The sequence below is a fragment of the Apium graveolens genome, chromosome 3 (genome assembly GCF_009905375.1).
Source record: "Apium graveolens cultivar Ventura chromosome 3, ASM990537v1, whole genome shotgun sequence".
In the NCBI taxonomy this organism is placed as follows: Eukaryota; Viridiplantae; Streptophyta; class Magnoliopsida; order Apiales; family Apiaceae; genus Apium; species Apium graveolens.
In genome coordinates this window covers 82,645,392-82,717,480 of record NC_133649.1, presented here as the reverse complement: position 1 = coordinate 82,717,480, position 72,089 = coordinate 82,645,392, and the positions used below count along the sequence as shown (strand labels likewise).

The following is a 72,089-nucleotide window of genomic DNA, read 5'->3' as shown; positions in this document are numbered from 1 at the left end:
CCAATGATGGTAAGTACATAAACTAAACAAATACGCCGAGTCCCCGGCAGCGGCGCCAAAAACTTGTTAGGGCGAAAACACGCGCTAATATTCACGCAAGTATACGCGTTCGCAAGTAATATAGAATACTTTCTAGTTCGTTCCCTCAGAGACTCAGACTAAATTATTGTCTAATTAAACTCACTCACCAATGTATGATTACTTCTCAATGTTAAGACACTAACACTTAAAATTGTTGATTAAATATTAACTATAATTAACTACTTAATTAATCACTTAACTAACACTTCAATTTATCAATAATAAAACACTCATGAGATCACAACTTCATTATTACTTCCTTCTATAGCCATTGTTATTACCTTTAGCATGTAACAGTGATGATATTAATCGAATAACACGAAACTGATAAAAGCCAACTTTCATTGTACTAATACCATTCTACCAAGCATCCACAATTAAGATAGAAGTTGAATAGTCATCAATTATGTTGAGTTCACATATGTCTACAGAAATTGACAACACAACGATTTAAGCACAAGTTATTCCTTTTGATTATATAGGGCAAATAAAACTGTTAGAGTTACCCACTAATCATGCACAACGTACATGAACCTATGCTAGCATGGCAAGTTCTAAATCCCAAGATCCACCGTCGCTTCACAAGAGATTAACACCCTATCTTATATGTTCGCGACGCACATAAGACGAATACGCACAACCAATACTAGATATCATGCAATCATCACACACTAAAGTATTAAACAACTAACTAAAGAATTCCATAATAAATCCGTTGCAACCCCATGATCACGATTAGCCCATAATAGCACTTATCGTCATCATGGGTTCATATGAAATCATGATAAACAAACACAAGAAAATAATAACTAAACTAATTATATTAAAATAGAGTACGTCACAAGAGTAAATAAGTTCAAAGCAAGAAAACTAGCATCCAACGTTACAACGAAACAAGAATCACAAAAATATATGCTTCCTCTTCTTTGCGGTGTGCTAAATCGGTCTTCTTCCTTATCTCCTTCGCTCCTTGCGTAAAAACACAATCTTCTTCAATCCCCCCTTGTGAAAACGTCTCAAATCTACTTATATAATAGTCCCATAAAACTCAGATTACATAGAAGTGGAAACCAAACAGAAGTAGAAGTCCTAAAATAATTTATCTTTTTTTCCGACCCTGCGCGGCCGCTCAGCATAGCTGAGCGGGCGCTCAGCTTGCTGCGCGGCCGCTCAGCAATGCTGAGCGGGCGCTCAGACCTCTACTGGAAAAATTCTGATTTCGCTCCGTTTCTTCGCCGTAATCTGCCCGTTTCTTTCCTCTCACAATGGTGAATACATGGCAAGGCTTATTCTTGATGATTCCTCCCCCGAAATGCAACTAAAACCCTGAAATGCATAAACACTAGAAAAACGCATCAAATACACAAAATACTTGATTTCAAGACACCAATTTAAGCCATTTTAAGACGTTCTAAGTGGTATAAAATGCCACTTATCACTGGACTAATCGGTTATGTAATGCGCGCAACCGAATTAGCCTCTTACTCCACCTCACTAGGCCACTCTAGCCCCTATGTATCCCATATCTGATCGTTTTATCCAGTTTTCAAAACACTTGTACCTATCTCATTTCAAAACCATTCATTTTAATAGCACACATAAAACTGGTTCATAAATCATTTTCATTCGAGATAGGTACCTTTCGAAGTTACTTTTCCCCAAAACAGGTTTAAAACAGTGATTTATAACTACAGGGGATACGTAACTTAAAACGTTTATGTTCCTTTACGAGAATAAATAATAGTTTATTCATACGTACTGAACCATAAAAGAATGGTCAGGGTACTTTCCTTGCAACACTTTCAGAAACCCTAAGTAGCTTTTACGCTGACTTCGGTCCTTGCGAAACTCGACTGGGATCTACAATACAAAATACCCTAATCAGTTATACCGACATGCTTGATGTCCTCGAATCCAAATAACCCAATTCAATAACCTGACTCTTATAATAATTATACACGTAATCACATAATCCGTATTCAAAGTAGGGGTAACACGTTTTATATAATAAAGTACATTTCTCTTATTTAAAATATTTTTTTAGAAAAAATTTGACGGCGACTCCTCTATTTATAAGCCTGCCCGTCGAAACATAATCGACGTCAATCCCAAAAAATCACAATCCAATTTCCACAATCCTTTGCGTATGAAATTAATTATACAACTCATTTTATTTATTTATAAAATTTAGGACTCAAAATCAATTCATCACCGTCCACTGTTGACTCACCGAAGTTCATCATCAACGGCGGTAAAATTCACGGGTACCCGATTAATTTCGGGTTTCCAACGTAAATTCTACTGATTATTTTTAAAATCATTCCCACACGAATAATTAATATCATGAATATTAATCATTTAATTTCCTGTAGAAAAAGGAAATAGAAATTAGAATTTTAATAACCACGCCCAAATGCTCCAATTCGGCCCAATAAGGCCCAACAAAAATAATTCAGCACAACCCAACAACAACATCACAAAGAATACAGGGGAGCACACACGCGGCCACGCGCCACCCCAACCCCCACATACACTCGCAACACACACATGCTCAATCACGACACACACACACAATCACAACACACACACACACAATCATATATGGATGAACAAAGAAGCAAAATCGAGTGGCCGAAAAAAGAACCTACCGGAAAACGGTGACAGCAACCGCACCGAGAAGCAACATGACGAGAGGAAAAAGAAAGAACGGGGAAGGAGGTGAAATCGAGATAGGAAAGGAGAGAAACAGAAATAACCGAGAGAGAGAGACAAGAGATATTTAAGAGAGAGAGAGACAACAGGGTGCTGAATGAAAAAGGGGGTGCCCTGTTTTTATTATTTTTTATATTTTTTTTATTTTGTTGCTGACAGATGTTGTAAAAGAATAACACGTGTCCTTCTGTTTACTAAAAACTGACACGTGATGTTAAGATAAATACAAAGTTTTAAAGACCTGTTTTGCCCTGGAATTCAAAATTAACGGACCGAGGTGTACATAAAACAATTTCATAAAATTATGAAAATACTCTTAAAATGTTACAAATATCCCGAAGTTAATAAAAACATAAATTTCGTAATTTTAAAACAATTTTTGAAACGCAATTTGTACCCGATTTTAACAATTAAACGAATCAACGCGCCGGTGAAATTAATCCCAATAATTTCCAAAATAATTTTCAAATTATCAGAATATTATGAACTTAATAAAATATGAGTTTCGTAATTTTTTGAAGAATCTTGGAATTAAATATGGATTTTACAAATAAATGTAATCACAAAATCATTTAAAGATAGATCATTAATATAATATTGATTTCTCAATTTTATAAAATCCTAAAAATAACTATTGAAATTATAAAATTATAAAACCAATTTTAGAGACAATCCAAATATTTATGAAAATAAAAATGTAATAAAATTACTTTTAAAAGTGAAACAAAACCATATCACTCAATAATTAATTACGCAATTCCATCATATTCACCACTAATCACAGATAATCAATAAAAACCAATACACGAATGTCAAAGCCAACACACATATTTTATTTAATTAGTTATTCAATAATTACATTTTTAAAATAATAAGAAAATATAAGAGTCGTTATATCCTTTCCCCTTAAAAAGATTTTGTCCCCACTATCTGCCTTAGCTGAAAAATGAGGATATTTATCAAGCATGTCTGACTCTAAGTCCCAAGTAGACTCTTCTACTCGAGGATTTCTCCAAAGGACTTTCACTATGGATTTGACTTTTTCGTAAAGACTCGCTCTTTACGATCTAAGATCTGGATTTGCTGTTTCACATAGGACAAATCTGGCTGAAGCTCAATTGGTTCATATTCTATGACTTGATTCAAATCAGGAACATAGGGCTTTAAAATGGATACGTGGAACACATTATGGATATGATGCATCTGCGACGGCAACGCTACCTCGTAAACAACTTTTCCTACTTTCTTCAAAATGTCAAATGCCCAATAAATCTGGGGCTAAGCTTACCTTTCTGACCAAATTACACTAATCCTTTCCAAGGTGATACCTTCTGTAATACCAATGACCCTACTTCAAAGTTCATAGCCTTTTGATACAAATCTGTATTCTTTCTTTGTCTATCATGGGTTGGTTCTAACCTTTTTCAAATCAATGCCACTGCATATATGGTCTACTCAACCAGCTCGGGGCCTAACATTTTCTTCTCTCCTACTTCATCCCAATACAATGGTGATCTACACTTACGTCCATACAAAGCTTCGTAAGGAAGCATTCCAATGCTTACATGATAGCTATTGTTGTACGAAAACTCAATCAACGGTAAGTGTTCATCCCAATTTCCCTTAAAATCCAAAGCACAAACTCTTAATATGTCTTCTATGGTCTGGATTGTTCTCTCACTTTGACCGTCTGTCTGGGGATGATCTTGGTTCCTAAACATTCATGGAACTTGGTCCAAAACCTTGAATAGAACCTCGGGTCTCGATCTGATACAATGGAGACTGGAACTCCATGATTGGTCACTATCTCATCCAGTTCAACTTAACTAACTTTTCCAAAGAATACCTTTCATTGATCAGGAGGAAATGTGCTGACTATGTCAATATGTCAATGATTACCTAAATAGCGTCGTGATTAGTTCTCGTCTTTGGCAATCCCACCATAAAATCCATTGCAATCTCTTCCCACTTCCACTGGGGAATCTCCAGAGGTTGTAACAATCCACTTGGCCGTTGATGTTCCGCTTTTACCGTTTGGCACACATGACATTTGCTAACCCAATTGGTAATATCCTTCTTCATTCCTGGCCACCAGAAGTTTTTCTTCAAGTCTTGGTACATTTTAGTGGTACCAGGGTGGATGGAAAACTGAGAGTTGTGCGCTTCGGGTAACACTTCATTCTTCAATTCCGTCACATTGCGAATCCAAATTTTGGAAGAGAATCTCAACATACCTTGGCTATCCTTTTGGGTACATAGTTCTTCTCATGTCGGATTATCCAATTTCTGTTCCATCACTCCTTCTTGACATCTTTTGTTCTTCTCCATTAATGCTGGATGGAAGGTAATCTCGTATAGTCGATCATGACTGACTCTTGGTACTCGAACTTCAATCTCCATCTTTTCTAAGTCTCGTGCTAGCACATCCGCAATTTGAACCATATTCAGCTTTTCTTTTCTGCTCAAGGCATCAAACACCACATTGGATTTACCAGGGTGATAGTTAATGGAATAATCATAGTCCTTGATTAACTCTAGCCATCTTCTCTGTCTCATATTTAAATCCTTCTGGGTAAATATATAATTCAGGCTCTTGTGATCCTTGTAAATATCACACTTTTCTCCATACAAATAATGTCTCCACAATTTTAAAGTAAAAACTATAGCTGCCAACTCAAGGTCATGGACTGGATACTTTTGTTCGTGAGGCTTAGTTTTCTGGAGGCATAGGCGATGACTTTGTCGTGTTGCATCAATACACAACCTAAAACTTTCAAAAAAGCGTCGGTATAAATCATAAAATTTCCCGTCTCATCCGGCAATGCTAATACTGAAGCTGACACTAGTCTCCTCTTCCATTCCTAGAAGCTTTCTTCACACTTCTTCGTCCAAATGGATTTCTCATTCTTCCTGGTTAACTTGGTTAATGGAGATACGATCTTAGAGAAATCCTTTATAAACCTTCGGTAATATCCTGTTAGCCCAAAAAAACTTCTTATTTCCGTTGAAGTCTTTGGTTGCTCCCATTTGGATACGGCTTCAATCTTTACAGGGTCTACCTTGATACCTTCCTTGCTTACCACATGCCAAAGAAACTGTACCTCTGTCAACCAAAACTCACACTTGGAGAACTTCGCATATAGTTGCTTTTCTCTTAACCTTTGAAGGGCAATCCTTAGATGCGTTGCGTGATCTTCTGGAGTCTTTAAATATATGAGGATGTCATCAATAAATAAAATAACAAATTTATCCAAGTACTCCTTATACATTCGGTTCATTAAATCCATAAAAGCTGCTGGTGCATTGGTCAATCCAAATGACATCACTAAGAACTCATAATGGCCATACCTTGTTTTGAATGCAGTCTTGGGGATATCTTCGGGATTTATATTCAATTGATGGTAGCCAGATCTTAAATCAACCTTTGAAAAATAACATGCTCCCTTAAGCTGATCAAACAAATCGTCGATGCGTGGTAAATGATACTTGTTCTTTATTGTCAACTTGTTCAGCTCTCTGTAGTCAATGCATAACCTCATACTTCCATCCTTCTTCTTTACGAATAACACTGGAGCACCCCACGGAGAAACACTGGGTCGGATAACTCCCTTATCCAATAGTTCCTGAAGTTGCTTGGCCAATTCCTTCATTTCCACTGGAGCCATTCGATATGGAGCTTTAGAAACTGGTTCGGCTCCTAGTATCAAATCAATGGAGAACTCTATTTCTCGATCAGGTGGTAAGCCTGGCAATTCTTCCGAAAAGACGTCGGGATATTCTCTTACTATAGGGATCTCATCCAAGGTAGGGGTCTCTTTCTTAGTATCCACCATATGAGCCAAATATGCTTCACACCCTTGCCACAACAATTTCTTTACTTGCAGTACTGAAATAAACTTCTTATCCTGCTTCTGTCCTTGGTATCTTATCCTTACATTATCTGTGGTATACATAACAACTCTCTTTTTCTTGCAGTCAATATTTGCCTTGTACAGAGACAACCAATTCATGCCTAAAATAACATCAAATTCTCCTAACTCAAAAGGTATTAGGTCGGCAGGGAAAGTATGTCACGAAATCTCTATGGAGCCCTTAGGACAGATGCAATGTCTGGGAAATTTACGTTTATATTATATCATATTTATAATAAATTATATGTGTTAATGTGTCATTTATGTGGAATTAACTGTCAAACCCTAATTGCTATGTGTTATGTGCATTCTGTGTCGTCCCGGTATTTTTAAGATATTTTTCAGATACTTTATTTTTGCATTCATAGCTTTCATTTCAAAAGTTTTACGACCCAAATCATGATTTTAAAGCAGGTATTTCAAATAAAACAATGGGCCTTATTTTTTATCAAACGGCTTTTACTATCGCATTATTCTGAATATCTAAGTATTTTACAAATTTTCTCGTTTCGCGAAAAATGACTTTTCCGGGCCCCATTGGGTGTTAAACCCCCCCCCCCCCCGACAGAAATCACATTTTTATTTTTATAAAATTATAGGACTTTCATTAATACCATTTCTTTGTATTTTTGCATTATTCACAATTTTTGGAAAATTTTGGCATATATATTGTATATATAAAATATTTATAAATTAAATTTTAATACTAAAAAATTATAAAATTAGGAGCTTATTAATTTTAAAAGATGTAAAATTAGGACCTTAATTTTAATTAGGAGTATTAATTTTACTACTATGTTAGATATATTTGATAATGTCATGGCTAATATGTTTTATGTTTAGATTTCAGATCTTATTTGAACAGAACAAATCAGTACTTAACTGATCAGTACTTATACTGGAAGTCAGAACTTAAGGGATATCAGTACTTATGTTATCAGGAGATAGATATCAGAACTTAAGTGCTGAAGGACGATCAGATAAGGACAGTAGCTGATTAAAGTTAAGAAGATCAAGATAAACATAAGAAGAGATATGCATGAAGAAGGAATTCCGTGAAGAATGGAATACTTGGAATAGAAGATATCTGATTGATATATTTTAGGAAGCAGAATTATATTCCATATCAATTAGCGAATATCTTGTAACTGTGTAGTATATAAACACAGACATAGGGTTTACACTATAAGTGTTATCATTATCGAGAATATTATTTATTATAACCCTAGCAGCTCTCGTGATATTTTGTTCATCACTGAGAGATAACAGTTCCAGATTGTAACAGAGTTTATTGTTTAAATAGAGTTTGTTTTCTGTTACATAAGTTCTTGAAGTTTGATTTGATTGTAATAAACACTGTATTCACCCCCTCTACAGTGAAAGTGTGACCTAACAAGTGGTATCAGAGCTATCTGTTAACACACATACAGTTAAAGATCCAAACACAATCATGTCTGACACAGAAACTCCAACTAAGCCTACCAAAACTGAGGAATCATCAAAGACATCAACTCAGAGTCGATATGAGACTATCAGAGTTCCCATATTGAGACCATCTGAATATCCCATATGGAAGGTAAGGATGACCATGTTTCTGGAAGCAACAGATCCAGAATACCTTGATAGAATCAAGGAAGGGCCTCACAAACCTACCAAGCTCGCTGTTGTAGTTGCAGGTGAAGCAGCAATGACCGTACCAAAGGAAAAGAATGATTACACTGCTGAAGATATAGCATCTATTGCTAAGGATGCAAAGGTACGTCACTTATTGCATAGTGCCATTGATAATGTAATGTCAAACAGGGTAATCAACTGCAAGACTGCTAAGGAGATATGGGATGCACTGGAGACAAGGTGTCAAGGAACTGAAACAGTTAAGAAGAACAGGAAGACAATACTCACTCAAGAGTATGAACACTTTGACTCTAGGACTAATGAGTCATTGACTGATGTATATGATAGATTTGTCAAACTCTTGAATGACTTGTCATTAGTAAATAAGGAGTATGATCTTGAAGATACAAACCTCAAATTCCTGTTAGCTCTTCCTGAATGTTGGGATTTGAAGGCAACAACAATAAGAGACAACTACAATCTTGATGAAACAACTCTTGATGAAATCTATGGAATGCTCAAGACTCATGAACTTGAGATGGAACAAAGAAGCAAGAGGAAAGGAGGAAAGTCAAGGACAGTTGCTCTCAAGGTTGAAGAGGAATCCCCCAAACCACCTTCCTCAAAGAAAGATAAGGGTAAAGCTCTTATCATAAAATCTGATACTGAGTCATCAAGTTCTGAGAGTGATGATGACTCAGATTCTGAAAGCTTGCCTGAAACTGATGCTGATGAGGAGATGATGAAGCTGTGTGCTCTTATGGTGAAAGGAATCACAAAGATTGCATACAGGAAGTTCAGGAAGGGAAAGAAGTTTTCCAGGAAAGGCATAAGTTCTGATAAGAAGAATTTCAGAAGATCTGAAGGAAGAGGAGGAAAGTCTGACAGAGGAGATTACGCTAATGTTAAATGTTATAATTGTGGTGAGAAAGGCCACATATCTCCTGATTGCAAGAAGACCAAGAATGACAAAGGCAAAGCTCTTGTCACAAAGCAGAAAAGCTGGACAGACACCTCAGACTCTGAAAGTGAGGAGAACTATGCATTGATGGCAAATGCTGATAAATCAAGTTCTGAGAGCAGTTCTGAAGCTGCTGAAACAAAGGTACCTCAGACTACTTATGCTTTTCATACTGATGATATTAATGAGTTGAGAAGATATCTTAAAACCATGTTTGTTAGTTATAGAGATCAAACTTTAACATGTGAAAGATTAACTTCTGAAAATCTTGCTTTTAGGAAAAGAAATGATTTCTTAGAAAAAGAGTTAGTCATGTTTCATCAAACTCAGCAGGATAGAGATGATGCTTTTTATGTTAGGGATGAAGTGCTAAAAATGAATGAATCTCTAAAAACTGAGTTAGAAAAGGAGAGAGATATTATCAGAACTTGGACTAACTCTGGCAAAATAACTCAAAATTTGCTAAGCAGTGAAAACTGGAAAGAGGGCTTAGGCTATGGAGAAAATAAAAAAGGAACTGTAGAAATTAAGCCTGTTGATAAGCAAAAGCCGAAGTTAAAACCTGTTAAGTTTGTAACTGAAAAATCCGAAAATGAGAAATCAGAAGTTAAAAAGGAATTAGCTTCTGACAAACTAAAACAGGAAAAGACAGCTGAAGTTAACATAGGCTTAATGACAAAGAAGCAGCTTAAGCATAAGCTGAAAGATGTTAAGAATGCAAACAAGGTAAAATCACCTAGGAAAAACAGGAATGGAAAGGAAGGTGTGAATAAAAGCAATAACTATAAATCTGTTCCTGATGCTCCTAGGAAAGCATGTCATAACTGTGGAAGTTCTAACCATCTGGCTTCTTTTTGCAGGAAGAATAAGAATATTAACTCCTTATCTACAAAGTCAGGAGTTAAGAGTCAGTCTGTTAGATACAAACCACAAAATCCTTGTTTTCATTGTGGTAGTTTATGGCATTCCATTTATACTTGTAAGGAATATCATAGTTTGTACTATGATTATTATCAAATAAAACCTTCTTTAAAGAAAGTTTCTGTTGTTCCTTCTAGTATAAGTTCTGATAAGAAAACTGTTAACATAAAATCTGATGTTAAATCCGCTGCAAATGTTAACAAACCTAAAAAGGCCAAAGGATCCAAGCAAGTCTGGGTCCTTAAAACTAATAATTAGTGGTCTTTTTGATTGCAGGGCAACAGGAAAAATATTTTAGTTCTGGACAGTGGATGTTCAGGACATATGACTGGAAATAAGGCCCTGCTATCAGACTTTGTGGAGAAAGCTGGCCCAAGTGTTTCTTATGGAGATGGCAACATTGGAAAAACTTTGGGATATGGCAATATCAATCTTGGGAATGTCATTATTAAAGATGTAGCTCTGGTCTCAGGACTTAAACACAACTTACTGAGTATAAGTCAAATCTGTGACAGAGGTTATCATGTTGATTTCTTTGCAGAACATTGTGAAATAGTTAGTAAATCTAAAGGAAAAATTGTTCTGAAGGGATTCAGGCGTGGTAACATTTATGAAGCTAAGCTTTCAACAAGTTCTGATGGTTCTGCAATCTGTTTAGTGAGTAGAGCCTCAACTGAAGAAAGCTGGAATTGGCACAAGAAACTCTCTCATTTAAACTTCAACAAGATAAATGAACTGATCAAGAAAGATCTTGTGAGAGGACTGCCAAAATCAGTGTTTGTTCCTGATGGTCTTTGTGACTCATGTCAGAAGGCTAAACAAAGAAAATCTTCGTTCAAGAGCAAGACTGAATCATCAATTCTTGAGCCTTATTATCTACTTCATGTTGATCTATTTGGTCCAGTGAATGTCATGTCTATTGCAAAGAAGAAATATGCGTTGGTCATAGTAGATGAGTTCACCAGATACACATGGGTGTATTTCTTGCACACAAAAAGTGAAACTGCATCTATCCTGATTGATCATGTCAAACATCTGGATAAATTGATCAAAAATTCTGTGAAAATTTTGAGGAGTGATAATGGCACTGAATTCAAGAATTTGATAATGGAAGAGTTCTGCAAAAATCATGGAATAAAGCAGGAATTTTCTGCTCCTGGAACTCCACAGCAAAATGGAGTTGTTGAAAGGAAGAATAGAACTCTAATTGAAGCTGCACGAACAATGCTTGAAGAAGCAAAGCTTCCAACCTATTTCTGGGCTGAAGCTGTGCAGACTGCTTGTTTTACTCAAAATGCAACACTCATTAACAAGCATGGAAAAACACCATATGAGATGGTGAAGAACAAAAAGCCAAATCTCAAATACTTTCATGTATTTGGATGTAAGTGTTTTGTTCTCAAGACTCATCCTGAACAGCTATCCAAGTTTGATCTAAAAGCTGATGAGGGAATCTTTGTAGGATATCCACTTTCTACAAAAGCCTTCAGAGTCTATAATTTGAGAACAAAAGTGGTCATGGAATCTATCAATGTCTCTTTTGATGACAAGAAGATCACTGGACTTGAAGATTGCATTGATCATGATAAGCTGAGATTTGAAAATGAAGATTCATATTCTGATATCTCAAGTCCTGACAGTCTAAGTCCTGATACTGTAAATTCTGATGGATTAAACTCTGATGTTATTGAAACTGTGGTGACTAAGTCAAAGGAAGATGCACCAATGCAGGGGGGGCATACTCAAGATATTATCACATCTCAAGAAGCATCAGAACATACATCTGGCTCTTCAAATTCTGATTCGTCAAGTTCTGATAAGCCAAGTACTGACAGTACTGAAAATCTAAATACTGAAGGATCCAACTCAGAGAGCATAGTTTCAGGGGGAGTATCAGAAAATGAAACCGAAGACAGCATGAATCATGGGGGAGCATCCAGTTCTAGAGAAAATCTTCCATCTGCAAGGAAGTGGACAAAATCACATACACCTGATTTAATAATTGGAAATCCTGAGGCAGGTGTCAGAACTAGAACAGGTACTTCGAATGAATGTCTTTACAATTCTTTTCTCTCTCAGTCTGAGCCAAAGAAAGTGGAAGAAGCTCTTCAAGATGCTAATTGGGTGCAAGCAATACAGGAAGAGTTGAATGAATTTGAAAGAAACAAAGTCTGGACCTTAGTGCCAAGACCCAAGAATAGATCGGTTGTTGGTACAAAGTGGGTATTCAGAAACAAAACTGACAGTGATGGCATAATTGTAAGGAACAAGGCAAGGCTGGTTGCAAAAGGATATTCTCAACAGGAGGGAATTGACTATGATGAAACATTTGCTCCAGTTGCTAGGTTAGAAGCCATAAGGATATTCATGGCTTATGCTGCTCACAAAAAGTTTACTGTCTTTCAAATGGATGTGAAAAGTGCTTTTCTCAATGGAGAATTGGAAGAGGAAGTATATGTTGAACAACCTCCAGGCTTTGTAGATTCCAAACATCCAGATTATGTCTACAGGCTTGATAAAGCACTTTATGGACTTAAGCAAGCTCCTAGAGCATGGTATGAGACTTTAGCTCAGTTTCTTCTGGAAAGTGGATTCAACAGAGGAACTATTGACAAAACATTGTTCTATCTCAACCATGGCAAGGACTTACTTTTGATCCAGATTTATGTTGATGATATTATTTTTGGGTCTCCAAATGACAAACTTTGCAAAAAGTTTGCCAACCTAATGCAGTCAAGATATCAGATGAGTATGATGGGAGAACTTAGTTATTTTCTGGGCCTTCAAGTCAAGCAGAGTGAAGAAGGAACTTTTATTTGTCAATCTAAGTACACCAGAAACTTGCTGAAAAAATTTGGAATGCAAGACTGTTCAAGTGCATCCACTCCCATGGCCACTGCAACAAAACTGGATAAGGATACTGGTAATTCAGTAGATATTACTGATTACAGAGGTATGATTGGCTCACTTCTCTATCTAACTGCTAGTAGACCAGATATCATGTTTGCTACCTGTCTTTGTGCAAGATTTCAAGCAGATCCAAGAGAACCTCACTTAACAACTGTAAAAAGAATCTTTAAGTATCTTAAAGGAACAGCTGATCTAGGATTATGGTATCCTAGAGAATCAGATTTTAAATTAATAGGTTACTCAGATGCAGATTTTGCAGGTTGCAAAATTGACAGGAAAAGCACAAGTGGTAGCTGCCAATTTCTTGGAGGCAGGTTGGTTTCTTGGTATAGCAAGAAACAAAAGTCAATTTCCACATCAACTGCAGAAGCAGAGTATATTGCTGCAGGAAGCTGCTGTGCACAGATTCTCTGGATGAAGAATCAGTTACTAGATTATGGGTTAACGTATTTCAAAATCCCTATTTACTGTGATAATCAAAGTGCTATTGCTATGACAGGTAATCCAGTTCAACACTCTATGACAAAGCACATCAGCATCAGGTACCATTTCATCAGGGAACATGTGGATGAAGGTACAGTGGAATTGCATTTTGTTCCCACAGATCAACAAGTAGCAGATATCTTCACAAAACCACTGTGTGAAGCTACCTTTTCAAAATTGGTAAATGAACTTGGAATGATTTCAGGTTCTTTCTCTAAATCTGCTTAAACTTGTTCTATGTTATCAGACTTTATGATCAGTATTTACAGAATTAATCTCTTTGTATATTCTGTGCATTAATTGATAAATGTCTTTAAGTACTGACTGTTGTCTGATATATGTTTCTAAACTCTGATAAGTGATATGTCTGTTTCAGTAACTATTCAATCCTATGAGGATAACTGTGCTAGATACTGACCTACTAGTCTTCAATAAACAAATGATCCCATGAAAGAAGTAATTATTTCTGTGGAAATCTTATGACACAAGCAAATTCTGATAACTGAGCTTAGTTAAGTTTACTTTGTATATCTTATTACTAAGTCACAAATTAGAATAATGCTACTCATCTGTTTAAGTTCTGATTCTAGTAAAACTGCTGAATGTACTAAGTGCTGATAAACCTCACTTATCAAAAGAAGAAGAACAATAATCAAAGAATAATATCAGGTACTCCTTTGAGATCTAGAGTAAAAATGTGAAAGGGACGACCCAAGTGCATTGCTGGTATTAAGTAAATATGCATTAGAAAAGTAAAATATTTTCTTGGTGACTTTTCACACTCTATGATTACTGGAGAAATACTCTGATAATAGCATAAATTCTGATAAACAGTCGTGACTCACTTACACTGAGAAGCCTCTGTAAAATAGAATTTCAAAAGATGCATAAAATTAGCACAAAAACAGTAGAGGTGAACTCATGCATGAACTCATTTATCAGTAGGTTTCAGGATAATGACAGCTCTTTAGCAAAATTTTAATTATGACTTATTTCTAAGATGTACTGAAGTAGATCAGACTTTACTCTTTGTCTGTTATTTAGCTTAATGCACACACACATCACTCCATATGAATGATGAAATTTCTGTGGTGGTCTATGTTATTTTAGATCAACAGTCATTGTGTCACTTTTGCACAAATTCTGAGGACAAGTTCTAGTTACACGTTCTGATGATTAAGTTCTGACGTTCATAACTAAGAACTTGTATGAGTATTTACTAAGATAGATATTCCTTGTTCGAGTTAAGACATTATGTTCTGATGACTGTTAAGTTCTGGTATAGGTCTAAGTTCTGATTTTTCAGTCTAACCCTTTACTTGACTTATCTGTGAGTAAAATTTGGTAACAGTCTCAGAAGAAGAGGAGGATTACTTTGAGAGATGAATCAGATTCTGAGGATCAGATTCCCTCTTCAGAACCTATGATAAATGAAGCTGAGAAGGCAACTTCTCAGAAGGATTCTGCAATTGGGGGTTCTAGGCTTCTCAAGAGGCTTAGACGTATGACGGTTCCTGCAACTCCCAAGGAATCCAAATCAACAAGGAAGTACAAGAAACAGAGGGCACAGAGGCCAGTTTCAGATGATGAGGAGGAAGCAGCTAAGGAAGGGGATCAGGAATCTCTGATCTCACAAGACAAGGAATTTGCTCCAGTCACTTCTTCTCCATCAACTCCATCTCAGGAACCTGTATCTGACAAGGCTAATTCACCTTCTATATCTCTTGTTGATCCAGGCACAAGTGCTGAAATTGATATTCAGAACTTGGTTGTGCCTGAAATACTTTTCTTAGAAGCTCCAACAGCAAATAATCCTTCCACAACACCTGTTACTGATGCTGTTCAAACTCCTGAGTTATCACTAACACCTTCTCTGCATCAAGATGATGATCAGATTTTAGGTGAGCATCAGGATATGGCTGTTGATCAGAACTTAGTATCAGATCAGCAATTAGAGGATGTTGAAGCCTCCATTGCTACTCATACAGTTGTCTTATCAGAAGATACTGATTATTTAAGTTCTGATGCTGCAAATGTTGGAGATACTGGTGAAGCTGCTACAACTGTAGATGCTGATGAAGCAGGTCCTTCAGGACATACTCCTCCTAAGTCTGAACTGCTAAAGGAGTTTGTTATCAGGGATGCACCAGTACCTTGGAGTGAAACTCCTGCAGGTCAGGAGTGGACTAAGGAATGGAACTCAGTTTCATGTGTTCCAAATGCTTTACATCTTGCTGAGCACTTGACTAAAGCTGATGAAATGTTACATTCTGATGATTTTAAAATCCAGCTTAGAGTCACTGCATTGAGTACTAAACATCTACAAGGTCTTCATTCCAACACTCATGCAGAGCTACACAAGATTCAGGAGAACTTTATTAAACAGGAACAAGTTTGGAAACTTGATAAGAAAAAGTTCTTCCAACCTACCATTGACAGGGTTGCTTATATTGAGAAAACTCAAGAGAAGCAACAAGCTCAGATTGATCAAATTCTGACAAATCAAGCTTCTCAGCAATCACAACTTACTGAAATCCAGACCTCAGTGGAACTACTTATCTCTCTTTTATTACCTGCTGATGCCAAAAAGGGGGAGAAGGTAATTAAGTCCAAATGCAAAACCAACAAGTCACTGCAAGGAAAGGATGATGGAAAAGATGACCAAGGAAACTCTGGAATGGGTGGTGGTCATAGTCAAGGTAGAAGGTTTACATCAAGACAAGCTAGTCACAGAACAAGTTCTGATACTGGGAAAAGAATAAGTTCTGCTGCTGGTAAAAGGATAAGTTCTGATGAACTTCTAGATCTTGATGAGGAAATGTCAAGACAGTTATTTCTTCAAGAAAATCCAGGGATGGACTTGGAAAGTTTAAAGGAAGAAGAAGCCAGACTTAAATCAGAGAAAGTCACATCTAAATCTGAAGCTTCTGGTAAAAAGTTACTTCCAAAACCTAAAGGCATTGTGATCAAAGAAAGGATACATACTGAAGAAACTTTGGCTAGATCACAACCACAGATAGATCCAAGATCCAAGGGTAAAGAAAAGGTTGGTGAACCTATCAAGCCTTATGTACCTCCTGATGAAGAAGAAATTACTGATGGAAAAGATAATCTTGCTCTGACTTCAAGAAAAGTTCTTAAAACAACCTCTGACATGGCTCAAGTTGTTCAGAGTCAAGAAATTGTAAGTTCTGATATTCAGAAGAAGCAAGTAACCTCTGACAGTGCTCAAGTTAACTTGATATCAGAAAATAAATCTAAAACACTCCTACCAGGATTCACTAAAGCAAAACAGACTCAATCTTTGAAGACTACTTCAAGTGGTTTTGAAGCAAGAGTAGTTACTGGAAAGGAAGCTAGAGATAAAACTGGATTGGGAAGTGCTGATGAAAGAAGAGTACACAACACTACCGATGATCCAACTTCCTTGAGTGAACCAGGTATTGGAGCAACTCCTGAGAGATTGAATCAACTAGAATCTGTACAGATGGTTTACCATACCTTCTTGAAAGAATACATCATGTTGTATTTCATGACAGATGGTAGGGTTTATCATATAAGACAAAATGCCATTCCATTGAAGTATTTTGAAGAATTGGAGCATGTATTATTCTTACTTCAAGTGGATGACAGAATAACAGAGACTGCTGCAAACTACTTAAAGGAACAGATTCAGAGACAGAAAAGACTTTATTCTGTTAAGTCTGACAGCAGATATGTTCCAAAGTACAGAAATCACAATGGTGATATTGTTGATATGAAGCCTAATACTGCACAGATCAGAACATATCTTGGTATTAAGGGGCTTGAATTCAATCTAGAGTCTAATAAAGCTTATGTCATAAGACTAGATCGGGAGTTGAGAAAAGCAAAGATTAATGATCTCAGAGCTGCAATATTTCAAACTGGTGAAGATACTGCAGAGCTTAAAGATGTCAAACGGAGAATGATTGATGAACTCAGATATGCTGAGAAATGTTTGTTGAAGAATTATCTCAGAACAACTCCTGACATCAGAGAGATCAGAAAATGATGAAGCCAAGTCGAAGATCTACAACTGCTTAAATTCTGATATTTATACAGATTGAAGTTGTTATCAGAAGTTGAATTGGTAAAAACTTTAAGGACTGTAAGTTGTAGTTATCTTGTCTATTTCTCATGCATTTGTACTTAATGTTTTTGACATCATCAAATATCTGTTAAACTTGTATATTTTGTTAATTTACAAGTTGGGGGAGATTGTTAGATATATTTGATAATGTCATGGCTAATATGTTTTATGTTTAGATTTCAGATCTTATTTGAACAGAACAAATCAGTACTTAACTGATCAGTACTTATACTGGAAGTCAGAACTTAAGGGATATCAGTACTTATGTTATCAGGAGATAGATATCAGAACTTAAGTGCTGAAGGACGATCAGATAAGGACAGTAGCTGATTAAAGTTAAGAAGATCAAGATAAACATAAGAAGAGATATGCATGAAGAAGGAATTCCGTGAAGAATGGAATACTTGGAATAGAAGATATCTGATTGATATATTTTAGGAAGCAGAATTATATTCCATATCAATTAGCGAATATCTTGTAACTGTGTAGTATATAAACACAGACATAGGGTTTACACTATAAGTGTTATCATTATCGAGAATATTATTTATTATAACCCTAGCAGCTCTCGTGATATTTTGTTCATCACTGAGAGATAACAGTTCCAGATTGTAACAGAGTTTATTGTTTAAATAGAGTTTGTTTTCTGTTACATAAGTTCTTGAAGTTTGATTTGATTGTAATAAACACTGTATTCACCCCCTCTACAGTGAAAGTGTGACCTAACATACTATAAATAGCCTAATTTTTATTTAATTAATTATAATTAATCATTAAAAATCAGAAAAATTCACAAAATTCTCTGAAATCGTGTTGGGACGAACAGGGTCGGGTCAGGAATTCAAGCCGTGATTTCTCACTGATTACAGCATCAAATTGTGTGATTCAAGTACCCAAATCGAAGGTTTTGATCTGTTCTTTCTGTTTCTAGCATGAATTTCATGTTTTAATCCGTAGTTTTTGATTTTTGATTTCTAGGGTTTATGTTCGAATTAGGGTTTTTTGATTATAGGGTTATTATGATGTTTTGATGATTGAAATAGCTTTTTTAGATGATTTAAAGTCGATTCATGGTGTTTAATTGCATAAACGATTCCTGGATACTGATTCACGATTATTAGGGTTTATGTCTGATTTCAAATCACAACTCCGTAATTTCTATGAAAATTTGGTTCTTGAAATGTTAGGGCTTCGATTATATGTGTTCTTAACTTCAGTTTGCACTATAGAACGTTTGATTTCATGTACGATTCTGTGATTTCGATTCTTGGCCGGAGTTGATGTCGGTTGTGATCGGAGATGGAGATTCTGTGATGCTTTTGGTTCGTTTTGGCCGGAGTTATATTGTTCAGTTGATGTGGGATTGAAACCATGTGAAAAAACGATCCAAAATTAAGTCATTTTTGGTCTGAAATTGGCCCACCGTAATGTGCTCCGGTGGCCGGTTTCTGGGAAAATTTCGGTCATGTTCTTCATGACCCGGAATCCAACCCGTTTGACCCGTTTCCAGAACCCGGTTTTGATCTGAAATTGTCAGGGATTGATTTCTGACAATTGTTTCTGGAAATTATTTTTACTTTTATTTTATTTTAATTATAAAATCAATTTTATTTATTTTATAAATTGATTAATTAATTATTTAATTAATTGATTTATATTATAAATAATTCTGAAATATTTTTTAAAAATCAGATTTAATTATTTTCTTAATTATTTATTATTTATTTATTAATTATTTAAAAATGATTAATTATTTTGATAATTAATCAAATAATTTTCAATAAATCATAATAAATTCATTTTAATTCCAAAAATTATACAAAAATCATTTTCAGTTCTGATTTTTCTTAAATAATTATTTAAAAATTATTTTAGGGTTTAAAAATCAGTAATAATTATTTATATTGAATAATAAATTGAATTATCTGTGTTTAATTGATATTAAATAGACCTTTAGTCTGATTCGAGCGAAACGAAAGCCCTTTGACTCAGAAAAATTAAATAATTTCATTAAAAATAATATTAAAACCTAATTTCTTCTAGAAATTAGTTGACCTTGTAATTTATTTGATTATAAGCCAAATTGCATGCCAAGACAAGTCCGATAAATTCCGAAAAATAGGGAACAAGTTAGATAATGATCATTTAAGCGATCAGCGAGTCGATTTTGATTCTAAAAATTATTTTAACTATAAAAACGATTATGTGACTTATATGCTTATGTGTATTATGTGGTTAATCAAGTCTTACTTGCTAATATATAATATATGAGTCAATCATAAGCGCATGGGTAAACAATAGTAACGATGTCAAGTCGGTTCAAGACGTAATTGAAGTACGAAATGACTGAACCAGTCTATTTCTCTAACAGAAGCTAAGCCAGCAAGACAGGTTGAGTCGGTGATAGAAGAAGGTGATATAATTGAAGTGAGTCGCGCAGAAGGCAAGTTTTTCCCCTATTCTAATTTCAGAATAGTGATATTTCTTCATATTCTTATCACGTTTGCACTCTTTTGATTCTTATTCATAAACACTGATACACACTTGTTATTCTTTTATTCATATTCATTTCAATTCTTGATGTCTCCTTTTCTTTGAATTCCTTATTCATATTCCAATTGTTACTCACATATATTGATATATTCTGGTGATTAGAATATATTAAAGCATATCGATTGTTCCGGTTGCTACTCCATGGACTGGATAGTGATATTTTTGGGGATTAAGTTTACTTAATCCTAAGGACCGGGACATAACCGGATCCTTGAGATGGGTCGTAGTGCCTAGGTGCTCGACTGGATCTATATAGTGGGATATATATCTGCACTGTATCCTGGCTGATCAGCAGGGTATAGATGCGAACTTGTGTCCAGTTTAGTTCATTTGTACTCGCCAGCAGTGGCCTTCTTTCTATTCTCGCGGGGTTATATCTTTGCAGATATACCCAGATTACCGTTTTATTTAAACTAATTTAACACTGTTTATATTTTGCAGAATTGTTGAGCAATTTTTGGTTCACCTCTTTTTGTTGTTATTCACCTTATTGTTTTCAGTTAAGAAGGAATATGAAACCCATCAGGACTCGAGTGGTAAAGAAGCGGGTCAAGCCTCGGGATCCTCTCATACCCAAGGTGTTGATCCCAATCCAGGAAGAAAGCTTTGAGTTGCTCGAAAAGGTGGAGTGTAGATAGTTAGTGTGTTTGTAAAAATAAAAGATAAAATTAGTTTAAAACTGGTTAGACAATGGTTTGTAATAAAGAGAGTTGTAAGATTTTGAATTTGGTTTGTAATAAAGTAGTTAGGGGTTCTTGTTTTCATACTTTAACCTGAAATGATCTTGGTCAATGTTAAAGGGGTTTAGATATATTTCTTTATTAGTTATTATTCAGATTGTACAGGTTTGGTGAATAGCTAGTAACCCCCAGACTTATACCCCGAGTCTGGAGGGCGTTACAGGTTTGGCATCAGAGTTGTAAGTTTGGTCCCTGAAAACAAGAATATTAGGATTAAGATAAGATAGGGAGATCACATAGGATAGGAATAGTCAATTAGGAAGAGTAGTGTTAGGATTTAAGTAAGATTAGGATAAGAAGGTATTAGTTCTAGGAATGATTTAGTGACCTTTCTTCTTTCTTTGGTATATTATCAGATGGCATCATCAGGATATTCAGGTTCATCCGAGAGGACTGTGACAGGACCAGTTGCACCAGTGGTTCCACCAGTGTCTGAGTATATATTTCCCCCTCTTCCATCATTGCTCTAGGAGCCAACACCATCAGTGCCAGGGATAGTTCATGATCCTGTAGAGATGTTTGATCTGATAGAGTTCTTCGAGCCGATGCTTCCACCTCCATTTCCAGTAGAGCATCAGTTCATGCCAGTGATTGAGCCAGAGCTTCCACCACCACCAGTGTTACCTCCTATTCTAGTACAGGATCCAGAACCAGAGATATTCCAGATGGTTCCAGTTGAGGGTATGGGTGAGCATGAGATAGAGTTACAGTTGGGATTCCCACAGCAGGGTGCTGCAGGGATGCAGAGGGTTCAGTCACAGGAGTCAGTAGGATATGTTGCACAGCCACACATGGTACCGTATCACGAGTACAGTGTTATGAGAGATGACGTTGAGTACTGGAGAGCTCAGTGTAGAGAGATTATGCACTTGTTTGATTCGAGAGACCGAGGACCGTTAGCCTCATTACAGCCAGATTATATGATGAGACATAGGTTACAGTCTGTTTTGATGAGTGCTACATGGGAGTTAGATGATTTGACACATGACGAGCCACCTTCTTTTGCGGAGTTCTATAGGATTTTCCGTTTAGCACAGACGTTGGTTCAGATACTTCGAGACGAGCTGAGGCGTATTTCGCCGGGGTTCTAAGATTTCGACTACCAGGGGACTAACGTAGTGGAGATGACAGATGTACATAGATGCAGCTAGTATAATGTGTAGGTGTGTAGTAGCAGCTTGAATTATCATAGTTAGTTTGACCAGTAGCAGTAGCCATGACCAGCAGAGCGAGACTTTTTGTACCAAGCATTCACACCTAGAGCTGGTGTTGTATATAAAATGAACTTTTTCAAATTTTATTTTATTTAAATTTCAGTCTTTACATTTTTACAGCATTTACCTTTACTTTATTGTTTTACAGTTTTTCATACTTTAAATTTTGTCAAAAAAAGAGAGAAGAACAAACATTTTATTTAATTGTTTACATTTCCTGTCTTTATATTAACGTAAAATGTTTATACTTCCTGTTCTTATATTAAGCAGACTGTTTTTCTTTTTCCGAACTATTATCCAAATTTTGTTAATACAAGATAAATTGTTTTCTTACTTACTTTCAATTGTTTTTATAAACTGTTAAAAAGACATCACTTATTTTATTATCAACAAAAGGCACCTAAGAGAAAGACTAGGACTGAGACTTCTAACAGCAACTCCAAAGAACAGACCAATGATACCATGAACCAAATGTTCCATCTGATGCAACAACAGATGGTAATGATGCAACAACAGATGTAGCAACAGCAGCAGCAGATTTAACAGCAAATGTTACAACAGCCACCTCGTCCTGAGCCCCAGATGCCACCAACTATACCTAATGTTACTTTCAAATAGTTTCAGTCGGTTAAACCTCCATAATTTGATGGGTCAGCTGATCCTATTAAGGCTACCACTTGGTTGAAAGAAATAGGGAAAACATTTGCGCTAGTGAAGGTAGGTGAAGACCAGAAGACTGGCTTTGCTAGTTATTTGTTGAAAGGAGGAACAAATTATTGGTGGGAATCTAAGAAGGCTTTAGAAGGTAAAGATGTTATTCCATGGGATAGGTTTAAAGAGCTGTTCTTAAAAAAACATTTTCCTCGCTATGTGAGGAATCAAATGCAGATTGAGTTTTTGGAATTGAAGCAGGGAAGTATGTCCGTGACGGAGTATGAAGCCAGATTTACTGAGTTGGCTAGGTTTGTCCCAGAATAAGTTGTACTGAAGAAAAACGAGTCAAAAGGTTTCAAGAAGGATTACAACCGTGGATCCGTGGGCAAGTTGCATTTTTTGAATTAACGACGTATACCGCCGTAGTCCAAAAAGCCTTGATTATTGAGGAAGAAAGCGAAAGATCTCAAAAGGAAAGAGGACAGGGAAGTTTCCAAGACCGCTCCAGCAGGAAGTCGGGATTTCAAGCCCGGAAAATTTTGAATTTTAAAAGGATAGGACAAGGTATCCAGAAAACAGGTAATCGTTTCCAAGCCCCCAACTAATAGGGAATTGTCGGAGTCTCAGTGCCTTACTGCAGAATTTGTGGACGGAAACATACTTCGTCTGTATCAAAGCGTATGTGACATGTTTCAAATGCAAGCAGAAAAAGCACTATTCTAACAAATATCGAATGGGAAAAACAGCAGAAATTACTTGCTTCTAGTGAGGAAAGAAAAGGCATCTCGCTAGGAATTACAAAGGATCAGCAATGACAACTAGTATTCCGAAAGTGTTGGCATTACCTCCTCCACCGCCGCCTAATCAACCCAGAGCAAGAACTTTCAACATGACAATAAAAGAAGCAGTGTAGAGTCCTAGTGTAATTACAGGTACGCTTTTGGTGAATTCCGTAAATTCAAAAGTATTAATTGATTCTGGAGCTACCCGTGCATTTATTTCTGAAGAATTCTTTGATAAGTTACATTGCGAAATTGAATGGTTGGGCGAGACGTTAATTATAATATTAGCGAATGACGACCAAGTTCCAGTAGACCGAGTGTGTCCTGCATGTGATACAGAAATAGCCGGACATCATTTCTCCGTAGACTTGATTCCTTTTAAGCTAGGATAATTTGACGTCATTTTGAGGTTGGATTGGTTAGCTTGTCATAATGCTCAAATTGATTGTGCGAACAAGAAAGTAAAATTACGAACTGCGGAAAATGCAACGGTAATGTTCAAAGGCGAAAAACAGCGGAAGAAATTTCTGGCAGTAATGCAGACCAACCGATTACTTCAACATGGATGTGAAATGTATATAGCTTACGTCTTAGATACCGAGAAGAGAAGTCCCAAAATAGAAGATATTCCAGTTATGTGTGAATTTCCTAATGTCTTTCCAGACGAGCTTTCAGGGTTACCACCAGACCGAGAAATTGAATTTACAATTGACTTAGCGTCAGGTACAGAAGCAGTTTCGAAAGCTCCGTATCGAATGGCACCAGTCGAAATGAAAGAATTGTCAACGTAATTGCAAGATCTTCTAGACCGAGGCATCATAAGACCCAGTGTATCCCCGTGGGGTGCACCGGTATTGTGCGTGAAGAAGAAAGATGGCAGCATGCGACTATGCATTGACTATCAGGAATTGAATAAGCTCACTATCAAGAATAAGTATCATTTACCAAGAATAGACAATTTGTTCGATCAGTTAAAAGGAGCCGCATGATTTTTGAATATAGATTTGCGATTGAGCTATCATCAATTGAAGATTAAAGCTGAAGTTATCCCCAAGACTGTTTTTCGTACTAGATATGGACATTATGAGTTTTTGGTAATGTCGTTCGGTTTGACCAATGCGCCAGCAGCATTCATGGATCTGATGAACATGGTATTCAAAAGGTATTTGGATAAATTCGTGATTGTATTTATTGATGACATCTTGATTTATTCAAAGACGGAAGAAGAGCATGCTGAGCACTTAAGAATTGCTTTGGAAATTCTGAGGAAAGAGCAACTGTACGCGAAATTCTCAAAATGTGAATTCTGGTTGAAGGAAGTAAAATTTCTAGGGCATATCATCAGTAGAGATGACATTCAAGTCGATCCAGTGAAGATTGAAGTTGTGTTGAATTGGGAAGGGCCGAAGACACCAACAGACGTTCGAAGTTTCTTGGGATTGGCAGAATATTATAGAAGATTTGTTAAAGATTTTGCGAAAATAGCAACGCCACTAACCAAGTTAACTTGAAAGAGTGAAAAGTTCGTATGGGATGATAAATGCGAAGAAAGTTTCCAAGAGCTGAAAAATCGATTAGTAACCGCACCGATACTCGTATTGCCAGACGAGCATGGAAATTTTGTCATTTACAGCGATGCTTCATACCGCGGATTAGAATGTGTACTGATGCAACACGGTAACGTCATTGCATATGCTTCGAGACAACTAAAACCTCATGAACAGAAATATCCTACACATGATCTGGAATTAGCAGCAATCGTATTTGCGTTAAAACTTTGGTGACACTATCTCTACGGTGAAAAATGCGAAATCTATACGAATCATAAAGTCTGAAGTACATCTTTACGCAGAAGGAACTGAACATGAGACAACGCCGACGGCTAGAATTGATTAAAGATTACGATGTTACGATCAGTTATCATCCAGGGAAAGCAAATGTTATGGCAGATGCACTGAGCTGGAAAGAAAGATTGAATCTGTTAACTTCATGTGAAGAATTAGCCAAGGAATTTAACAAGTTGGAAATCGAAATTCGTGTTTCCAATAAATCTACTGAAGCTATTTACGCTATGACTTTTCAACCGAAGTTACTAGAGAAGATTCGACGCTGTCAAGAAGAAGTGATGAGTCAAGATAACGACTTAACCGGAGAAGAAATTACAACCCAGAAGGATAATGAAGGAATCTTATGCTTTGCATCAAGAATCTGGATCCCTAATATGGCCGAGCTAAAAGAAGAAATATTGCGAGATGCGTACAGTTCGAAGTATTCCAATCATCCAGGAAGTAAAAAAATGTACCGTGATTTGAAGGAAAACTTTTGGTGGCCGAATATGAAGAAGGAAATAGCAGAATGGGTAAGTAAATGCTACACATGCCAGCGAGTTAAAGCAGAACATCAACGTCGGAGTGGATTACTGCAACCATTGGATATTAACATCTAGCGATGGATTTTGTGGTAGGATTACCAAGGATTAAAGAAAATCATGATGCGATATGGATAATCATTGACAAACTAACAAAGTCGGCACATTTTCTAATGATTAATGAAAGATTTTCGCTCGATAAGCTAGTGCACTTATATCTCAAGGAAATTTTGATGCGACATGGAGTTCCAATATTTATCGTGTCTGATCGAGATCCCCGTTTCAATTTAAGATTTTGGAGATAATTTCAAGAATGTCTTGGAACTAAATTAAACATGAGTACCGCTTATCATCCGCAAACCGATGAGCAGAGTGAAAGAACTATCCAAACAATTGAGGATATGCTACGAGTTTGTGCGATTGACTTCGAAGGCAGTTGGGATGAGCATTTACCTTTGGTTGACTTTTCTTACAACAACAGCTATCATGCGAGCATTGGGATTCCACCATATGAAGCGTTATATGGAAGAAAATGTAGATCACCAGTGTATTGGGATGAAGTTGGAAAACACAAGGTTTTGGGTCTAGAATTAATTCAATACACTAAAGAAAAGATAGAACTTATTCGACAGCGACTGGATGCAGCACAAAATAGACAACGCAAATATGCAGATCAAGCCAGGAAGGATATGGAATACCAATAAGGAGAGCATGTGCTACTCAAAATATCGCCATGGAAAGGATTGACCAGATTTGGCAACAAGGGTAAATTGAAGCCACGATACGTTAGACCATTTGAAATTTTGAAGAAAGTGGGAAAAGTTGCGTACGAATTAGCCTTACCGCCTCATATGCAACATATTCAAAATGTGTTTCACGTGTCAATGCTTAAGCGATATAATCCTGATTCTAGGCATGTAATAGAGCATGAACCGGTAGATATCCAACCTGATTTGTCTTTTGTAGAACAGCTGGTAAGAATTTTAGATCGGCAAGAGAGAGTGTTGAGGAATAAGTCTATATCTTTAATGTGAGTATTGTGGAGAAACCCTATGGTTGAAAAATCAACCTGGGAACTTGGGAGTGAAATTTTAAAGAAATATCCTCATTTGTTTTCTTAGTGAGATTCTGAGGACAGAATCCTATTAAGGGGGAAGGATGTAACGTCTGGGAAATTTACGTCTATATTATATCATATTTATAATAAATTATGTGTGTTAATATGTTATTTATGTGGAATTAACTGTCAAACCCTAATTGCTATGTGTTATGTGCATTCTGTGTCATCCCGGTATTTTTAAGATATTTTTCAGATACTTTATTTTTGCATTCATAACTTTCATTTCAAAAGTTTTACGACCCGAATCATGATTTTAAAGCAGGTATTTCAAATAAAATAATGGGCCTTATTCTTCATCAAACGGCTTTTACTATCGCATTATTCTGAACATCTAGGTATTTTACAAAAAAATTCGTTTCGCGAAAAATGACTTTTCCGGGCCCTATTGGGTGTTAAAACCCCACAAAAATCACATTTCTATTTTTATAAAATTATAGGACTTTCATTTATACCATTTCTTTGTATTTTTATATTATTCACAATTTTTGGGAAATTTTGGCATATATATTGTATATATAATATATTTATAAATTAAATTTTAATACTAAAAAATTATAAAATTAGGGGCTTATTAATTTTAAAAGATGTAGAATCAGGACCTTAATTTTAATTAGGAGTATTAATTTTACTACTATAAATAGCGTAATTTTTATTTAATTAATTAATTAATCATTAATAATCAAAAAATTCACAAAATTCTTTAAAATTGGGTCGGGAAGAACAGGGTCGGGTCAGGAATTCAAGCCGTGATTTCTCACTGATTACAGCATCAAAACGTGTAATTCAAGTACCCAAATCGAAGGTTTTGATGTGTTCTTTCTGTTTCTAGCATCAATTTCATGTTTTAATCCGTAGTTTTTGATTTTTGATTTCTAGGGTTTATGTTCGAATTAGGGCTTTTTGATTCTAGGGTTATTATGATGTTTTGATGATTGAAATAGGTTTGTTAGATGATTTACAGTCGATTCATGGTGTTTACTTGCATAAACGATTCCTGGATAGTGATTCACGATTATTAGGGTTTATGTCCAATATTCAAATCACAACTCCGTAATTTCTATGAATATTTGGTTCTTGAAATGTTAGGGCTTCGATTATATGTGTTCTTAGCTTCAGTTTGCACTATAGAACGTTTGATTTCATGTACGATTCTGTGATTTCGATTCTTGGCCGGAGTTGATGTCGGTTGTGATCGGAGATGGAGATTCTGTGATGCTTTTGGTTCGTTTTGGCTGGAGTTATATTGTTCAGTTGATGTGGGATTGAAACCATGTGAAAAACGATCCAAACCAAGTCATTTTTTGCCTGAAATTGGCCCACCGGAATTTGCTCCGGTGGCCGGTTTCTGGGAAAATTTCGGTCATGTTCTTCATGACCCGGAATCCAACCCGTTTGACCCGTTTCCAGAACCCGGTTTTGATCTGAAATTGTCAGGGATTGATTTCTGACAATTATTTCTGGAAATTATTTTTACCTTTATTTTATTTTAATTATAAAATCAGTTTTATTTATTTTATAAATTGATTAACTAATTATTTAATTAATTGATTTATATTATAAATAATTCTGAAATATTTTTTAAAAATCAGATTTAATTATTTTTCTAATTATTTATTATTTATTTATTATTTATTAATTATTTAAAAATGATTAATTATTTTGATAATTAATCAAATAATTTTTAATAAATCATAATAAATTCATTTTAATTCCAAAAATTATAGAAAAATCATTTTCAGTTCTAATTTTCCTTAAATAATTATTTAAAAATTATTTTAGGGTTTAAAAATCAGTAATAATTATTTATATTGAATAATAAATTGAATTATCTGTGTTTAATTGATATTAAATAGACTAGTCCGATTCGAGCGAAACGAAAGCCCTTTGACTCAGAAAAATAAAATAATTTCATTAAAAATAATATTAAAACCTAATTTCTTCTAGATATTAGTTGACCTTGTTATTTATTTAATTATAAGCTGAATTACATGCCAAGACAAGTCCGATAAATTCCGAAAAATAGGGAACGAGTTAGATAATGATCAATTAAGCAATCAGCGAGTCGATTTTGATTCTAAAAATTATTTTAACTATAAAAATGATTATGTGACTTATGTGCTTATGTGTATTATGTGGTTAATCGAGTCTTACTTGCTAATATATAATATACGAGTCAATCATAACCGCATGGGTAGACAATAAGAACGATGTGAAGTCGGTTCAAGACGCAATTGAAGTACAAAATGACTGAACCGGTCTATTTCTCTAACAGAAGCTAAGTCAGCAAGGCAGGTTGAGTTGGTGATAGACGAAGGTGATATAATTGAAGTGAGTCGCGCAGAAGGTAAGTTTTTCCCCTATTCTAATTTCAGAATAGTGATATTTCTTCAGATTGTTATCACGCTTGCACTCTTTTGATTCTTATTCATAAACACTGATACACACTCCTTATTCTTTTGTTTATATTCATTTCAATTCTTGATGTCTCCTTTTCTCTGAATTCCTTATTCATATTCCAATTGTTACTCACATATATTGATATATTCTGGTGATTAGAATATATCAAAGCATTCCGATTATTCCGGTTGCTACTCCATGGACTGGATAGTGATATTTTTGGGGATTAAGTTTACTTAATCCTAAGGACCATGACATAACCGGATCCTTGAGATGGGTCGTAGTGCCTGGGTGCCCGACTGGATCTATATAGTGGGATATAGATCTACACTGTATCCTGGATGATCAGCAGGGTATAGATGCGAACTTGTGTCCAGTTTAGTTCATTTGTACTCGCCAGCAGTGGCCTTCTTTCTATTCTCGCGGGGTTATATCTTTGCAGATATACCCAGATTATCGTTTCATTTAAATTGCTTTAACACTATTTATATTTTGCGGACTTGTTGGGCAATTTTTGGCTCACCCCTTATTGTTATTATTCACCTTATTGTTTTCAGTTAAGAAGGAATATGAAATCCATCAGGACTCGAGTGGTAAAGAAGCGGGTCAAGCCTCGGGATCCTCTCATACCCAAGGTGTTGATCCCAATTCAGGAAGAAAGCTTTGAGTTGCTCGAACAGGTGGAGTGTAGATAGTTAGTGTGTGTGTTTGAATAAAAGATGAAATTAGTTTAAAACTGGTTAGACAATGGTTTGTAATAAAGAGAATTGTAAGATTTTGAATTTAGTTTATAATAAAGTAGTTAGTGGTTCTTGTTTTCATACTTCAACCTGAAAAGATCCTGGTTAATGTTAAAGGGGTTTAGATATATTTCTTTATTAGTTGTTATTCAGATTGTACAGGTTTGGTGAATAGCTAGTAACCCCCGGACTTATACCCCGGGTCTGGAGGGCGTTACAACAGAATTGACCTACGGGCACTTTATATTTATTAGCCACCTCTATGGTCAAAGGTTCATCTAAGTCTTTCAACATTAATTGCATTTTATTCACGCAGTTCATGGATATAAAAGATTTGGACGCTCCTGAATCAAATAAAACATTAACATATACGGATTTAAGAGAAAGCGTACCTGCAACGACATCAAAATCCTGAGCCGGAGATTTCATAGTAATCTTAAAAGTTCTAGCTATAGCGGTACTTGTTGCTGGTCTTTGGGACACAGTTCTTCCAACACTGCCCTGTGTAATGGATCTGTAATTCCTAGCGATATGCCCCACTTTTCCGCAGCTGAAATAGGTTACTCCTTGGTTCTCAGATTTGCACTCAGTGGAATAATAACCCTTCTGGCCATACTTGAAACAGTTGACATTTTCCTTGCACTGACCACTGTGCTTCTTTTTGCATGTCTTGCAGTCGATTACTGGCTTGTTGAACTTTGTCGGAGTAGAACTGACTGAGGTAGTACTGGGCCTAGCCTGGGGGAAATTCTGTCTCTTGAACTTTCTATCTTTGTTTTTTTCCAAACCGACGCTGAAACTTCTGGCTTACTCCTTCTGGTTCTGACCTTGCAGGTCCACCTTCAAACTTCCTTTTCTTTTCACTCTTTTACTTAGAAGCTAACCTCTGGTCACTTTCTATCACTAAGGCAGCCTGAACTACCGAAGTATACGTCTTGAGTTGTAAGGCTATAACTCCACTTCTAATCTCTGGCTTCAACCCTTGTTGAAATCGCTTCGCTCGATGAGCTTCCGAACTCACATATTCTGATGCTATATGAGCCAACTCCATGAACTTGGCTTCATACTCCGTGACGCTTGTGTCTCCTTGCTTCAATTCTAAAAACTCCATCTCCATCTGACTCTGGAGACAATCCGGAAAATATTTTTCCAAGAACAGTTCTGTAAATCGGGTCCATGGAATAGGACCTTCTCGTTCTAATGCTCGCGTAGACTCCCACCAATAGTTTGAATCATTCTTCAAGAAATAACTAGCATAATCTGTCTTTAAATCTTCACTCACCTTAGTGAGTGCAAAAGCCTTCTCCATTTCCTTCAACCAGATCCTGGCAGCAACAAGATCCACTTCACCTTTAAATTCTGGGGGTTTCACATCCTGGAAAGACTTAAAACTAACAACTTGGGTTGTCCCCCGCATCTTATGCTATTGTTGGATTTGTAGTTGCTGCTGTTGTTGCTGCATGAGCTGCTGTTGTTGCTGAAATTATTGTTGTTGTTGCTGGAATTGCTGTTGCTGTTGGGCCAGCTGGGTAGACTGCTGACGCAACAAATTTATCAATTCACTCATGGAGGGATCCCCAGCAGATCCATTATTGGGTTGAGAATTCTTTTTTAGTGGCATTCTCCTGAAACATAACATTCATATATAAGAAAATGGATTGCTCCAAGCAGTTTATACATATGTATCAGGAGAGTGTTTCCACTAAGACAATATCCTCATCCTCAGTTAATTGGATCCATCCTGAGTGAATGATCATACTCTAAAAATACCAGCAATAGAAGCAACAATGATAGTAATAACAATAATAACAATGCACAAGGATATATGAAAACTGAACAACATAAGAAAGCAACTACTATATAACAACCAACAGAATCCAACTGATACAACTGAAATCCAACTGAAAAGAAACCATCTGAGTACATAACAAAACTGGTTGTCATAGCAGCCTCCGCCTACTACAAACTACAACAATATAATGTATATATATAAAGAAACAACTACAGAACTCCTGGAAACAACCTCTGAGCTCTGTATCTCACTGCTGCAACCCTGGTCTAACCACTGCCACTACCGCTGCCACCAATAGAGCCTAACTCGAACACCAACCAGTTCACCAGGTCCTGGTACTGAATGGCCCTGAACTCTGAGCTAAAAAAAGGGTCAATAGACCTAGCTCTCTCAACAGCAATCTGAGTCAAAGATCTCACTCAGGCTCGAACAACAGGGGAAGGGACAGGGATGCCCTGAAAAGGTCTAACTGGTATCTGGTCAAGATGCGCGGTGTAACACCCCCAAATCCGGGGTCGGGGATCCGGGTTGTCACGAGTTCCATTTCCCTTAATAATACTTAATCTTAATAATCAACCAACTACTGCGTACTGTGACCCCACAAGATACACACACACACACTACAAGTTATAGTCTCAGAGATGAATACCGAATAATAACACAAGTCATTTTATTCCACAATTATAAGTCATTACACCTCAAAAGGGTTTCTGAATAAATTTACATATTCTTTGTCATTATTACAATTCATAAATATACATAAGTCTGGTACATCAAAAGTTGAATGCCTAGCCTATTGGTAGATCCTACCTCAGCTACACGGCATCAACGCCTACAGGAAACTGCGGAACGTTTTCTATCTGCTCGCGAATTAGGAGCTTAATCCTGTTCATCTTGTCTATCTGTTGTTGTGTGATGAAAAAGAAAGCAAGGGTGAGCAACAAGCCCACCGAAATAATATGTATAATAATTAATAATAAATGAGCATTCTCATAGTACTCATGAAAGTCTTGGTCAAGAAGAAATGAACCAAGTTTGTTATTTTAATGCGACGAAGTCACAAAATATTCAGTATACATATATACTTCTCAAATATTTGAAATCCTCTGACATGTATAATATACACAGAGTTCCAGTTTATAACTGTATAAAATATCGTTGCAAGGTTATCTCATATATCTAACCTTGTCTTAACATCTTTCTGAAAATCTTTGTCATGCATAAGATAATCATTTACTAGATATAAGTTGAAAAGATGAAGTTACAAGATACTCCCATACACTTATATCTTTTCTGAATACTACTTGAACTACCACCGTTTAAGTTATAATTAGTTTCAAAAGTTCATCACACAGATGAGACTACAAGATAATACTTGAATAGATTCAATCTTTGAAATATTATTGAATGAAATGAAGTTACGAGATACTTCATTAAGTCCCGATATATATCCACATATATATCTCTTATACATTTCCTGAAAACCTCTGTCATGTAAAGTATGAACAGAGTTTGTAACATCCAATGAATTTTTGGAAAGGAAAAGAATTGTGGCATAAACCTGATATCTTGTTGATCAGGCAAAGATACCAATAAATAACCTTTTCTACTGTAGATGGATGAATTCATCGCCGGTCATCACCCTGGCCGCATTAGGACCTCGCGCTAGACCGTTATCCGGCCACTCACGCGTGGATGGACTGTCACCCAGCCTCTTACACCTTCATAGACCGTACCCCGGCCTGTCGCTTATGCCGACTCAATCAGATGGATCTACTTCCCGAACATTGGGCAAGTAATCAAATTGTTTTCTCAAAACAGCAACCATGTTGCGAATATAAAATACACCACAGAGCCGGATCCCTTAGATTTTTTTTGAGCGAGTATTCAAGTCCCCTTTGAAAGGAAGAGATTAAATTTGAAAACGAGTTTTGGGATCCGCTCTAACTTTTAAAATCATTTTGAAGACTCGAAAATATTTTTAAGAATGTTTGGAGTAATGCTGATTTAATAAAATAAATCAGTCCCAATATATTAGAAAATATCTGAATATTATTATTTAAATAATATTCCCATAAGGATAATCCTTATAAAAATAATTGAAGTAAAAGTTTTTAAAACTCATACTTGAAATGGATATTAAATAGCCAAAGATATACTTATACGAAAGTATGATCTTTATTTGAATAATCGAAAATAAGTTTGATTATCGAAACATTATTCTTTAATAAAATAAAGAATATTAATTAGTAAATAAATGGAGTCATAAGTCCTCGAATAAATATTCAACTAATATTCATTAATTAAAATAAACGGAGTCATAAGTCCTCGAATGAATATTCAACTAATATTCATTAAATAAAATAAACGGAGTCTTAAGTCCTCGAATGAGTATTCAAAATAATATTCATTAAATAAAGTAAGCGGAGTCATAAGTCCTCCAATGAATATTCAAAATAATATTCATTAAATAAAATAAAGTTATCGAATAAACCTTATTCGATTAATAGTTTTGAAAACTATACCAATATATATATATATATATTATACTCGGGAACATCGACTCCCGGTTTAGAAAAATGTTCACCTTTGGATCCCCTATACTAAGGGTATACGCAACTACTGTTTATCTCTAGCATAGGTATTATGCAACTATAAGCATTTGAATCAACAATTAGATATCAAGATTACGAAACAAGCATGCATATATACCATATCAACATGCTCCAATATATCGCAAGATTTGCTAATAACAATCATGCACTTATCACAAGATAATGCATATACATATATACATCACAACAACAGTATAACGGGTAGAAAACTTGCATGAGCAATTGGGGGTGGTAAAAGGCCTGGGACGAGTATGGTAACCTATAAACAACATATAAGTTGGAATTAAACCAAAGTCGCTTAAGAATCTAGGCTTTAAACAATTAGACTCTAACGCTTGCTTTTGCGCTTAACGATTCACTTACGTCGCTCGAGTACCCTCGGCTCCACCATTTTTAATAAATTAACCATTAAGAATTTTAAAGCGATTCTTTCGCGAGTACCTTACCGACTGCCTAATCCACTTAACATAATTGTTTCATACCCCAATTAGTCATTTAAAGTCCTTAACCAAGGTTTCAAAGTAAGGCGAGGGGTAATGGTTCGGTCGCAAAACGCCGTTACTTAAAACGGTCGTTTCTCCTAAACCGTACATCGGATTCAAGCGAACCACATATCAAAACGAAGCTTACGACATAATCTAACTAAAAATGGCAAAGTCACAGATTCAGTAGTTAGCTCTCTGCCCCGAACACTAAGAACAAGCAGTTGTATGAAATTGGGCATTACGACGACTATGTTTACGCGATTACCAAGTTTTAAACCACCCCAAACAACCACCATTCAACTCACAACCAACAATACAACCAATCCTCATCCAAACATTACTACATCAGTCCCAAAACCTCAAGATTTTCCAATTTATACAACCCCACACATGAACTACTAGCTATACTTAAGTTTCATTAACTATAAACAATATTTCAACATCCAAATCACTACAAATCCAATCCAAACTCTAAACACACAAGCATTATGCTTCTCATTTACTATAACCATCAAAACCATCTTAATACTCAAAGTAAAGTTAGGGTTTGGAGGTGTTATACCTTCCTTGGAGTGATTAGAGTAGCTAGGAAGCCTTAAGAAGCCTTGAGAAGCCTTGAGATAGCTTAGGAATGCTTGGATCTTAAAGGAAATCAAAGAAAATAAGTTAGTAGTCTTGAAAACACTATTCATCATCTTCTTCCTTGATTTATTGGAAGAGATTCATGAAGAAATAGAAGCTTAAACTCCTAGGATATGTTTATCTAATCATAAGGGACCTTGGGTAATTACCTTGCAAATTAACAAAGCTAGAAACTTGATTTTTGGAATTTTCTCCTTGAAAAAATGAAAAAGCCGTGAGCTATGTGTTCTTGGGAGAGTATTTGCTTTGTTGAATTTTTTTGTGGTGGAAAATGAAGTGAATGGGATATTTGGATGATTTGTTGGTTGTTTAAAGCGAGTGGAGTATGACTAAGCATGACATCATATTGGTGACTTTATCTCTTGCCACTTGTCATCACTTGGTGGTGGAAGCATCTTCTTATGCTAATCCTTGCTTAATTTTTTGGTTAATGACCGCTTATCTGTTATACGGTTCGCTTAATTTTCGTTCTCGTTTATCGTTTGAGGGATCATACCCGGGATCTTATTACTTGGGTTCCCCTAAACCTTTCTCAATATATTATATTTCTTATATGATCCTCTCTTATAATCCTTGAATTTAAATCATTTTTATCCTGTTACCTTATACTCAATTCTTTCGGTATCTGGTAGATTTTTGGGAAAAATCAAAGTGTTCGAATTTGGATTCTGACGATCTTTACATACACTTATATACCATATAGAGTACTAATAAGATCTCAGAATAACAATAAAAGAACCTCTACAAAGTGTGGTATGAAAAGTTTTCTTATTCAGCATAATCAGCAAAATCACTATTCATAAGGGTTTCAAAAAAATTCCAAAAATTGGGGTTATTAAAGTCTCCCCGCCTTAAAAGGATTCTGTCCCGGAATCAGATAGAAAATGAATAGGGATACTCTCTTAGCATTGCACTTTCTAACTCTCGAGTAAATTTTCCCACATTGTGGTCCTACCACCAAACTCTGCCTAGTTTGATAACCCTTCTCCTAAGCACTTGTTCCTTTTCAATCTATAACCCTTCCTGGTTGCTCCATATAGGTTACGTCGGGTTGCATGTCTATGCGCTCATATGCCCCTATTTGTCTGGCATCCGAATTATACTTCCTTAATATTGATACGTGGAACACGTTATGAACTTACTACATGTTCGGGGGTAGGGCTAACTCATATGCTAACTTCACAATACGTCTTAATACCTCAAAGGGTCCCACAATTCGTGGGCTTAGTTTTCCTTTCTTTCCGAACCTCATCCATCATTTCCAAGGGAATACCTATAACAACACTAGGTCCCTACTTCCTATTCCTTGTCCTTTCGTGTCAAATCAACATACTTCATGTACCCATCTTGGGCTACTACCAGCCATCCTCTGATTAAATCTATTATATCCTTGGTCCTTTGGACCACTGCTGGTCTAAGCATCTTGCGCTCTGCAACATCATCATATCATAAGGGAGATCGATATTGTCTTCCCTCAAGGATCTCATAAGGCGATATCTCAATACTAACATATGATCTATTGTCGTAAGAAAACTCAATCCGTGTTAAGTGACCATTTCAAATTCTTTCAAGTCTATTGCACAGACTCTCATCATAGTTTCTAGCATTATAGCTGTTGCTTCTCAATACCCATTCTTTTCCAGTTTGTAATCGCTACTATCTTCCGTACATAATACTATACTGGTTACACTTTTGCTCGTTAGCATTCTATAACCTTTTAATAATTGCGTCAACCTTAGTATCATGAACGCATTAGATTCGGAATACCACCGCACTGATACTACTCCTTTCTATCTGCTTCTATCTTTGAAAGCTTGATCCATCGTATAGAAGTAAAAGAATTTATTGAGAGATCACTATGATCATGAACACTTGTTATATCGCATAGTTAGTACAGAAAGTGGCCAGCCTTTAGTACTTGACAAGCAATTAAACAACATGTGGTATCCTACTAGGCTTATATCACACAGATAAATAGTCATTCGGCAATACCTCCCCTTGTGGAAGGGTTGTTCTTCTCAGCTTACATGAAATGAAAAGAAGAGAAAAGAACGAACTGAAGAGAATTGTATATATGTAAAAAAATATTGCCATAAAATATCTGGCTTGGAATCTACCTCTGAACTATAGAGGTTTGTCATAGGAGAACAAAACATATATGTATGTATATCAACATCAAGTATTATAGCATCATATTTCACATGCCTAAATATTTTTGCTATTCCGTCCATCATTCTATGGACCCATGCTCTTCCTCGAGCTTATACACAATCACCTTTGAAACTCCCTCGACATCGAAAATCGAATATGGGATCTCATTCTAGACATCATCGTTACTAGAATTTTATGCTTGCATCGCAACCTTCCTCGTATAGTCATACGACCCTATATTGATAAGGAGGAATAAATATTCAATAGGTAAATAATCTACTTAATTAGTCTATTCAATGATAATTTATACATCACCACGACCCGATTAGTGGTACTCAATCTCAACATCCATTCCAATACAACTCTCACGGTTGTAAGTAATCGGTTCATTACTCGTAGAATCATTCCTGCATTACTATGGTCCATCGCTGACCTACTGTATTCATTCATTTTCCTCGGAATCTTAATATCTAATCATACGGAGTCCATATATGCCATATCAAAATCTTTTAAGGAGTTAACATAATCACCATTCATGATTCATGAAGAACACTCCAGATCCTGGAGTACATTCATGACATGAAGCAGATAAAATTGCAGAAGAGTTTCAATCAAAGCAACAATAGCAGGTTAATATCATTCTTAATCATACATCTTTATTAGGAGACATGAAGCTCAAAGGTTCATTTAGTCCTTTCGTAACATGGTCCTGGCTTATCTCAAGATATGACCTTATAAGGTAGATAGCCCGCTCACGGCGATTACATAAATTAAATCTTTACCAAACTAGTATCACGGTTGAGTATCGCACAATCATCAGAAGGAATGTCAATCTTTCAAACCATAATACAATCTTCACGGCTTTAACCATTATCACTATATTCCTCTGGCACGAGCGCCGATAATTGTCTTCTTACACTTAAAGTGTCGGCCACCTCTTTGGCCTTTCCTGATAGTAATATTTCCTTACAATCAATGTCATTTTAACCACCTTCACTAAATTTTCTACCTCATTTCAAATCACTGCTTATGTGAAAATGCTTTTCTTAAGTCCTTGTGATAAAAACAAATCACCATTTTTTTTCCATAAGTCACTGCCTTAGTCTTTAAATGTAAACATTATCATGGCTGACTCTCGATCATACTTATGACGTCTTTTATCTTGGGCCCTTCTTGCTTTAACAATTCTGACCTTCATTGGTTCAATCTATACTTCTTATGGTTTAACACGTGCCCACCTGGCATTATTATAATTACGCCATATTTCCTTCATCAAAATTTCTATTCTTGAGAACTTTGAATATTACCTTTCTCCTTGTAAAACCTCTAAGGTTATCCTTAAATCCTTCATCAGGTACACCCTAGGCACAGGGCATATCAAGATACCATTTATTAATACCAGAATCATTGTCTATATACTTCTGAAAAATTTCTCCACTGATCCTTAAAGGTTGTTATTACCTTAATCCTTTCCAATTCATACTGTCAAAACTCATACTATCCCTATTAAGGGTGAAATGCCAACCTTTATGCATTCCCCTAGGATTCATTTTAAGTTACCGATGTTCTATCCTTAATTCCACCTTAAAAAGGGTACATGCATCCTTCCATGGATAAATCAAGTCATATATCCCTGATAGGGGTGTCTTATTCAATCATTCCCACCTCGATAGTATATGCCTAATTTCACAATAACATCTGTATTCAAAATGAGGTCAATCAATATGGCCTCCAAAAGATAACAACGGTTATCCGCTTTTCTTGCCTAATTTGGTAATGATAACAAGGATGTTCTAGAAGATATTGGTAGTGTTCAACGTGAACTTCTTCTTAATAATTCCTTATTTACTTTTATTGTTTATCTCAACAGTCATCTCAATGTTGGGATATCTTTCATACCTGGCGTCTCCCTTTCTGGGTATCAAGCCACCGGTCTTACACTTCACATTCTTGAAGGTCACTTCCTTCATCCAATTTTCCTAATTTCTTACTTCCTTGTCTCCTCAGTCTATCCGCGTCTCATTATTTATCCTTTGAACTATCTCAAGGTGTCCTCGAATCCTCCCAACTTACAGGGGATAAAATATATGTATCTCTTATGCCTTCAACCATCAATTTTAACTCATGGTGAATCACCCTCATCCTGACGATTACATACTTTTCTATTTCTATTGCTACGAGTCTTTAGGGTTTCCTCATACCCAACTCCTTTATCATTCCTCAAACTCTATTGCCTTTATATTCCTTTCCACTTCAGTTTCTTTTTATTTTCCTTTCTCTTATCATTATTTCATGAACCAACACAACATAAGCATTGATTTCAAACATCCCATCATTCTGGATTCGTGTCCTCAGAACGAATCTTGACAACTTTTACATCTTAGATTCATAATTCATCATACTCGGCTGCCTTTGTTCTGGCTCTAAAGCTTTAACACTATCTCCATAACCTTGGGAAGTACTATCCTGAAAATAATTGACTGAACTTAAATCAGTTTATTATAATCTCTTGCTCCGTGCCTTCCTTGGCCTTTCACCAGCGGGTGGCCTCTCTCTTAGGAGGGTAAGTGACAAAAACAGTCTTTTGTGATTCGTCAATCATTTAGAATCTCAAATGATTCCTATATTTCCTTTAGCCAGGCTCTTGCCTCGACTGGGTCAGCTTGTTCCTCGGAACACTGAGAGCTTAGCGACTTAAAGGTCCTGAAAGAATTTCCCACCGCACTGTCTCCTCAGGGTGGTGGTTGGGGATAATAGCCTAAGTTCTTTTTAGACAGGTCCATGAATTGCCGTATAGGAGTACCGTCTCAGGTCTCCTTTTCTTACTCGACTTTCTGTTTTCTTAGTATGAAATGTTTCATCCTTCTCCCATAATTGGGGTTATCTTATACGTTAAAATCCTTGTTTTCCACTTTATTATGTTATGAGCTCCTTCTTTCTTAATGGCAACCTCCCTGACTATCACATTCGGGGTTTGCTCTAAATCTTATTCCTCAAACTAGCTTTCATCTAAGATCTCATCTTTAAGCTCTTGAACATTTGGAACCCAAATTCTGTAGGAATACCTCATTATTCCCTTATCATCTTTCACGGTATTAATCTCTTATCTATTTGTTGGCTCTCTGCCTTCATTCATCACTTTTTCTGGCACAATATGTTCTTGTATTTCTCTGTCTATTCGAACTTCTCAGTCTTATGAGTAAGCGTGTTAAAAGGGCTACTATCTTTACGAACTTGAATGAACCTCCGGTAGTAACCGGCCATTCCTACCTCTGGTAGTCGCCCTAACCATAGTCATCAATTCCTCAGTGGTCATCTCTTCATTCTTGTTAGGATCCTCCACGAGATCCTTCTCAACAACAATCCCTTCTGGGACAACATCCTCAACTGCTACATCCTCAATATGAATACCATCCGGTCCCTCATTAGGGTGTTCCATTGGATCCACAATCCAATCCCCAATCAGTAATAAAATATCATCGCGTTGTTACTCCTCAACCTCAGGGTTCGGAGTCCCGCTACTATATACGATAACGAACTACGCTTTTATCACGATATTTATAAGGGTTCCCATAAGGGTTTTAACTGTCAGTACTACGTTAGTTAGCCCGACTATGAACTTGGCAAGAGTTCTTATTATCTTAGTGAACTTATTATCTTAACGTCACATCATCTCTGAGGTTTATAACGCTTAGCTCTGATACCATTTCTATAACACCCCCAAATCCGGAGTCGGGAATCCGGGTTGTCACGAGTTCCATTTCCCTTAATACTTAATCTTAAAAATCAATCAACTACTGCGTACTGTGACCCCACAAGATACACACACACACCACAAGTTATAGTCTCAGAGATGAATACCAAACAATAACACAAGTCATTTTATTCCACAATTATAAGTCATTACACCTCAAAAGGGTTTCTGAATAAATTTACATATTCTTTGCCATTATTACAATTCATAAATATACATAAGTCTAGTACATCAAAAGTTGAAAGCCTAGTCTATTGGTAGATCCTACCTCAGCTACACGGCATCAACGCCTACAGAAAACTGCGGAACGTTTCCTATCTGCTCGCGAATTGGGAGCTTGATCCTGTTCATCTTGTCTATCTGTTGTTGTGTGATGAAAGAAGAAAGCAAGGGTGAGCAACAAGCCCACCGAAATAATATGTATAATAATTAACAATATATGAGCATTCTCATAGTACTCATGAAAGTCTTGGTCAAGAAGAAATGAACCAAGTTTGTTATTTTAACGCGACGAAGTCGCAAAATATTCAGTATACATATATACTTCTCAAATATTTGAAATCCTCTGACATGTATAGTATACACAGAGTTCCAGTTTATAACTGTATAAATATCGTTGCAAGGTTATCTCATATATCTAACCTTGTCTCAACATTTTTCTGAAAATCTTTGTCATACATAAGATAATCATTTACTAGATATAAGTTGAAAAGATGAAGTTACAAGATACTCCCATATACTTATATCTTTTCCGAATACTACTTGAACTACCACCGTTCAAGTTATAATTAGTTTCAAAAGTTCATCACACAGATGAGACTACAAGATAATACTTGAATAGATTCAATCTTTGAAATATTATTGAATGAAATGAAGTTACGAGATACTTCATTAAGTCCCGATATATATCCACATATATATCTCTTATACATTTCCTGAAAATCTCTGTCATGTAAAGTATGAACAGAGTTTGTAACATCCAATGAATTTTTGGAAAGGAAAAGAATTGTGGCATAAACCTGATATCTTGTTGATCAGGCAAAGATACCAATAAGTAACCTTTTCTACTGTAGATGGATGAATTCCTCGCCGGTCATCACCCTGGCCGCATTAGGACCTCGCGCTAGACCGTTATCCGGCCACTCACGCGTGGATGGACTGTCACCCAGCCTCTTACACCTTCATAGACCGTACCCCGGCCTGTCGCTTATGCCGACTCAATCAGATGGACCTACTTCCCGAACATTGGGCAAGTAATCAAATTGTTTTCTCAAAACAGCAACCATGTTGCGAATATAAAATACACCACAGAGCCGGATCCCTTAGATTTTTTTTGAGCGAGTATTCAAGTCCCCTTTGAAAGGAATAGCTTAAATTTGAAAACGAGTTTTGGGATCCGCTCTAACTTTTAAAATCATTTTGAAGACTCGAAAACATTTTTAAGAATGTTTGGAGTAATGCTGATTTAATAAAATAAATCAGTCCCAATATATTAGAAAATATCTGAATATTATTATTTAAATAATATTCCCATAAGGATAATCCTTATAAAAATAATTGAAGTAAAAGTTTTAAAACTCATGCTTGAAATGGATATTAAATAGCCAAAGATATACTTATACGAAAGTATGATCTTTATTTGAATAATCGAAAATAAGTTTGATTATCGAAACATTTTTCTTTAATAAAATAAAGAATATTAATTAGTAAATAAACGGAGTCATAAGTCCTCGAATAAATATTCAACTAATATTCATTAATTAAAATAAACGGAGTCATAAGTCCTCGAATGAATATTCACCTAATATTCATTAAATAAAATAAACGGAGTCTTAAGTCCTCGGATGAGTATTCAAAATAATATTCATTAAATAAAGTAAGCGGAGTCATAAGTCCTCCAATGAATATTCAAAATAATATTCATTAAATAAAATAAAGTTATCGAATAAACCTTATTCAATTAATAGTTTTGAAAACTATACCAATATATATATATATATATTATACTCGGGAACATCGACTCTCGGTTTAGAAAAATGTTCACCTTTGGGTCCCCTATACTAAGGGTATACGCAACTACTGCTTATCTCTAGCATAGGTATTATGCAACTATAAGCATTTGAATCAACAACTAGATATCAAGATTACGAAACAAGCATGCATATATACCATATCAACATGCTCCAATATATCGCAAGATTTGCTAATAACAATCATGCACTTATCACAAGATAATGCATATACATATATACATCACAACAACAGTATAACGGGTAGAAAACTTGCCTGAGCAACTGGGGGTGGTAAAAGGTCTGGGACGAGTCTGGTAACCTATAAACAACATATAAGTTGGAATTAAACCAAAGTCGCTTAAGAATCTAGACTTTAACCAATTAGACTCTAACGCTTGCTTTTGCGCTTACCGATTCACTTACGTCGCTCGAGTACCCTCGGCTCCACCATTTTTAATAAATTAACCATTAAGAATTTTAAAGCGATTCTTTCGCGAGTACCTTACCAACTGCCTAATCCACTTAACATAATTGTTTCATACCCCAATTAGTCATTTAAAGTCCTTAACCAAGGTTTCAAAGTAAGGCGAGGGGTAATGGTTCGGTCGCAAAATGCCGTTACTTAAAACGGTCGTTTCTCCTAAACCGTACATCGGATTCAAGCGAACCACATATCAAAACGAAGCTTACGACATAATCTAACTAAACATGGCAAACAATAGTTAGATCTCTGTCCCGAACACTAAGAACAAGCAGTTGTATGAAATTGGGCATTACGACGACTATGTTTACGCGATTACCAAGTTTTAAACCACCCCAAACAACCACCATTCAACTCACAACCAACAATACAACCAATTCTCATCCAAACAATACTACATCAGTCCATAAATCTCAAGATTTTCCAATTTATACAACCCCACACATGAACTACTAGCTATACTTAAGTTTCATTAACTATAAACAATATTTCAACATCCAAATCACTACAAATCCAATCCAAACTCTAAACACACAAGCATCATGCTTCTCATTTACTATAACCATCAAAACCATCTTAATACTCAAAGTAAAGTTAGGGTTTGGAGGTGTTATACCTTCCTTGGAGTGATTAGAGTAGCTAGGAAGCCTTAAGAAGCCTTGAGAAGCCTTGAGAAGCCTTGAGATAGCTTAGGAATGCTTGGATCTTAAAGGAAATGAAAGAAAATAAAGTTAGTAATCTTGAAAACACTATTCATCATCTTCTTCCTTGATTTATTGGAAGAGATTCATGAAGAAATAGAAGCTCAAACTCCTAGGATATGCTTATCTAATCATAAGGGACCTTGGGTAATTACCTTACAAATTAACAAAGCTAGAAACTTGATTTTTGGAATTTTTCTCCTTGAAAAAATGAAAAAGCCGTGAGCTATGTGTTCTTGGGAGAGTATTTGCTTTGTTGAATTTTTTTGTGGTGGAAAATGAAGTTAATGGGATATTTGGATGGTTTGTTGGTTGTTTAAAGTGAGTGGAGTATGACTAAGCATGACATCATCTTGGTGACTTCATCTCTTGCCACTTGTCATCACTTGGTGGTGGAAGCATCTTCTTATGCTAATCCTTGCTTAATTGTTTGGTTAATGACCGCTTATCTGTTATACGGTTCGCTTAATTTTCGTTCCCGTTTATCGTTTGAGGGATCATACCCGGGATCTTATTACTTGGGTTCCCCTAAACCTTTCTCAATATATTATATTTCTTATATGATCCTCTCTTATAATCCTTGAATTTAAATCCTTTTTATCCTGTTACCTTATACTCAATTCTTTCGGTATCTGGTGGATTTTTGGGAAAGATCAAATTGTTCGAATTTGGATTCTGGCGATCTTTACATACACTTATATACCATATAGAGTACTAATAAGATCTCAGAATAACAATAAAAGAACCTCTACAAAGTGTGGTATGAAAAGTTTTCTTATTCAGCATAATCAGCAAAATCACTATTTATAAGGGTTTCAAAAAAATTCCAAAAATTGGGGTTATTACACGCGGCCAGCTCCGGGATCTGCTCTTTAATGAAAGACCTATTCACCGCTTGGTGAATATGATAGGGAATCGGGGAAGAAGCACCTGTAGGGGCATATGGAGGAACCGGAGGTCTCGAGGAATTGGAACTGGGACCACAACTTGGAGGGAAGTCCCTAATAGCAGATACTGATCTTCATACCCAACGGGGACGGGCACCAGGTCCAGGGATATCCCTCGGTAAAAATGGAGGAACTGGTGGGGGAGGCAAAGGAGTCTCCTCAGCTACAACATCTAAGGTCCTCTCTGAATCGGAGCTATCCGAGTCTGACCTGTTCTCCCGGGATGGAAAATTGGAAATCACTATAGGCCACTGCCAACATAATAAATATATAGGAAAGACACAACAAGGTCAAGGCAGTTCCATCAAAACATCAATAGATGTCAGGGTAACGCCACCAGAACCCTCGACTGACTCTAAGGTTTGCTTCTCTATATGAGTTGTTGACTCACACTTTAGAATATAGTTCTATACCTTTTTTGACTCAATCCATAACCTGAATCAGGAACTTGAACCTGTAGCTGTGATACCAACTGTGACGGCCTCAACCCCGGGGTCAGGAGTTGACGTCACTAAACACGACAAACAGAAATATAAACAACAAGATCATTATTATCATATACTAACACGACCCAATACCAAGATCCGATCCAGGTTCAAGTATGATCCAAACTACACATTATTACAAACCATTTATTCAAAAGTTCGACACACTAACTTATTCAGCAACTCATCAGACCGCACATGGTCTGATACTAACTACCTCTGAGGAGCCGGGACCTGAAGGGGCTGAGACAAGGTTATTGCCAAGGTCTGATCGGTCTTCTAGGCATTTGTGAGATATATATATATATATATATACTGTAAATCATTCTGAATAACAGTAAATAAAGAAACTGGATATCTCTGACTAGCATGCTCTTAATAAAACATACGTAGTTGTGTGCTGTGTAAGTACCAGAGTCCAATTTTAGCATGTTATTCACATTTATAAATCAATTGTATCAACCACTTAATCCCTTACGGGAATCTTAAAGCCAAATCAGATAAGTAACGGATATGTGAAGACAGCTGATCAGGCTATCAACACCAGACGGCTCTAACTGTCATCCCATATACCTGTTCCGGAACTCAGAGACTAGCTAGGTCTCTGACCTGCTGGACTAATCGGTTATGTAATGCGCGCAACCGATTTAGCCTCTTACTCCACCTCACTAGGCCACTCTAGCCCCTATGTATCCCATATCTGATCGTTTTATCCAGTTTTCAAAACACTTGTACGTATCTCATTTCAAAACCATTCATTTTAACAACACACGTAAAACTGGTTCACAAATCATTTTCATTCGAGATAGGTACCTTTAGCAGTTACTTTTCCCCAAAACAGGTTTAAAACAGTGATTTATAACTACAGGGGATACGTAACTTAAAACATTTATGTTCCTTTACAAGAATAAAACAATAGTCTAGTCATATGTACCAAACCATAAAAGAATGGTCACGGTACTTGCCTTGCAACACTTTCGGAAACCCTAAGTAGCTTTTACGCTGACTTCGGTCCTTGCGAAACTCGACTGTGATCTACAATACAGAATACTTTAATCAGTTATACCGACATGCTTAATATCCTCGAATCCTAATAACCCAATTCGATAACCCGACTCGTATAATAGTTATACACGTAATCACATAATCCGTATTCAAGTAGGGGTAACACGTTTTATATAATAAAGTACATTTCTCATATTTAAAATAAATTTTTAGAAAAATTTTGACAGCGACTTTTCTATTTATAAGCATGCCCGTCGAATCATAATCGACGTCAATCCCAACAAATCACAATCCAATTTCCGTATGAAATTAATTATACAACTCATTTTATTTATTTATAACATTACGGACTCAGAATTCACTACGCCATAAGTGAGTTATTGTAATGCCTAAATGGTGTTACAATAGGCCCAAAAAATGTTACATTAGGTCTATTTTAACACCAAGGGTCGTTACGTATACGAGTATTACAGTAGACACCCTAATGTAACACTTCACTAATCTATTGTAACAAAGAAAAAAACGTTACAATAGGCAACTACTATAACACTAAAAAGCCCAACTGTAACGCAAAATGACAAAATGAGTAATACAATAGCTTATCAAGATTGCATAAGTGGGACCCACTGGTGAGACCCACCACTAATGGGGTATATTAAATTTATATATTATTATTGTTTTTAAATCTCATTCTCAGTGACCTACCTTTCGATTCCATTCCAATTTAATGTATTGATTAGCAAAGCAAGTAAATTACTTTAACATAACTAAGGAAGTAAAATTACTTAAACATAACTAAGAATAACCCGACAAGTAAAATTATATATTCAGATGTTCTACAAAAGTTTCCTATGATTTAGCGAAAAAAGAAGAAATAACAGAATTGCTACATCTATATTTCTTTGGTGCACTTGACTTCCTTTCCACCTCTACAAATATCTTCCACCCAAGATTTTTTTCTCTAGTTACTTCTGTCCAGTTATAATTTAGGACCATTTACCAGGGGTCTCTGCTATCCTCTGAACTACAGGAAGAGATTGCTCACACTTCTCCAACATGCTCACTTCCAGATCTTCCTGCGAAAACACATATATTTGTTACACTTTCTTATCATAATCCCTAATGTTTCATTCATATATCTGTTCAACAATTAGAAATTGTTTAAGTAATGATATTACATGATCCTTTTTGTTGAAAGAAAATGAAACTAGGTAAAGATTGAATAAAATTTGTACTATTCTGTGCACAAATATTACAATATAATTTTCATTTTCTTCCAATCAAACAGGACACTAATGAATTATATACAGCCCACCACACCATTTCCAGCTAAATATGCACTCGAATTAATGTTAATAATTACATGCACGAGAGTTTTACTTCCATTCGAGTTTATCTTTGGTTTCATTTGCTAAAAAGATGTTCACATCAATGAGTACCATATTCAATAGCTCATGCAAATAATCAAGTGCACAACACAAAAGTGGTGTGAATACAAAAAATAACAATTGATTTACCTTCACAAGTGCTCGTTCACCTCCAGAGTCCAAAATACTTGAAAAGGGGTAATAATGGAAATTACCTGATTACAGAACCAACCAAGTTTCTACCCTACTTGAGATTCGACCCTAAATTTATACTTACACACATGGTGTAAAAGAGGGTAGTTGTGTTTTTGTGTAAAATTTCGATGCAGCTATACAGAGTAGGTGGAAAATCATTACCAATTAATCTGTAAGTTATCCAAACAAGAACAAAAATGTTAACTGATTGAAAACAACAAACTAGCAGTACGCGAGGCATACATGTTAGTGATAGTTAAAATTTATCATGAGATATAAAGGTGAAAACGATAAAAATATATAATATCAGATCTTGTAAATAATAAAACTTTAAGAACTACTTTCACTTAGATTACCAGAAGGATCGATGTATAAAAATTGCAAGTATAGGTTGCATGATGATACACGTGTAGCACTGGAGTGTGCCAGTGTGCGTGTGATGTAGATAGATATGGATAACTACCTTCCAGAATCCTCTCCACCAGAATCTGCAAAATCAGAAAGGATCACAGAATTCAGCAAAATGTTAAGATCTTGGAGTCAAAATAATATACATATCGTCAGAACATAAATACTCCATGTGCTAAATCATAATTCCTTTGAGAAGTATAAATTTTGATACCTTCCCCCCAAACTACTAGTTAACGCTCTTAAAAGCCAAGGTTTAGATCTGCGAGACTCTTCTGCCCATCATCTTTGAAACCTAAAAAGTCATATAATATAAATACCAATTCCATTAATTAAGAAAATTAGAAATATATCTAAAACATAAAGGGATCACACTTATTATTTAGAGTTTCAGTCTGATCCCATGTATCTAGCCTCCATATATGCTTCTCAGTAAGAGGTCTTTTGCAGCCTAATTGGATAAGGAGGTTCATCTAGCTAAATATAATATATGTAGCAGTAGAATCAAATGTTTTAACTAAGATGAAGTAATCTAAAGGCTAATAAATGAGCATCATGCTGCAAATATTTTATTTAATTTACATCATGGTTCAAAAACCATTATAAATTAATCCACTTATTTAATTTACATCATGGTTCAAAAACCCACTTATGTTCATTTTCAAAGTGAAACAGTCGAGTAAGAAGAATCAACAAAAGTGCTATCACCTACTGTAAAGGAGATTCATAAGTCGTGAGAGGTGGAGATAACTTTACATTGGAGCAGCTCCACATGTATAAATAGATTAATTACTACTTGGAGTGAAGACAAATAAAAAACCTTATTGAGTGTGAACAAGTTGGTATAGATGTAGTAAACATAGTAGGCGTATGCTGGATTGAACTCGTTTGTCCACTCGGATGGCTTAGGCATGTGCTTGGTCGGACACCTTTCTGGTTTACTTTCATCATCTACAATGTCAAAACCGACAACCTATGCGCAGAAGAAAACCTGTTCTTATGTGACAAAGAAAGACTATAACTCAAGTGCACCCTATTCCATACATCCACGGAGATCATGGGATTGTTTACATGATTTAATGTATATCTGAGATACTGTAAAAAGATAAACACGACTGAAATGATCAAACACAGATAGAGGAAACTATATAGGAAAGATGAAGGACTAATGAACCTGCATCAGGAACACGTGTAGTTGAGGATGAAATTTCCCCAAAGAACATAACATGAAGTCTATAATATACACAATCTGTCAATTCCATTCTCATCCAAAATTAATCCACAACAATCATAAAATTCAATAGCTAATCGAACTCCCAATTTACCTAATCGAACATAGCTCACAAATTTGAAAGATAAACAAACCCCCATCGAACCTCAATAAAAATACAGAGGAATATAATACAAAGATCTAATCCCTGTAATACGAACATATAGTTTAGAATACAAATATTAGAGTTTCTAAAAAATAAAAGAATGACAAATGTGTGAGTATTTATCACTTAATCGAAGCAGGAGTAAAAGCCCCAATTTATAATAACCTAATTGCCTGTAAAATCATAAAAATTCAAATATTAGTAACCCTAATTGGATAAAGTGTATCTATGTGTATTCAAATATAATTCTTCGATTTGTAGCAAATGTGTGAGTTTACAGAAAGTGCGGAGAGAGAGAGAGAGAGAGAGAGAGGATAGAGGAACGGGCCTGTGGGTATTGAAGAAACCTCTACTTTGAACTCAAAATCAAAGACCTGATTTGAAAAACAAGCCTCAACCCATTAATTAAGCTATAGAGACAGCGCGGTGATGTTGCAGAGAGGTGGAGTGTGGTGGTCAGTAAGGTTTGAGAGAGAGAGAAAAGAAAAAAGAGAGTCCGACGAGAAAGAATGTCGTGAGAGAGAGTGTTCATGAGAGACGAGTGAGTTTTGTGTGTCCAATAATTCATTCAGGGGGGAAAATGTCGTCCAATAATTTACCTAGTAAATTGTGTATTATTTTTTAATTTTTTCTTTTTAATTTTAATATTTTAATTATTAAACTATTATTTATTAAATAAAACCCAAATAAAGTAATTTATATATTTTGGTACAATTATTTTTATAAATTTTATTATATTATATATTACATTTTCATTTATTAATAAACTAGAATATAATTTTAATATTAATTTATGATAATATTTTCACTTTAATATTTTTTTAAATTAAAAATTAACTAATGTAACACCATATACTGGTGTTATATATTGTGCAACACTAACTTTATAACTATTGTAACACCAATTTAGAGATGTTACAATAGAACCAAAATTTCTTAGCTAATGTAATGTTGCTTGTAATACTTGCATTACAGTAGCCCACTTACGGCGTAGTGATCAATTCATCACAGTACACCATTGACTCACCGAAGTTCATCATCAACGGCGGTAAAATTCACGGGTACCCGATTAATTTCGGGTTTCCAACGTATATTCTACTAATTTTTTTTAAAATCATTCCCACACAAATAATTAATATCACGAATATTAATCATTTAATTTCCTGCAGAAAAAGGAAATAGAAATTAGAATTTTAATAACCAAGCCCAACTGCTCCAATTCGGCCTAACAAGGCCCAACAGAAACAATTCAGCAAAGCCCAACATCAACATCACAGCAGGGGAGCACACACGCGGCCACACGCCGCCCCAACCCACACACACTCGCAACACACACATGCACAATCACAACACACAAACAATCACATATGGATGAACGGAGAAGCAAAACCGAGTGGCCGGAAAAATAACCCACCGGAAAACGGCGAAGAAAACCGCACCGAGAAGCAACAGGAGGAGGGGAAAAAGAAGGAACGGGGAAGGAGGTGAAATCGAAAGAGGAAATGAGAGAAATAGAAATAACCGAGAGAGTGACAAGAGATGTTTACGAGAGAGAGACAACAGGGTGCCGAATGAAAAAGGGGGTGCCCTTATTTTTATTATTTATTTTTTTTTTTCGTTTTGTTGCTAACAGACGTTGCAAAAGAATAACACGTGTCCTTCTATTTACTAAAAACTGACACGTAATGTTAAGATAAATACAAAGATTTAAAGACCTGTTTTGCCCCGTAATTCAAAATTAACGGACTGAGGTGCACATAAAACAATTTCATAAAATTATGAAAATAGACTTAAAATGTTACAAATATCCTGAAGTTAATAAAAATATAAATTTCGTAATTTTAAAACAATTTTTGAAACGCAATTTATACCTGTTTTTAACAATTAAACGAATCAACGCGCGGATGAAATTAATCACCAAAATTTCCAAAATAATTTTAAAATTTTCAGAAAATTATGAACTTAATAAAATATGAGTTTCGTAATTTTTTGAAGAATCTCGGAATTAAATACGGATTTTACAAATAAATGCAATCAGAAAAGCATTTAAAGATAGATAATTAATGAAATATTGATTTCTCAATTTTATAAAATCCTAGAAATAATTATTGGAATTATAAAATTATAAAACCAATTTTAGAGATAATCTAAATATTTATGAAAATAAAAATGCAATAAAATCACTTTTAAAAGCGAAACAAAACCATACCACTCAATAATTAATTACACAATTTCATCCTATTCACCACTAAATCACAGATAATCAATAAAAACCAATACACGACTGTCAAAACCAATACACATATTTTATTTAATTAATTATTCAATAATTACATTTTTAAAATAATACGAAAATATACGAGTCGTTATAAAATGATAGGATATAAATTCTTACTTGGACCCAGACCCGAGTCACCTAGTCCAAGTCTGGACATGTCCAGGTCCAGCTTATCCCGGGACCAAAATGATTGGATATAAATCCTAACTTGGACACGGACCCGGGTCACCTAATCTAGGTTCGAACCAGTTCAGGTCTAGCTTCACCTAGGATCAAAGCAATTTTGCGGCCCATATCCCAAAAGGCCCAAGAATGGCACAATACATGAGGCGCAATCCACAACTAAAGATCTCGCGTGACAAATGACATATATGAATGGATGGGAGGAACACGCTCCTGTACTATCCTAACTTGGACACGCGTATCCACGAGTCCCATGTGCCCCTCCGCTCCTAGGAAGTAGTGACCCTGATTGAACGGTACCAACCCCTGTATACTACCTTTTTGCCATAAATAAACCTAGAAAGGAAGGTTTAGGGAAGACTCACTCTCTTCTACACACTCTCATGTACAAACACACACATCCACCTTACATTTATATCTTCATCATCGAGAAACGAGTTCTTACTCTCACACCGGAGGCGCCGCGGGGCTCAAACCCCCCTCCGGTGTTGTTTTGCAGAAACCCAAACGCAGCTACACCGCAAGAAGGGTTCAGACGCGGCATCGGAAAGACCTGACCACGGATTGGAGTTATCACTTACCACTTACAAAAATTGAGGACGATAATAATTACAGTACGAAATTGAAAAAACAGAAGGAACTTGAATCGTTTACAAAGATGTTTTTTTAATATAAAATGAAATTATGTATTCAACATCCATAATTTAGAAATTTGCATTTTACAACATATTTCACTTTTGTTAAAAGATATCTAAATGTAATTGTATGTCATGAATAATTACAGCTACAAGTTTACAATTTCACCCCACTTGGCTTCTACATTCAATTTTTCAATTTACATGATTAAAAATATAAAAAATTCATTACAGAACAAAATCTTTTTAATTTACTTTCTCAAATTCAAAATGATAGTTATTTTATTGAGTGTTAGAGAATGTCCTGTAACTCGCAGATGGCTATTATGCTGGTTAAACTTAATTTATGATGGTAGGATAAGGATTTTTTTGGTCTTGTTTATCTGAATATTTGTTTCCTTGTAATTGAAACGAGGACGTGTGTAATCGGAAAGAATGGCATCAGTGGATGATCTTGCCCTAAAAGAGCATATAGAAGTTATGTTTGCAAATGAGAAGTTGTGTGGTTCGGATTTACCGGAATTTCTTAAAAATTGTGGTTCAGTAAATTTCTTAAAAATTACAAAAATCTTTGTGAGATTGTTCAATTTTCAAAATTGAACGATAATATTATATGATAAATAATTTATAAAGGCATTACTCAATGTACTATAAGTTAGGCGGTGACTAATTACTTCATTTCGTTATTCACTTAAATCATAGTTAATATTATATGAAACCTTATCATATTATTGTCGCGAATGTTGATGTTATTTTTATAATTATTTTAATATTTCTCATATTTTTAATTACATTTAGTCCTTTTTTAAAAGATACATGTATATAACAATTTATAATTATCAAATAGTTGACATGCTTCAATGAAGATTAGTAATTAATGAACCGGACTTTTAATAAGTTATGATAATGAAGATATAAATATGAAATGAATGGTATATGTGTTAAATTGTTATTTTACAGTTCAGAGGAAATTATTATCATATTACCTTAAATAAATTATCTCACGCAACACCCTGATTGCTATATTATATATATAACAAATAATAAATGTAATATATATATAATTAAATTAGAGTAAAGTTTAGTCTTTTAAAAATAAATTTTGGTACTTGAAATTTTGGTTCATTTTATACGAAATAAAATAATAACCAAGAAACAAATTAATTTGGATAATTTGGCTTTTGAGTTTTTTTAAATACAGTATTTTCCTAATTTTTACAAAAAGACATTTTAAAAAAATGATTTCGTAATCAAACGAAACATTAAATATTTCAATTTTTTAAAATATATTTAATAAAACCTAAAAATGAAATCACTTTTAATTGCAAGCCAACTTTTAACAAATATTTGAGATTTTTTAAAACACAAAATTTTAATGTTACTTTTGTAGAAATTCGTTTTTTAAGTTTTAATTTGCATATATAAGATTTTTCGAACGTTTCTGCAAAAGTACAGTTTTACAATCAGATTTAAATTTAAATGCAATCTTGTGCAAACTCGATTGTAACAAAACATAAAGGTTTTGTTTTTCAAAAAAACGTAAAAGAAATTGCCTACCTGCGTGCTTTTGATTATACATCTATTTTTACAAATATTTTCAGAATACGGTAAAATTGCGAAAAAACTTAAAAAATGCTCCCTCCGTTCCATTAGGATCTCTATATTTGGGAACGTGAAATTCGGTACACACTTTAATGCTCTTGCAAAATATAGTTATATAATTTTTTTATTTTAAATAAAAATTCAGTGTTTAAAGTTTAATAAAAATATTAAAAATTAAATTACGAAAATATATTTTATATTCATCTAAAAATGCGTGTTGAGTGTTTAAAAAAAAACATTTATCTAAGAATGCGCGTTGAGTGTTGAAAAAAATGCATATTATTGAATGGGGCGGAGGAAATAGTATTTTTGATAATTTTTGCCAATAATTTTCATCATAGACACAAAATCACCAAAGAATTTCGAAAAGTAATTTCGGTTTTTCGCTTCCATTGCGGAGAGTTGAAACGGGTAAAGTTTTGTGATCACCGGCTCGAGAGAAACGCTAGCTGCTACTTTACTAGTTTCAGTTTCAATACACCCCCTGTCTTAATCTGCCTTTTCCCGTTGCTTTCGCAGGTAATTATTCTCCTCCAGAAACAATCCCTTGTTTCAGCTGTTTATATAATTATATGTATTCGGATTTAATCTTAACTGTTTATAACTAATTTGATTAACAATTTTATTAATCTTGTTTCTTCATGTATTGGCTGTTTATTAAGTGTTTGCGTGCATTTTCATGTCATGTGTGCTGCTCTGATTAAACCTCGTTTGTTTATGCATCTCATAATTCTCAATTGTTCTATAGGGTTTATTCCAAGGAGTTGGGGGAAAAGTATCCGAAAAGCATTTCCACTGGTTTTTTCTCGATTGTTGCAACTTTAATCTTATATGGAGTCTGAATCACTTGATTTTCTAAATGGTACAGTTCTGCATCTTCTTTATTACTAGTATTATTGTTTTTTCAGTCTATAAGGGACATCAGTCAGACGATTTACAAGCAAAAAAAGATAATCGCCAATCGTTGGTTGTACAGTTTCGTTTAAGTTGGTTTTAGGATAATATGCCCCTCTAACTACAAATGAGTCTGTTGAGTTATTATCATTGCTTGTACAACTGACCGTAATATTAGAAATCTTATGGATACAACCATTTGTTAAACTTACTAGAAACTGAAACAGAAGAAACCTTTTTTAACTAAAAATTCTGCGTTAACATCTAATCACATAAAATATGTAACTTTGAAAGTGGAAGTATCTTTTGGGTGATGCGGAGACTAATGTTTGCTTACCATACTGTTACCTAGATTCTTAATTGACAAGCAGTCTAACTTTTAAAACATTTTCACCTTGTGTTTGCTTACCATACTGTTACCTAGATTCTTAATTGACATGCAGTCTAACTTTAAAACATTTTCACCTTGGAAACTGAATATTACTTCACTTGCATACTTGATCGGATCTCATCTCATTTACTGGAAATCTCTCGCTTCGTTGAAAGTTTATCTTTAAAAAACTTAGCAGATTCAAGGCTTATCTGGAAGTTTCTTGTGTGCACATGACCAGTAAGGGCTCTGTAACATCATATTTGCCAGACGAACTTGTAATTAAATTTCCCTAATTTTCGAGATAGGAAGCTAGGTGAGTATATCTTATAATCCATTGACATTAACATTGAGTGTTTTAGAAGTTTTAAGTTAAGATATCCTAAATTAGTTTAAGCATCTAAGAGGTTGCTCCTTTTCTGTACTTGACAGTATCCAGAGTTGAAACAGCAAGCACAATGTTTCCAGCAATTTTTGAACATAGCGACAACTTGCACCCCTTTAAATTACAGATTTTGTAGCATAGCTAGAAGCCTGGAAGGAATATGGTATTTTTTATTGTTTAGTGTATCAAAAAGCATAATACTGTGAGGGACATATATAAGACATTAAAACTCACGAAGAAGAAACTAAGTAAAAGATTAATGATCGGTTTATCAATATGTTATGTAAAGTACGTAATACAGATTTTTCCTTTGTCTTACATTATCAGTGTATAGATTTTGTGTTGGTTGTAAATTAATGAGTTTTCTACTTCAGATAAGAAAACAGTTAACTTGACAAATGAGATGGTGGTGAATTTTCAACCTGAATCTGATGCCAATCATGAAGATAATACTGAACTCGAAGTAATTGATTTTAGAGGTGGAGGTAATGTAGTAGATGCTAGTTTTGTGGATGTGAATGCTCCTAGCGAGGCAAGTACAAAAGCTGCTATTTTCTTAGATGATGCTATTCGAGCTGGTGGCTTTGGGGCTAGGGACGATATTGGTTCTTCTCTTCCTGTTGCAAGTGATTTTACCGACTTTGAAGCTTCTCTTCGTGATGCCCATGATTACGAAGTTGTTAAAGAAGAAACTAGAAGACCAGGTCTTGGCTGGGCAGAAGTTAAAAAGCAAAAGTAACTATCTACTGCGATTTGGAACTACTTATAAAGCTTCTTGGTTACTCTGGTATCTCTTGCTTTTAGCGACTGCAAATTGTTTTCTCTGTATCCCGAGAATAATTGGATATTGATAAATAATGGAATCTCGTTTTGCTTTTATCTATTAATTCTTCCATACTATACTCGGGAACAAGAGTATACTTTGTGTCATCTTTGTTGTTTCCTCATGTTTGTATGTTCTACTTGACATTGACTTTTTCTAATCTTCTTAAAAATGTATTAAGTATCATAGATGGAGAATTCTATATTTTAACAGTTGCATCCCTATATTAAAGCAAATATGATGAGATCTTGGCACTATAGTGTGTGTCTTTCTTTTTTTGCGAAAGACACATTACAAATATGCTTTTTCTTTCTGGAAGATCTTTTGGCCAGGAGATAGAATCGCCAGGGGATCATATTTATATTTCCTCTTCCTAAAAACCTCCCATTTATTGCCAAAATGAGCTCTCCATTCTTTCTGAGTGTTGTAATGGGGCAAATATTGCTTCACCCCGAGACCGGTCGAATCACAAAAGTCCAGAATTCTTCTATTTTGTGCCAAAATATGTTCTAATCCATCTGATTTGGTGGAAGAAGGCACTGCTGATGATAGGAAGGCCACAAGGTAGACAAGATCCTCTTGTGGGGTTACCATGGAAGTTTTGCTGTCCCATCTAATATAAAAAACATCAACAGACGTACTAACATCATGCTAAAATTTGAAAGCAATTGATATGCTAAATTGATACAGGTAAAATAGTGAAACTAGTACCTGGATTTGTTTACCGGATAAATGAGTACAGGACCATTGCTGGTGTCTGTAAGAATGTTCCCAAATACTTCTTGGGCGAATTCATGAATTCTGCTCTTAGGAATGAGAAGATTAAGCCATGGGTGAGGGACCTCCCACAAGCCTATTTCTCTGAGTTTGATTTCAGATACATGCACTCTATCAAGAAATTCCACATATGACACATCTGATAAGAAAAGGGTGCACTCTATATATTTTAATTCCTCTAATAAAACCTCGATCCGCTGCATAGTGAATATAAGTCAGAATTAAAGCTACACATAATTCTAGGTTACCAGAAGCATTATATCACTTGTAGCAAGCTCACCTGGTTTAGTGTATCACTATCTTCTGGATTGAAGTATTTGGCAATTTCTAGACAGTAGAGAGTTTTTCCCTCAGACTGGAATTTGCTTGCCTGAAGTGGGTCTTTAGGACTGAAAGTAGATCTCCAATTATTTAGTAGACCGGTTCTGTTTATAATGACAAATCCCTCAACATACTCAAAATGATTATCTGATGATATTAAATGCTCTTGGTCTTGGCAAAATATGCTGAAGTCTGAATAAAGCATTCTAATCCATTTAACCTGTCAAATGAAAATATCCTTATATATAGATATATGTTACCTCAGGTATAAGTGAATAAGTATAGAAACACTATCGTACCCGCTTGGGTGCTTGTTCAACAGAGATTCTAGCCCTTGTGATGATGCCAAACTGTCCTAGTCCTCCAAGAACACCATAGAAGAGGTCAGCATTGTGTTTCTTGGTACAGGTCACTATCTCTCCTGTTCCTGCACTAGATCAAAAAAACGAATTAGGTTTTTGGTATATCAGGGAGATCTTTCAAATTTAAAGTATTCAGTCTTTGATCCTTCTATTTTTCCTTTTGTACATGGGATTGGAAAAGGAGACGTATTACTTGTGAGGCTTTTGAAGGCTTTTGTGGGTTAGTTTGTTACTTTCCTAATTGGTTATATCAAATCCATCTTGTAAATTCTCAATAATATGTATACATGTGATATGGAATGCAGTTGAGCCATGTGGTGTATGCAGGAGTGGAATAAGAATGATAGAAGGAATGTACCTGTGACTACCTCCAGCTCGTAAACATTATTAATCTGTGGTCCATGGCGAAAAGCTTGACCACTGATTCCAGCATTCGATAGAGTTCCCCCAACAGTTAGGTGAAGATAATCTGTCCAGGATTTTGGTGCCAGACCATGTTTAAGACCCTCATGCAGAATATTTATCCACAGCTCACCACCAGACACATCGACATAAGGCAAATCTCCAGTGTGAAAGCATATTTCTTGCTCCCGAAGAGTTTCCATTTTTATAACAACTCCTAGATGCGCTTGTGCTTGGCCTTGAAGGGAGTGACCACGGCCTCTTGCAGCAATGGTGAGTGTAGAAGCAGTTCCCATTTCATAAACATGCCTCACAACTGAAGAAATATCAAGGACTGATTTTGGGTGCAAAACTGCAGCTGGCAGGAAATGATATCTATTGCCAAAGTCATTGGCTGCATGGTGATTGTGCTCAAAGCAAAAATGCCCATCAAGACTCAGTGATTTGAGTGATGATGGTAGGATTGAGAACTCCGACTGAGAAGAAACTGTTGGGGTCTCAGAAGGAAGTTTAGAACAAAAATCATTTCTATAAAGATTGCTACTCAGTAACATGGTCATAAGAAACCTGCCGATTAGGTCATTATTCTTGAACAAACCATTTGTGAGTGATTTCATTTTAATCTATAGTTTTTAGAGAGATTCTTGGTTGAAGAGTGTGTGTGTGTGAGTGTGTGTGTGTGTGTGTGAGAGAGAGAGAGAGAGAGAGAGAGAGAGAGAGAGAGTTGATATGTGAAGAAAGATGATAAGTGTATATATATAAGAGCTCATGATATGAAGTTGAGTAAATAATATATAAGGGAAGCTGTGGGTTGCCATGTCAAGATGGATCTACTATGAAATTGTGTACTAGTGCTGTGAACTGTACAAGGATTCTATTCCTTATTGTTTCCTGCAATAAGGTTGGTGGATATGTTTATCGCTTTCCTAATTACAATAAGCAATAAGCAAATGTTGTACATATACTACTTCTGTGCCCCCTTCTATTATCATTTTACTTTCTAAAGCTGAATACTTCGTTTCTTGCATTTTTGACTGAAGTGCTTCATTTTTTTGCTGGAGGGTAAGGGATATTAACCTCTAATTGTTTTCACTATTTACATACACACGCGTAAGCTATTTTTAAATCTGTCAGTTGTCTTCGGATAACATTTGGCAGATTTCTCTGCACTCTGGTTCCTTAGTTCTGGAAGTAAGGGAGGACGTACCAAATACTATCCTGCTAGAGGCTAATTGTGCATGTAGGTGGTCCTGATGGAGCAAAATATTTTAGCGTGTCATCAGAATTTTGCTCAAAATTGGACTACTCAGAGTTTGATATGTCTATAGTCAATCATGGACCGACATTAAGAGAAAATTACTCCAACTTTGGTAGGATGCCTATGTGGACCAAAAATAGTTTAGCATTCAATTTCTTTTGTTTGATCATGTACAGTATTTGAATAGTGGAGAGATTGGACATTGAACAAGCACAATTAGTTAGGAACCAAGTTGCACACTATCATTCCACTAATTATATCTGGCTAATTAATGATTTGGCAAAGAACTATATTCTATGTATATTTCCGATTTTTCATTTACATTGTTAGTCATGAATATTCATTCACTAGGTAACCAGATTTATTATGTTGTTTGTTCTTCTAAGTTTAATGTTATCTTATAAGCCCTTATCTTGTATGTTTATCTTCTGCTTGAGTAATTTTCCTGGAAATATTATGCTAGTGAACTTCTAACTTCCTAATAATTTAAGTTTGCTGTATAATTAAGGATTATGCTGTTTAGGTGTGTTAGGCATATCTGGTAATGTTCATGCAGAAGGCTTGGAGAAGTTGGTCCCTTTGTAGGACACAGATGCTGAATATGAGGAAGTGGACATCCACTCATCTAGTAAGTTTGAATGAGTCTCCAGAATTTATGAAATCTTATTTTGATTCTCTTTTTCAGTAATAGTGTTAATGACTACTTTGTGTGCCAATTATGCATGTTATTATGCGATTTACAATAATTCTTAAAAGATCGTTCTGCACCCAACGAAATTTAGTAACACATCATCTGTCCTAATCTAGGTCTCTACTCAATAATTTATACAGTAGATTCTGTTGATTGCAAGTTATAACTGTCATCTGTTTAATCAGTTTCATCTAATGCTTGTTATGTGCGTACTAATATTTCTCTTTTTAGTATTATGTTTTAATAGTTCAATTGAAAACAGTATTTGGTGGTAGAGCTAACAACAGTGTGTACCGAGATTTTAGTCAAAAAACACCAAAGCTTGAGTCCTCACAGCCTCTTTCCTACAGGGTAATGCCCTTGTTCCTATAGATTGCAAATATATTCTACTTTGTTGGCAATATAAATTTTACAGATTGGAGTTTGTGAAGCACATTCTATTGCGTCTTAGCAATTTGTGTGCCGGCTCATATACACACAATAAAACTTATGTACTCAATACTTGCATACAGATACATATGTGCCATTGTATCTAATACTAAGGTTTTAAAAAATTTACTTCTAGTTTGTCAGTTTTTTGAATAATTCGAGCATCCTGCTCAGGTGAGTACAAGTGAAGGCCAAATATGTTTCTGGGGAGAAATCCGATAGTGCTTCTACTAGGTCTGGAGCCCTAGATACCAGCACTAAATAGTATACAATGATTCTTTCTTAATAGAAATATTAACCGTCCAATGCCTTTTGAACAAAGTTGCCGCTTTAGTAGAAATACTTTGTCAAGTTGTTTTTCTTGTAGAGTACATGTTGAGGATCATAAGCCTTTTCCAAAATCTATCAACTTTTCTCTTTCTAGCATCCCTTCTACTAGACCACTTTTAAAATCTTCTTCTTCTTTTTTTTTTAAAATTTATCATTCTCAGTTTACTGTGTATTTGTTGTTATTTAGCAAAAAAAAAAGGTTTACTGTGTTTGTGCTTATCACTGACATGCACTTGAAAAATGCAGATTTTGCTTATCTAAAAAATCCTGGGAAGGAAACTGCTGTATATATTCGATATGTCTATGTGCAGATGAATATATTGCAGAGTTGATTCATCTCTGTTTTTTATGGTTAGTGTCTCATCAAAAATAGTGAAGCAAAACTGAGGGATCTATATATATATATATATATATATATGGTAGTGCTGGGAATATAGGAGGGATTGGTATGCTCAAATATTGTTGGTCCTCATTGAAGTAAATCTCTGTCATTGGTGTCAATTGTCATGAGCAGCAGAAATTTTCAGTAGCTTCATCATTTGTTGTGTGAATGAAAGATGTGCAACTTGTTGGATGTCATGTTCTTTCATCCAGAGTTTAATCTATAGTTCATTTTCTATAGCCTGTGATGGGAGTAGTGAGAATTAATTAAATTATAGTGATTATCTTGGAGGGGTTGCTGTTAATGATACAGAGAGATTAGATCATTAGACAATATAATTGCATGGCTTTGTCCCCCTCTATACTTTCTTGTGGTTATGATCCTTCGTTTCCACTAATTTATATTTTCATTATGAACTAGATAAAGCTTTCTTGTATTATGGTTGCTTTACAAAAGTGTAGTTTGGCTTTATGTTTTGGTTGTCTAATTGCTATGTGTGATTATTTGATGTTTCATATATGCAAGGGGTTGTGAATTTAAGCTTAATGATTGGTCTTGAATTGAAAGTGGGCACTCATCTTGATTTGCTTGAGAGTCTAATTTGAAAAGGCGCATAACTTCTTCGTTCTCATTTAGCCCAATTTATTTCGGCTATATTTCTACAAGGTAGGCACTCACTAATTTCGTACATAACATGTGTGCACAACTAGACAAATTCTGAGATACTTATGAGTTTATGGAGGAGAACTCTCCTCTTCACTGGCGGATTCTGTGAAAGAATGACTTTGCTATTATTACCAGTGCAGTACGCTTCATCTCATACTATATCCATTCTAACAAATATCCGGGTGAGCGAGGATCGAACCTAGGAAATCATCATGTATGTAATCTTGACATCAGGCAATATTTGGCCACAGAGCACGAAGATGATGGTTTTGTGCGGCGAAGGAACAAATTATATGACAATAGGTACCTAGGCATTTCCACTAAACATATACTAATACTAATACTTTGTGAAAATTTGTTATGATGAGATGCTACTTTATTGAATTATATTTTTGTAACATTTAGGATCAATTCAGATTTCTGTATGGTGAAGTGTTCCCTTGGTCGTCAACATCCTGCTCTACTCTTGTCTATTTGTCGCTCCTTAACTATCCCATCCCATCCCAGGTTGCCTATTCAAATTAGTGCTGTTTGATTTATGGTATTCCAACGGTTAACAAATATTTTTGTTGTATTTTGATATTTATAATACACTATATGAAACTCAACAAGTAGGATTGGATATTCACACTTCACAAACCAACCAGGAAACTAAACAAAATATATGAATCTTATTGGAAACGTACCAGACATTACGAGTCGTTTGATTGTGTCAAAAAAAATCAACCGTACTAGCTGTACCAATGACCTGTAACAAATTTTAGAAAATTAATTATATACGTACCGCAACTTTGTAAACTAGCTCCTACGTATAATATCATGATCAAGTAGGTACGTTAAAACCTACTGTCTAAACCGGGAAATGAAAGGTAAACGAAAATGGAAAACATGAATAGTTTCATTTAAAAACTCGAAATTCATACATCAGTTTAGATTTGAAACGATTTTCGCTAAACCACTTGATCAATTCATGATTTAGCAAGTCTACATTCAGTAATTAAGTTAATTGGTGAACTTGGTTACTTGAATTTTTCCAAAATCAACAAACGCAATTTGAATAGAATAAATTTGCAAGTATTCCCATGAAGGTTCTGAGTTTTTGTAAATTTATTTATCTATTTCTACCTTTCGCCAGCGAGTTGCTAATTACTGCGATGTGTTGCATGTTTATATGAATTTTGGTGATTAGTTATAACTGAATTGATACGTAAATATTCATTACATGCATGTTAAATATTTGTAAATCCAAATCACAGTTACAAAGACTGGTCCTGTTGACTTGACAATTTAAAATGATTTTATTCGTGAGATTTAGTGAATGCAGAAGATACACTATTATTAATTGATTTGGTGCTAATCAGTACATGCATGATATTAATATTAATATTTGAGATCCATTTTGACACAGACACCAGAGTAGAGACACCTAATTAGGTACCAAATTTGAGATTTCAGATATGATTTAATCGCTTGCGAACTTAGAATGACGAATGTTAATTTGATAAGAAAGTTACCCTTTTGTGTGTGTTGTACAAGGTTCTTCTGCGCTTTAAAAAAGGTGGTAGTTTAATAGGAAATTATAAGTAAATTGAAAAGGTTGCGTTGAGCATTCAATTAAAAGAAAATTAAATGGACAAGCATATTATTCCAGGATATTATAATGTTGAAAATCCAAAATTAGAGGAGAAATTTTAGGAATACTTAAGTTATAAAAATATATATGTTAATAGAAAAAAATGATTGAAATAAAACTGATAAATAGTTCGTGCACCAGTTAGTAATGATTATAAACAGATGAAATCTTTCAATATCTAGTGGGGAATGGGATACAGTTTCTTTATAAAATAATTAACATTACAACTTTTATTTAGGTAAGATTAATCTACTAATCTACCGGGATTATGACAGCTACAAGAAAAGCAAAGGTTTAATTACTAAGTAGGGTTTAGGCGTCTTAAACATGGCTTGTCGCTGCGGTGTTGCCAGAAATTTTAGTATACTAAAAACAAATTATATATGTGTAATTACGATGAACAAGTGTAATTAAGCATATAATTTATGTACGTAGCCACATTTGGGTCTGGATGTGAATAAAAATATAAGACACTCGCGTACGTGGAATCTATAGTACGTGAGATTACAAATTTGCATATAGTATAGTTAAAGAATCTGATCGAAGATGAATAACAAAATGCAAAATAAGAAAGGATGCGGCTCCATATGATATGAATATTGATTTGTTAGATACATACCTCTCGCCTGGGCTATAAATTTCTTCCACAACCTTTCTGTCGTCGAATACTACTTGTTTACAGTCTACAGATATGGTAAATAATATGCGTGCATGACATATTTATAGACACGGACGTGAAAGTCTTGCTGTGTATATATTTTGTTTTTTATATTGTATGTGTAGGTAAAGATTTTTATATGGACTTACTATTGGAGATCAGCCCGTTTTTTTGACATATTTCAGCGTCGAGTTCATAAAAATAACACAGGTGTTCAATTTTTAAAAAGGCACATAACGCGGGTTGATTAGGGGTTCATGATACTCTTGTCAACAGGCGGTTCTGGATATCTTCTTTTTTTTTTTTTTTAATTTTCCTACTCTCCCCTTAATCGGCGGTTGGTCGTATGAAATTGGTATAAATTTCATATTCAACAAGATTTTGCTGGGAATTATAAGGTATAAAATATTTGTAAAATAATTTATTTTTTTGCATAATATTGTTATAGAATTACACGTTTTGAATTTTTTTTTGATGAAGATATAGTTTTTATCATGCAAAAATGGTTACATTTCGGAAAGGTCACAAGTATAACGAAGATAATTTTCAAGATTTTTTAAAATATGGTCGTATACTCCAGATTTTAAATTTCGTGGCTTATTATTGCAATACTAGTTTCATGCCTGTACGATGCATTATCATTTTTATATAATTTTTTTTGAATACTTATTATTTATTTAACTAAATTTTATTATGACAGTTTTATTTCTTAAATAAATTTTATATTTGTCGCAAATAATGCATTTTCTAAAAAAATTATACTTTTTTTACTTATATGTTTAATTATTAGTGCATTTTTATATTTGACTTTGATAATATGTGTTATTATTTATTTATTGTTGAATGAATTTTTTCTCATTATAAATTTGTAAATAATGAAATTACACCTAGAGGGGGGTGAATAGGTGATTATGGCTAACTAGGATTACTTTTAAATTTTACCCGATAATAGCTTACTGAGATTTTACCAACTGAACTATAATCTGACAATGATAGTAAGCTGAGATGACTAAATGCAATGCAGAAAATAATGTGCAGGAAAGTAAATAAAACACACAAGAATTTTAGCCAAGTTCGACCCCCAAGCCCCTATGGTCTACGTCCTGGTCCCTTACCAACTTGGTAAGAGAATATATTATTGATCAATGAAGGTTACAACTACAAGAAGAACCTGCTCTCTAAGTACTATACTACCCCGTAGTACAAACTCCTCTAGCAAGTACCACTAAACCCTTGTTTCCCTAGCCAACTTATCCAGCAACTAATCAATACAATTGAACAATACAAATCAGTGATAAAGCTTACAACTCAAACTATAAACTCTCTCTAAGATGAAACACGTGTATATATTTAGAGCTCGAGAGTATTTTTTAAATCAATAAAGATCAGGAGTTGTATGTGTTCTTGCTTGCCAAATCGTCCCCATAAAACTGCAAGAAAACCTCTTATATAACCACACATTAACATTTGAAACCTTCTCAACAACTTACAACGGCTAGAATCCAATTCTACCGTTTAAGATCATTAGGATGGTTTTCAACGTTCATGTGTACGTTAGATAGAAGAGAAAGAAAGATGTTCAATGTACAGAAAATATCTCTTCTATTAAGTAGAGGATAAAACGTTTTAATCAGTAGATAGAAGATAGAGTTTGAAAGAAAAACAAACTCCTATTCTTTAGGAAATCAATTTGAATGATTAAAAACGATTTATAATTGAGCTCTATATATATAATGCACGTATATTTATTAGAGAAGTCCTTACAACTGATATATATGAAGATCCTATAAAATCTCCATGAAATTCGACTTCCTTGTTGAATCTGGACTGTGCATCTTGGCTTGCTGTTATTCTGACAATCGTGATCATAACTTGCTGAAATAGATTACTGTCTTATGATAGCTTGCTGTCATGATACTTAAACAGCAATGACATTAAGCTGTTATATCCTGCAAACATTCTCAAATAACAACATGATGGCTTGCTGTGTTGTGATCATCAAAACTAAGGATTTACAATCTCCCCCTTTTTGATGATTACACACATTTAGGAGAATTATAAAAACTCCCCCTAAATCTATGCATATCTCAAAATAAAACTAAAGATATCACAATTAGCATAATAAACTTCTAAATAAAAAAACAATTAAACATATTTCAAATATTAGAAGCATCAGCATAACCAAGTCTTAAACCAAAACATCCATCAACAAGTTTTACCACACCAAATAAACAGATCAAATCAAGTACCAGATGCAACAAGTCTTAAACAGATCAAATCAAGTACCAGATGCAACAAGTCTTAAAACCAACAGATACTTCAACAAAAACTAAATCAAGTTCTTCAGAGACTAAGTACTTAAAAGAAATTAACTTAAAAGAAATTAAATTCTCCTAAGTTCTCCCCCTTATATCATCAAAAACAGATTAGTCTTCCTGAGCAGAATTGACAGCTGCATTCTCTTTTGGTGAAAGAAACTCATCTTACTTCTCCTGTTGTTCCAAGTCTTCAGCAGCATCCACAAGATCATCCAAGCCAGTGTCTAAATCTGCATTTGACTGAGAAGCTGAAGGTTTTGCAGCAGACATGAAGTTAAGCATAATATCTTTCAATCCCTTAATCTCAGTCTTCAGCTGATTCACTTGCTCTGTAGTAGCATCCATATGTCCAAAAAGCAGAATATTGTCCTCTTGAATACCCTTAAGCAGGTGCATCATCTCAGCAGTTGGAGAAAAAGATGAAGGCTCAGTTACAGCAGGAGACTCAGGAACAATGGTAGGCAAAATCCTAACTAACTCTCCATTGTCAATTTGTAAATTTGACTGAGCTAACACTTTAGCATCCAAAACTTCTTTAACACTCACCTTAACAGCACTCTTAAGTTCAATCTTAAAGAATTCAAATACCTTGGTAAGCATTAAACCATAAGGAAGTCCAATCTTTTTCTGATTAACAGCAGCAATCATATTTTTCAAAACCAGATTCGATAGATCAAAAGCCCTGCCAGCTAGAAGCATAGAAACCAGAGTAACATCTTGACAACTAAAGGTTGATTTATTCCCACCCCTAGGACAAACATTAGCCCTACAGATTTTAAACAACAAATGTGCCATAGGAGATACTTGAGTAGTGGAAGGGGGCTGAGGGTTTTCTTCAATATCATTAACAGATCCTAATAACAACTTAAACTGATCCATCACAGAGAAATCAGGGAATGACACATATCCTTTTCCAGTAAAAATATCAATCTCAGAGGGATTCTCAAACTTGATAATAGAACTTAAAATGGGAGGATTAAGCCTAATTTTCTTGTCATGCACAGTGGTAATACAGTTTCCATACTTATCTTCAATCAAATTTGCATAAAATTCACGAATTAAATCAGGATAGTAGACCTTAGGCATTTCGATGATAAAAGAATCCATACCCAAATTCTGAAACAAAAGTAAGGCTCCGGAGTTTTGAAAAAACTTACCAACAATCGGGATACCAGGGATAATAGAACGAACATCCAAAGCATTTTCAGTGAATCGTTGTTGGAGATCAGGAGAATCAAATGCCAAAGATTGCTTGAGTTTCTTCGAATCAGGGGTGTGACAGACTTCTTCATCACTCTCGTGACCCAAATCGACAACTGCAGTATCCATCTTCGAGGAAGTACGCTTGCCCAGAATACCAGAATTTCTAGTAGTACGAACCATTTTGAGTGGAACTAAACTGGTGAGCTTGAATGAATGAAGCAGTGATAGATAGAGAAAGTGGAGTCGCGGTGAAATAAAACCCTAACCCGTGCTCTTTGAATGATATTTAGGGGAGAGTTTAAAAAAAAAAAATTAAAAACAAATTATACATATCCTAAAATCTAACACTTATCATTAAAACAGTTTAAATCTATCTAAAACACCACAATTAGCATTTTTATCATTTAACAATTAAATCAGCAAATCATGCAAATATTTAAACATAATTAAACAGATAGTGACATATAAAACAAAATTAATCACAAAAATATCATTTAAACAACCAATCATAGTAAGCTAACATGAAAAATGATAGTAAGCTAACATTACCAAATTTCCAAAGATAGCTTGCTATTATACACTGCACATGCCAAGTTCCCTTCGAATGGTAGACAATCTTGCTTCGCCAAGGGGTTTTGTAAAGATATCTGCCGATTGATATTCAGTAGGTACAAAAACTAATTCAATCTTACCTTTGGCAGCATTATCTCTCAAGAAATGATGACGAACATCAATATGCTTTGTTCTTGAGTGATTAACCGGATTCTTTGATATGTTGATGGTGCTAGTGTTGTCACAATAGATTGGAACTTTGCCACACTTGATTCCAAAATCTCGTAGAGTCTGAATCATCCACAAAATTTGAGAGCAACAGCTACCAGCTGCCAAATACTCACCTTCTGCTATGGATAATGCAACTGAAGTTTGTTTCTTACTTTGCCAAGATACGAGACTTTGTCCTAAATATGTACAAACACCACTTGTACTCTTTCTATCAGTTTGACAACCTGTATAGTCAGCATCACTATACCCCACAAGATCAAATGTGCTTGTAATAGGATAAAATAACCCAAGATTAATAGTCCCACTTAAATATCTAAATATTCTTTTAACTGCATTTAAGTGTGATTCCTTAGGCTTAGCTTGAAAACGAGCACATACACAAACACTATACATAATATCTGGCCGAGAAGCAGTAAGATATAAAAGACTACCAATCATACCTCTATACTTCTTGATATCAACATCTTTACCTTTTTCATCCGATGTCAGCTTGCTATTTTGATTCATTGGAGTAGATTTCGGCTTGACATTGTCAAAACCAAATCTGGTCAGCAAATTCTTGACATATTTTGATTGATGCACATAAATTCCATCTTTAGATTATTTAATTTGGAGCCCCAAGAAATAATTGAGCTCACCCATCATGCTCATGTCAAATTCACTGCTCATACACTTAGAAAACCACTCACACATAGAATCATTAGTGGATCCAAAGATTATATCATCTACATATATCTGGACAATCAAAATATCATTACCATTTTGCTTAGTAAATAAAGTAGGATCAATTTTACCTCGAATGAAGCCATTTTTGATCAAAAACTTACTAAGCCTTTTGTACCAAGCCCTTGGTGCTTGCTTTAAGCCATATAATGCCTTTCTGAGCTTGTAAACATAGTCCGGATGTTGTTCATGTTCAAAACCAGGGGGTTGCTTAACATAAACTTCCTCTTCCAGATATCCATTAAGAAAAGCACTTTTGACGTCCATTTGATGTAGCTTGATCTTCTTGTAGCATGCATAAGCAAGAAGCATCCTAATTGATTCCAATCTAGCTACTGGAGCATAAGTTTGATCAAAGTCAATGCCTTCTTGTTGGTTGTACCCTTGTGCTACGAGCCTTGCTTTATTTCGAGTAACAGTACCAAATTCATCCACTTTATTCTTGAAAATCCATTTTGTACCAATGATTGAAGCATCCTTTGGTGGCTTGACCAGTTCCCAAACATCACATCGTTCAAATTGATTGAGTTCTTCTTGCATAGCCGTGATCCAATTTTCATCTTCAAGTGCTTCTTTGACATTTTTGGGTTCCTCTTGAGCTAAAAATGCAGCATAAGCACAAAAGTTTGCAGTGCCTTTTCTTGTCTTGAGACCATCAGAAATATCACCAATAACCTGTTCTGGAGGGTGATTCTTTACTGTCCGTGTAGCTTTTGGCAATGAATGCTTTGCAATATCTTCATGTGAAGTCTTCCTTATCTTAGATGGAGGAGCTAAGTCTTCACCATCATAGATTGGCATTTTATCCTTTGCTCTATTTCCTCTAGGACCATCAAGAGTCATCTTTGCCATCTTTACAATTGCATCATCAACTGGAGTAGAAGGTTCTGCTTGCTGATTTCCTGAATCAGTCTTTGTTTCAGCTTGCTGTTTTGGAGTAGCCTTCTCTGTTTCAGCTTGCTGTTGTCCAGCTTCACCTGCATCATCTTCCTCTTCTCTTGGAAGATCATTGTTAGGTTCTTGAAAAGTAACATCTATAGATTCCTCAACAATATGCTTAGACAAATTATAAACTCTATAGGTTTTACTATTCATAGAATAACCAAGAAAAATAGCTTCATAAGATTTAGCATCAAATTTACCATCATTACCAATTGTCTTGAGCACAAAACACTTTGAGCCAAAGATTCTGAAGTAACTGATGTTGGGCCTCTTTTTCTTGAGCAATTCATATGGAGTCTTGTCCAAAATAGGTCTTATCAATACTCTATTCAGAACATAGCATGCTGTGTTGA

At 35.2% G+C, this 72,089-nt stretch overlaps 2 protein-coding genes and 2 long non-coding RNA genes across 7 annotated transcripts; 2 read left to right on the top strand and 2 right to left on the bottom strand.

The window, feature by feature from the left end:
* Positions 1 to 48,138: 48,138 nt before the first annotated feature.
* LOC141712513 (uncharacterized) lies at positions 48,139 to 51,246 on the bottom strand. 4 transcript variants are annotated; one of them, XR_012571619.1, is made up of 4 exons: positions 50,133 to 51,246; positions 49,527 to 49,607; positions 48,860 to 49,392; positions 48,139 to 48,418 (listed from the first exon to the last, which is right to left on the bottom strand). It is a non-coding gene; the product is annotated as an uncharacterized LOC141712513 (long non-coding RNA). The 4 variants fall into 4 exon arrangements; XR_012571618.1 differs by having other exon boundaries at positions 48,139 to 49,074; positions 49,261 to 49,392; XR_012571617.1 differs by having other exon boundaries at positions 48,139 to 49,392; positions 50,133 to 50,861; positions 51,017 to 51,246.
* A 4,451-nt stretch (positions 51,247 to 55,697) lies between these two features.
* Positions 55,698 to 57,916, top strand: LOC141712512 (uncharacterized). Its single transcript, XM_074515483.1, has 3 exons — positions 55,698 to 55,905; positions 56,135 to 56,248; positions 57,410 to 57,916. The coding sequence occupies exons 2-3, from the start codon at positions 56,218 to 56,220 to the stop codon at positions 57,772 to 57,774; spliced, it is 396 nt and encodes a 131-aa protein (XP_074371584.1). The 5' UTR covers positions 55,698 to 55,905; positions 56,135 to 56,217; the 3' UTR covers positions 57,775 to 57,916.
* A 93-nt stretch (positions 57,917 to 58,009) lies between these two features.
* LOC141712511 (cytokinin dehydrogenase 6-like) lies at positions 58,010 to 60,689 on the bottom strand. Its single transcript, XM_074515482.1, has 5 exons — positions 59,677 to 60,689; positions 59,256 to 59,383; positions 58,916 to 59,176; positions 58,570 to 58,832; positions 58,010 to 58,471 (listed from the first exon to the last, which is right to left on the bottom strand). The coding sequence occupies exons 1-5, from the start codon at positions 60,335 to 60,337 to the stop codon at positions 58,150 to 58,152; spliced, it is 1,635 nt and encodes a 544-aa protein (XP_074371583.1). The 5' UTR covers positions 60,338 to 60,689; the 3' UTR covers positions 58,010 to 58,149.
* Positions 60,690 to 61,814: 1,125 nt separating this feature from the next.
* LOC141710799 (uncharacterized) lies at positions 61,815 to 64,213 on the top strand. The gene is made up of 3 exons (XR_012571065.1): positions 61,815 to 63,476; positions 63,612 to 63,779; positions 63,882 to 64,213. It is a non-coding gene; the product is annotated as an uncharacterized LOC141710799 (long non-coding RNA).
* Positions 64,214 to 72,089: the final 7,876 nt, after the last annotated feature.

What these genes read in the sequence shown, in the direction of transcription:
- LOC141712512 (XM_074515483.1), top strand. Translation starts at nt 56,218, where the DNA reads ATGGAGTCTGAATCACTTGATTTTCTAAATG. An exon ending in ATCACTTGATTTTCTAAATG is followed by an intron (nt 56,249 to 57,409) that starts GTACAGTTCTGC and finishes TTTCTACTTCAG; the next exon opens with ATAAGAAAACAGTTAACTTG.
- LOC141712511 (XM_074515482.1), bottom strand. Translation starts at nt 60,337, where the DNA reads ATGAAATCACTCACAAATGGTTTGTTCAAGAATAATGACCTAATCGGC. An exon ending in TTGAACAAGCACCCAAGCGG is followed by an intron (nt 59,177 to 59,255) that starts GTACGATAGTGT and finishes TTCATTTGACAG; the next exon opens with GTTAAATGGATTAGAATGCT. An exon ending in TATCCGGTAAACAAATCCAG is followed by an intron (nt 58,472 to 58,569) that starts GTACTAGTTTCA and finishes TTTTTATATTAG; the next exon opens with ATGGGACAGCAAAACTTCCA.